This window comes from Tursiops truncatus, chromosome 1 (genome assembly GCF_011762595.2).
Source record: "Tursiops truncatus isolate mTurTru1 chromosome 1, mTurTru1.mat.Y, whole genome shotgun sequence".
Classification (NCBI taxonomy): domain Eukaryota; kingdom Metazoa; phylum Chordata; class Mammalia; order Artiodactyla; family Delphinidae; genus Tursiops; species Tursiops truncatus.
The window spans coordinates 145,057,570-145,118,517 of record NC_047034.1 but is presented as its reverse complement, the minus strand read 5'-3'; the positions used below and the strand labels follow the sequence as shown (position 1 = coordinate 145,118,517).

General features: G+C 52.4%; 2 protein-coding genes and 1 non-coding gene across 3 annotated transcripts; all 3 read left to right on the top strand.

Annotated features, from left to right (window-relative positions):
- Positions 1 to 1,540: 1,540 nt before the first annotated feature.
- Positions 1,541 to 18,271, top strand: LOC101329591 (uncharacterized). The gene is made up of 3 exons (XR_002176873.3): positions 1,541 to 9,717; positions 10,264 to 10,410; positions 10,622 to 18,271. It is a non-coding gene; the product is annotated as an uncharacterized protein (transcript).
- A 9,728-nt stretch (positions 18,272 to 27,999) lies between these two features.
- On the top strand, positions 28,000 to 29,817 carry FOXE3 (forkhead box E3). Its single transcript, XM_033853283.2, has one exon. The coding sequence runs from the start codon at positions 28,094 to 28,096 to the stop codon at positions 29,045 to 29,047; it is 954 nt and encodes a 317-aa protein (XP_033709174.1). The 5' UTR covers positions 28,000 to 28,093; the 3' UTR covers positions 29,048 to 29,817.
- A 15,025-nt stretch (positions 29,818 to 44,842) lies between these two features.
- On the top strand, positions 44,843 to 57,353 carry FOXD2 (forkhead box D2). The gene is made up of 2 exons (XM_019937719.3): positions 44,843 to 55,958; positions 57,164 to 57,353. Exon 1 carries the CDS (start codon positions 45,211 to 45,213, stop codon positions 46,660 to 46,662), a length of 1,452 nt encoding a protein of 483 aa, XP_019793278.1. The 5' UTR covers positions 44,843 to 45,210; the 3' UTR covers positions 46,663 to 55,958; positions 57,164 to 57,353.
- The last annotated feature ends 3,595 nt before the right edge of the window (positions 57,354 to 60,948 follow it).

Sequence of the window (60,948 nt, the reverse complement as noted above, 5' to 3'; positions counted from 1 at the left end):
CCAACCCTAATGGTAGATAACCCTAAGAAATATTAAGAGCTGTCTTCCACACAGTGAAATCAAGCAGTTAGGCAGCGTACTACAGAATAGCAGATGTATTCTTGTTTGGTTGAGTAACCACACTTAAAAAGAGAATGTAAAATTTTTAAAAAGCCACGTATGTGAACTTCGGGAACACACATATAGTTCCCTTTAGAAGGCTCCCTGGAAGAAATGTACTTTCGGTGGCAGTGTCTATGAAATTAAGGGGAAAAAATTGCTACAGTGGACTCAGGATGGACTTCCAAGAAAACTCCTGAATTGGATAAGTTTCCCTGCTAGTTGGTAAATACTTGCAGCCCTTTGAGGACTGCGGGTGGAACTGGCTGTCTCACAGCCACCTGGCTCCAAGGGCTTCCTGAGCCAGAGGGGAAAGATGTTGAATCGGTCCAGCAGTTAGTACTGAAAAGCACAAAGCTCTTGTACGTGGCTCACCCTAGATTGTTTATTAGTTTTATAAAGAAGCATTTTTATAAGTGGCTCCAAAGCAGCTGCCAGAACTTGGCCAGAGTACCTATGAGCACTGCGAGGCTGCATCAAAGTGGCTTTGTCAAAACGTAAACCTCTGTTTTGTTTTCTTTTTATTCTACTATTTAGTTTTGGCTGCGTCAGGTCTTAGTTGTGGCATGTGGGATCTTTTCTTGCGGCTCGTGGGCTCTTCGTTGCAGTGCGTGGGCTTCTCTCTAGATGTGGCATGCGGGTTTTCTCCTAGTTGTGGTGCGCAGGCTCCAGGGCGCGTGGGCTCTGTAGTCTGTGGCACGCAGGCTCTCTAGTTGAGGCGCGCGGGCTCAGTAGTTGTGGCACATGGGCTTAGTTGCCCTGTGGCATGTGGGATCTTAGTTCCCTGACCAGGGATCAAACCCATGTCCCCTGCATTGTAAGGCAGATTCTTTACCACTGGACCACCAGGGAAGTCCCAACCTCTTTTAAGTTATCAGGTAATGTGCGCAAAAGGCACAACTGTCATCCTATCCTCAACTGGGATGGTGGTCAAGATGAACACATTATTTACATTATTTAAGGGGAAAAAATGCTAAAGTTTCATGGCTAACTTTTCGATTGAGTCAATATTCCCACATCAAAATGACCAAGTTAAAACAGCAGCATCAAAACTCCTCTGGTGTTGGAACTTCCCCAGCGGTCCAGCGGTTAAGAATCCGCGCTTCCACTGCAGGGGGTACAAGTTCAATCCCAGGTCTTGGAACTTAAGATTCCACATGCTGCATGGTGGGCCAAAAAGTAAAAACAAAAAAACAAACACCTAGTGTCAAATTCTGTGTCACAATGTCTGTGTCATATCCAATATCAAACGTGACTGAGCAGAGACTGTATCTGTGTTCCTTCCTCTATTTAGGGCCTTTACTTAGGTCTGGATAAGTGCTATTTAGGGAAAGAAGGTAACTGCTGACTTGAGGCTGCTGCTGGTAGTGTGTACTAATGGAAGATTCAGAAATTTAGGGGATGGGATGGGATGAGGGTAGGGAGAATAAAATCATTTGTATAGAGAAGCAAGAGCTGGTTGAGCCCAGTTCTGCTTCATACATAATGGATTTCAGGTGTTAAGGTGATGTCCTTAACACCCTCTATCTTTATCCTGTGGTTTGAGTAATTTCATGGATATTTCTGAGTTTAGGTTGTGTATTTGACTTAGGAAAGGAGCTATTTAATTTACAGTCATCAGCTAAATCATTGTTTTATATGACAATACACAGATTATGGCCAGTTGCTGAAATAATAGATGCATATAGGAGGCATTAGTACAGTCTATAATCACATTCATGCAAGGATCTGCCATCTTAATTGAGCTAACTGGTCACGTTAGCAAGCCAAATTTCAGAGATGCTACCCCTTGTGACTGAGATCAGAGGGTTAGTTACAGGAGATGACAATAGCACTAAAATGATGACATTACAAAAAAATTGGCCGCTCCTTCAAAATATGTTTGATGCAGGTTTGTGAGGAATACAACAGTATACAACCTTTGGTTTCTTAACTGTATTGTGTTTCTGTAGAGTGCTTTTAATGCTGGCAAACTTTTTTACCTCTGATCTCATTTTGTTTTCCCAGCAAGGCAGGCTGCGATGATTCTCTTACCGACCTGTTTCATGGGTGATTAAACTGAGGTCCAAGGAGCCCAAGTCAGTTGCCCCACAATCTTTACAGCTAGTAGTTGTGCGTCTGGAAGCAGAGCCCAGACCTCTGGGCCTTACCACATCTGCCTCCTGTCTTTCTGGTAGTCCATGCCTACCTGTAATTAAGCCCAGTTTTGAAGTGTGACCTCTAATACCCCACCAGACTTCCTCCGTCTCTAGCCCATTACCCACATTTATTTCTCTATTGCACATATGCATAATTTGTGAAGTTTCTTTGTTTACTTCCTGTTGATCTCTGCTAGATTATAAGTGCCAGGAGAGCAAAAATGTTGTCTGTCTTGTTCATCTCTGTTTCCTATTACCTGCACATAGTAGTCACTCAATAAATATGCATTGTAGGGCTTCCCTGGTGGTGCAGTGGTTGAGAGTCCGCCTGCCGATGCAGGGGACACGGGTTCATGCCCCAGTCCGGGAAGATCCCACATGCCGTGGAGCGGCTGGGCCCGTGAGCCATGGCCGCTGAGCCTGCACATCCAGAGCCTGTGCTCCGCAATGGGAGAGGCCACAACAGTGAGAGGCCCGCGTACCGCAAAAAAAAAAAAACAACAACAACAACAAAAAGAAAACAAATATGCATTGTAGTTCTTGATTAATGGAGTCTTTGGGAAAGAAGTTTCTAAGAGGTCTTAGTTGTATTTTTTTATTCTCTTACTGACTTGGCACAGAGTATATTCTTAATAGGTTTTATTATTAATACATTTTATTGGCTATTGATGTAGCAGGGAAGAGAGACTGAGGAACGTGATGAGAGTCTGTGCCCTCACATAAGAACTAAAATACTGAGAAGTTTCCCTAAGCTTTCTTTCTGCTTCCTGGGTCCCCTCCCCAGTGCCTGGGATAGGTACTCAAAGAAGTTTGCTGATGGGAATGCTGTCGGTGGTCAAGAGGTGCCTGGTTGGCATTGGAGAAGAGGAGAAGTGTATTCCAGGAGAGGGAAACAGCACTAGCAAACCCACCCACATAGAAGCAGAACTAGGCCTAGAACCCAGCTCCCATTCCTTAGCACCACTATGCTTTTACCTCTGTCGTTACTAACGAGGATTTGGGAAGGCAAAGTAATATCTTGTGATGCTTCGGAACCAGTACTTTTCAATGGATTGCATTCAGTGTGCTGAACTTTTAGTCAGTGTCTTTTAAGCCATTTTTTAAAAGCCAATGCCTCAGGCTCCACCCCAGAAATTCTGATTTAATTTTAAAGGCTCCCCAGGTGAATCTAAACCAGTGGTTCTCAGACTTTCAAGTGTATGAGAATCATTTGCAGGGCTTCTTAGACCCAGATTGCTGGGCCCACACCCAGAGTTTCTGGTTCAGTAGATCTGGGGTATGGTCCAAGAATTTGCATTTCTTTTAAAGTTCCAGGTGATGCTGATATTGATACTTTGAGAACCACTGTACTAAACAGAGTGGCCAGAGGCAGTATTGGAAACTCCCAGCCTTGCATCTTTACGGGCAAGGGACTATGTGTTCTTGGTCTTTGTTTCCACGGTTCCTAGCATAGTGTAGGTACTCAGTGCATGATGAATTGACAAATTGATAACAACCTTAATGGAAGCTCACAGCTCAAGCAGTTGCCTAGCCTGCCATCCCTGAAGCTCATGGGTTGAGGCAGGAGAAGTACTTCGAGAAGATCACAAGTGTTCCCCCACTAAGGAAGTTGTCAAATGGCCACCAGCTTGACATAGGAGAGCTGCCTTTATTTCTCTTAGTAGCTGCCACTGTCTTGAAAGGTAAGGCGAGCCCAGGGGGCCACTGTCACTTTCTCTAGACTTCTGAAGAAAGATGGAGTAGCTGTGTTCAGTGTGGGCTTGAGGGCAGAGCAAGGGCAGCAGAAGCAACATAAGGAAGACCTTTGAAAGTCAGAGCTGACCAACAGTGAATTGATCTGCTTGATCAATTGATCAATTGATGAGCTCCCGATCACTGGAGGAAGCAGAGCCTAGGACTCTACTCAGCAGGATGCTTTAGTGTCTTCTAGCCCAGCGATTCTTTCTTTCACAGACCATCCTGTTCAAGTTGTAGTCTCAGTCTGAAGTCCACCTGGCAGCCCAGCCACATTCTCTGGTCCCTCCTGAAACCCAGGACACAGAACAGCTCTCTGTCCATAGTAGCAGGGAGGAGAGACTGAGGAACGTGATGAGGGTCTGTGCCTTCACGTAACTCAAATACTGAGAAGTTTCCCTAAGCTTTTCTTTCTGCTTCCCAGGTCCTCTCCCCAGTGCCTCGGATAGGTACTCAAAGAAGTTTGCTGATGGTAATGCTGTTGGTGGTCAAGAGGTGCCTGGTTGGCATTGGAGAAGAGGAGAAGTGTATTCCAGGAGAGGGAAACAGCACTAGCAAAAGGATGGCAGTGAGAATGCGTGAGGCATAGGGGAGACCATGTTCCAAACAATGGGAGATGGGAGTATGCAAAGATAAGGTGGAGAAATACAATGGACGGACCTTAAAGACAAGTAAAAGAATGTGGATTTGTCCTGTGTCTGTTTAGCTGGGTCTAGACCAGAACGCTGGGTAACTGCTAGGCTGGATGAGCCAGTGTGACAGAGTCTTTTCAGATTTTGGAAGCTGCACTTTGCCTCCTCTCACCCCTCCTCTTTATTCTTCTCTTTCTCCTCCTCACTGTAAGCTGTCCCTTGAGTTCTATTCTGAACTCTTAATGGTTTTTCCATCTCACTGGGGACAGTGTGCAAACCCTCCTTGGCTTGGCCTGGTTGGGGCTGGGCCCGGGGCCGGCTCAGGAGAGCCGGGGAGAGGAGGCGGCTCCCAGCAATAAGCAACCCACAGAATTGTGTCTGTTATTTATGAAAAAGTTTCTGGGTTTTCGGCTAATTGCAAAAATACATAATGGATGCTTTTCGCATCTGCTAGTTATTCTGGAACAGGCCTGCATCCAAGAGCAAACTTTAAACAAACAATAAGATTATGGAGCTTAACTATTTCAATGTGTGACAGAAAAGAAAGCCAAGGCCCCAAAAGTTGCATTAATACACATGCACTCAGACACAAGCAAAGGAGCGACAGATACACATACATACAAATACACAGATTCACATCCTGGTACCAGTGCACACAAATGCGTGCTTGGGTACGAGCACCTAGTACATACGTGGACATACAACTCAAACACATGTGCCCAGTCACAGGCACCAGTGCATATACACACGAAGACAAATGCACATGCATGCACTCATGTACATGTATACCCCTACGCAGTTGGGCAGCGCAAGTGCGCAGACACAAAGGCACACAGACACACAACCCCAGACACCAGTGCAACAAGCGGTCCTCCTAGGTGGGTGAGTGGGTCTTCCCAGTCCAGAGGTAAGTAAAGTACTCAGCTGGGCACTGGCTGTGCCTGGGTGGTATCGGGTGTAGTTATTCGGTGTGGCCACCAAGGGGCACCCAGGATCCATACTGCATCCTCTTTTTTGCTGGTTCTGTCAGCCCGTCAATTGTTTTTGTACCCACAAGCTTGCGTCTTCCTGTTCCGGATCCCTGAACAGAGCTGAGAGGCTCCTTGCTCCCAGCTCCAACCTTCTAGGACCCACCGTATTCATTCTCACCTTGTCCCTGTCTCAAACCACTGAAACAAGCACAGGTCTCCATCCCTCCTCCCTCCCAGCTGAACATACACTTCAGAGCCCCCTGCTCAGTCCTCAGACTGCTCTTTGGAGACGTGGATCTGTCAGGTCTTGATCATAATGTAGCCTCCACCAAAGCTTCTCTCCCAGGAGCAGCTGTGAAAATCCCACCTATTTTTCAAAGTCTGCTTCAGCATCTCCCTGTGCAGGACTGCCACAGTTAACAATGTGTGTTAAAATAATTGAATAGATGAGTTAATGTCCAGCTCAACACCTGACTCTGCCTCGTCCACTGACCCCAGCCGGAGAGGTCTCTCACCCTCTAGTACCTGCCTCCCGGCTTTTTATGTGCTTTTATGAAACAAATCCAAGCTTTAATACACAGCAAAGCAGAAGTCAACCCCTTTCAGCATCCCTGACAGGTAGCTACCCTAGTAACAGAGAAATCACCCCTTCCTGAACAGCCCTCCTCACTGGGTCTAGAAAGTTCCTCTGTGTTCCTTCTCCATAAACATTCTCAGAGCTCCTTCATGACAGGGGCTGTGGCAGGCTCCGAACAGACAAGATCTCTGCCCTTCAACAAATTAGTCTAGTGAGGGCGTTTAACCAGTACAGCATGAAGCATGCAATAGTACAGTAAGTACAAAGTGCAGGGGAGAGTGTGATGAACTTTCCAGAGGAGTGAGGTGGGGAGTCAGGGAGACATTTACAGAGGGAGTGAGAGCTGAACTGAGACTGGAAATGAATAAGAACAATCGTTATAGTTCTGCGTACTGAATGTTTACTGTGTGTGTGCTCATCCTCAGAGGTGAAATTCTAACTCTAACCCGTGTCTGCCTATCTGCAGCCTGAGAGCTTAGCCACTAGTCTAAAACACCTCATATGACATAAATCAAGTAAGAGTTTGGGGGCAGCAGGGAGGGGAAGGGCATGCCAGGTGTTTTAGTTTTCTATTGCTGCCTAACACATCATCACAAACTTGGTGACTTTGAACAACACCCACTTGTTACCTCAGTGTTGTAGGTCAGAAGTCTGGGTTCTCTGCTCACAGTATCACAAAGCTGAAATCAAGGTATCATCTGGAGGCTCAGGAAAGAATCCACTTCCAAGCTTCCATACTGTTGGCTGAAGTCAATTCCTTGCGGTTGTAGGACTGAGATTCCTGTTTCCTTGGTGACTGTTGGTCATGGGGTACTCTTGGCACTAGAGGCTGTGCTCGCATCCTTTCCATGTGCCCCCTCCATTTTCCAGTCAAGAAAGGCAGACAGAATCTTCCCCATGCTTCAAACCCCTGACTTCTTCTGTCACCAGCTGGTCAAGCGAATCTTTTATGCTTTGTTTATAGATGCATCTGAAAACTTAGAAACTAGTAAACTGTTTCTCATGTAATTGTGTTATCATTGTTCATTGCAGATCTGGGGATTCCTAGATTGCATATTCTTACTTGCACCACTTTTTCTTTTCCTCAAATTCCTAACTGCCTTTATCTCTCCCTCATATTTATCCAGTCTCGCTTTTATCCAGTCTTCCTCTCTCACCAGAGACTTCCTTCCAAGTCCCTCTATTCTCATGCTGTAATGTGATCAGCTAGTGTCCAAGCCTGCTGGAAATCCATCACTTTAACTTCCTTTCACAGCTTTCTGTGTGGGGTCCACCCTTTTTTGAAACATGTTTCCCACTTTCATGATTTATGTCCATGTTTGTCTAGAGCACACCCACACCCTCCAAGTAACCACCTGAGGAAGAATGCATAGGATGTAAATATTCTCACTCCTGGCGTGTCTTCCTATGTCTTTACTATATCTGTATAGTTGATGGTTCATACGACTGTGTTCCCTCAGCACTTTGAAGCATTTCTCTACTAACTTATAGCGTCCTGTGTTGCTGCTGAGAATTCTGAAGTCACTCTGATTACCATTCCTTTATGACCTTTTCTTCTTTATTTTTATCTTTCTCCCATCTGAAAGCTTTTAGATCTCCTCTTTATCTCCCTGTATTAAAAAAGTCAGGATATGGTACCCAAGGGCAGGTCATTTTTTCATTCATTTTTGGGTGCACATATGGAGCTCTTTTAATATGGAGACTTTGTGAACTTTGTTCAAGGGAAATTTTCTTAGGTAACTTTTAAATATAAATTTCTCCATTTTTATCTGTTTTTGCTAGAATTCCCATTTAGATTTTTAACTTCGTGTATTGATCCTTTATGTCTCATATTTTCTACCTTCTTATCTTTTTATTTCACTCTCTGAGAAATTTCCTGAACTTGAAAACATTGAAACCTACTAAAATTTGAAATATATATTTAAATTTTCAAGAGCTCTCTCTCGTTCTCTGGTTGTTTCTTTTTTCTTCATACCAGCTAGTTTTTATTTTATGGATACACTGTCTCCTTGAATCTCTATAAGGATTCTATTGAGTGTAAAACTTTTTTCATTTTTTTTTAAGTTCTTTTCTGGTCCTTGCATTATTTCCATTTCCTTTGGGGTCATTTTATTTGTTTGTCTTACTCTTTCAGTTTGGTGGCTTTCCTCAGATGTTTGGCAATCCTTGGATGTCCATTCATATTTACAAATGAAGAACCAAAGAGCTTGCTGATTAACTAGTGTGCATGCCTCAGGTTGACTGGGCAGTCAGTCAATCTGTAGTAGAGGACTTGCTTCCCCTACTCCCACCCCGATACCAGAACATGAAGGTCTTTCATCTGGGGACAATAGGTTGCTCCAGAAGCCCCCCTGATCTCCCCCTGGAGAGTAGACCCTGACCTCTTGGTGCTCTGTGCCTGGCGTTGGGGAGAGACTGTCCAATGTCGATTTTTAATTAATCCCCTGTTTTAAGCTCTGTGTCTTGCTGGTTCTGCCAAGACAGGCTGCCTTCTTCCTTGGCTGTATCTTCCTCTCCGCACACTCTGTCCTAAGACTTTCTCTGCCCTCCTGCATCAGTTACCACTCCTCCACCTGCTTTCTATTGTTCTGTTGTAATAGCTTGTCTACTGAGGTTACCTCACCCATTATCTTTATTGTTGTGGTTTGCATCCTTTGTATTCCCTAATAGTCATTTTATCAATAGAAGTCTCTCAAGCAAAAGGGGCATAAAACAAGAGTCAGTTTATCATCCTCAAGGACATGTCAGCCCAAGCTCTTCCTTATTATCCCTCTAATTACAGCACTGGCCCAGTTGTGAGGTCTTCCAACTGTGTCTCCTGTGCACACTCTCTCCTCTCCTGGCCCCAGGCACCTCTTCCTCACCTATCAAGTCTCTCTCCTCCTCAGGAAAGGACCGTAAACTCCTTTACTCTGAGGGTGCCTGTCAGAGGGTGAGAACTTCAGAGAACACAGTCCCCATTGGTTCAGACCTAACAAATGAAGAGTGAATGGTGGGATCTCAGTTCTAGGGCTTAGTTTAGGGAAGTTCTACCTCAAGTGTGAGTGCGGGTCTTCTATGCCTCGAGGCCCTAAAACGCTCCCATGTTACTCACTGGTGATAATAGTACAAATGTGACTCCACCAGAGGACTGAGACGGCCCAACTGTGGCTGGAGATCGGCTGCTGCTTCTCTGCACTACAACCCCTGCCTCCGGGCCTGGACTTTGACAGAAAATCCAACTCACTCTGGCTTAAGCCTTTAGAACATTATTTGCTTACTTAAGTCCAGAGACTGTGTGGTGGCTCATAGGTAACAAGGACCATGACCCTTTCCATCTTCCACATCATCGTCCTCAGGGTGTAGGTGTGGTAGATTACATTTTCCAAAGATGGAGGCAGCAATATCTCCCATGCCACTTGCTCTTCTGCAATGTGACCTTGCCATGCCTTCGTTAAGAGGTGGAGTCATGGATAAAGAAGATGTGGTATATATATATACAATGGAGTATTACTCAGCCAAAGAAGAGTGAAATAATGCCACTTGCAGCAACATGGATGGACCTAGAGATTATCGTACTAAGCGAAGTAAGTCAAGCAGAGAAAGACAAATGCCATATGATATCATTTATATGTGGAATCTAAACTATGACACAAATGAACATATCTACAAAACAGAAACAGACTTACAGAGAACAGACTTGTGGTTGCCAAAGGGAAGGGGGAGTGGGGGAGGGAAGGATTGGGAGTTTGGGATTAGCAGATGCAAACTAGCGTGTATAGGATGGATAAACAAGGTTCTACTGTATAGCACGGGGAACTATATTCATATCCTGTGACAAACCATAATGGAAAAGAATATGAAAGAGAATGTATATATATATATAACTGTGTCACTTTGCTGTACAGCAGAAATTAACACAACATTGCCAATCAACTATACTTCAATAAAATTAAAAAAAAAAAAGGTAGAATCTAATTCTCTTCCCCTTGAATCTGGGCTGGCCATAGTGACTAGCTTAACCAATATAATGTGGTAGAAATGACATTTTGAACTTTCAAGGTTAGGTCATAAGTCTTGCAGCATCTGTCTGGGCCTCTTAAAATGCTTACTGTTTGAAACACTTGCCCTAGGAAACCAGCAGCCATGCTGGGGTCACCCAAGCCACATGAAGGGGCCATGTGCAGGTGTCCTGGTCAAGAGCCCTGGCTGAGCTCTCACTGGACATCCAGCATCAACCGTCAGCTATGTGAGTGAGCCATCCAGGACATCCAGACCAGGTGAGCCTGCAGATGACTCCTGCCCGAGCCTCCACCAGATTGTAACCTCACAAGAGACCTCAAGTGAGAACCATCTAGTTGAGCCCAGGCAACCTACAGAATGGTGAAAGATGATACTTAATTGTTGTTTTAAGATACTGAATTTGGGGAGGTAATTTGTTACATAGTAAAAGATGACTGGAACAGTTGGCTTTCTTCCTCTCGCCTGTAGCCTCAAGTTACAAGATGGCCTCCTCAGCTCCGAGCATCATTACAAACAACCACATCTAGAAACAGAGGTAAGGAAGTAAGTACAGACCAAAGTCTTTCTGCTTGAGTGACTTTCAGGGGGAGGAATATCTTACCCAGAAGTCACCCAGCAGAATCCCCCGTATTCTCATTGGCCAGAACTGGGTCCCACAGCCTCTCCTAACCACTAGACAGGCTGGGTACAGCCTCTTCAGTGGGAGGTAGGCAAAGGAATAGGAGGCTGGGAATCGCTGTCGTTTGGTCAACCAACAGCGTCGGCTCTACTTTGTTGATGTGGTGGTGGTTCTAGGGGGAAGAACAGTCAGGTGGGAAAATGACCCCATGCTAAAGACGGAACCTTCACTGCTCCTTCCAGAAGCGAAGCTGCCTCAGTGGGAACAAGTTTATTGAAAACTCCTTTAGGTAGGAAGCATGGTGTACTGCCTGGAGTCCCCCGCTGGGAGGCAGAACCTGGCCCTAGAGCTTGCTAGTGGTGCGGTATTAGTGGGTTAGTTCCCCGTTCTGTGCCTCAGGTTCCTTATCTGCACACTGAAAGGATTCCTTCCAACTCCGTCACGTTAGGAGACGCTGGGGCAGAAGGGAAGTGCTGGACGCTTACAGTGTGTGGAGGCCATGCACTGCCCAAGTCAAGCTCGGCAGAGCCTGCCTCTGGCCACAGATGTTGGGATTTGCCAAACAAACTCTAATCACTTAATGAGAAATGAAAATGGTGCCTGGTTCCTCCACTTAATTGCCCCTTTGAAAACAACACACGGGAGATTTACAGTGATCACCATAATCGCCTCGTAAAAACCCAAGAATTTGAGGACTGACATGCCTCATTTCTGGGAGGAATTAGAGGCAAAAATTAAGGCAAGGAATTCCTGGCCTGCCTTGGCCTTGGCTCCCTGGAATCCAGGACTCTGCCCACAGAGAGCCTGCCACCCTGGACAGCCTCCTGGCCCCAGCAAATACGGCTCCAAATGCTCCGCAGCAGTGTTTCCTCACAGGTCTGCTCCCTGCATCTCCTTGTCATTGGTACTGCCTAAGGGAGGTGGACCAAATGCCAGAGGGCCTGACATCCCTGAGGGTCCGATGGAGGTCCTCAAGGAGGAGAGAGCAGAATCTTGCTGCACCCACTAGCGACATCTGAGCTAAAGGACGGGAGGGGAGGGGAGATGCGGAGGTGGGAGCACAGTGTCCCTAGTCACTGGAAAGCCGCAGCTCTCAGGTTCTCCTGAGGCCATCCACCTTGATTTGCACACCTCCCACGACAAGGTGTTCTGACCTCCCAGGACATCTACTAAGGTAGCCTGGCAGGGAGAAGCTTCACACTCAGCTCAGCAGAAGTCTCTTGCCTTTCACTGCCTCATAACTGGACTCAGAATCACTGAGTGTCAAGGTTAGAACTGTCCTCTGGGTTTGCGTCTCCAGCTTCTCCCCTCGACAGCAATATTCCTTTCTTTCACTCTACTCATTCATTCAAAAATATCTATTAAATCCCTGACGTGCATCAGAAACTACCGATTCTTACCACAGTAGCCAGAGCGGTGCTTTTAAAACCTGAATCAGATCACTCTCCAAATCAAAGGGAAGGCGGCTTCTGCATGGCTCTCATGCCCCGCCCTTCGCCCACTCTGCTCCAGCCACGCTGGCCCTCCTTGCTGTTCCTGGAAAACACCAGGGACCCTCCCACCTCAGCGCTTTTGCCCTCGCTGTTCCCACTGCCAGGAAGGCCCTTCCCCAGTATATCCAAATGCCTCCCTCCCTCACTTCCTTCCAGGCCTTTCCTGACCTCCCTACATAAAATTGCACCCCTACTCTCTCTATTATCCTCCCCAACTTTATTTCTGTCCATCGTGCTCGTTACCTTCTGAGACACAGTCCACGCTAAGATTTGCTGATTGTCTCTCTTTCTACACTAGAAGGTAAGCTCCAAAGGGCAGGGATTTTTGTCTTTATTATTTTTTTCACGATTATATTAAAACACTTAGCACAGCAGCTGTCACATGGTAGGTGCTCAACAAATATCTGTTGAGTGAATGAACCATGTGGAGAGAGCAGAGAAAAAGATAAACCCCCCACCCTTGTGGAGCTTAGAGTCTGGTGGCAGAGGCAGATGTTAGGCAGATAGTCACCTGTAGGACTAAGTGACTCAACTGTGGTAAACGCTGGTGGGAACGCCGCAGGTGGAATGAGGGCGATCTGACCACAGGCCAGACAGGCCAGTTGGCGGAAATTTGGCACAAAAATCCTCTGTTTGCGAGAGGATTGGACATGTAGGGGGATGAGGGTTTGGGCCGCGAAGCTTCAGGAGGAAAAGGTGCTGGAGAAGTTTGGGATGCCACCTCTAGACACTCTAAAGGCAACGGGACTCTGTGGCGAGAGGGTGGCCGTCCGCAAACTGGGTTCAAGTCCCCGCTCCTCTGCTTCTTCCCAGCCACTCACCCTGGGGCAAGCCACCTCAGGGCCAGAGCACTAGGTTCCTCGTCTGTGGGCTGGAGAAGGGATAACTAGGCCTGCCGGGAGGAAGGGATGAAATATCGGGTAGAGCCGGAGCCTGTAGGTGCTTGGTGAGTGCCAGCGCCTTTCTGGCCCCTTTCTTCTTTGTTGAACTTTTCAACACCCAATCTCTTTTCAAACGGCTGCTCCGCCTTCTCTCCTGGCCCCTCACAGCCTTTGGGAGCAGTATGAGGAAGGGAAGCATCTAATCAACCTGAATGTCAACTGCAGGTTAACAGAAATGAACAGGACCTTTGGGGGCAGCATGTGACAGAGGATTAGACTGATTTCTGCTGAGCCCCAGCCCCTCCTGGGCTCCGGGCCAAACAGGGTCGGCTTTGGAGCTATTGACTACATCTCCCGTCAGCCTCCGGGCCGATGCCTGCTGACCCATCGTGGGACCATGTGACTAGAATGAAGCTTGGGTTGGGGGATGGCTGACAAAGCTAGTGACACAACTAGTGTTGCCAACTGCCAGGCTCTGGGAGGAGCCCTCCTTGACTGACAACCTAGAGAGAGCTCCCAGCACCCATGCACGCATATACACGTGCTCGCGTGCGCACACACGCGCACACGCATATCCACACACAGCTCCTGGCTCCACAGCCCCCCCCAACCCCCATGGGAGGACGAACTCCCTGCTCCCTCACATCCTGCTCTCTCTCCTGATTGGTAAGTGGGGGAGGGAGGTTGGTAGGAGGCAGCAAACACATCACTTCTTCCCATGGTTAGCGTGGACAGTGGCTACACTCAGGCGTGTGGCAAACTCTCCCGTACTGTGGGCCGGCTCCAGTGTTAAGCAACGGAGAAGCAATGAATCAGATCTGAGTCTTGGCCTCAGGGATCACATTCTATTGCGGACAACAGACACTTGCACAGATAATTACTATATAAACTACACAGTAGAGGATCCAAGAGGGAACCTGCAGAAAGAAAACCTGGATTACACTTTGGGGGTTGAGGGTGGTGACAGGAAAGGCTTTGGGATAAGGTAGCCTTTAAGCTGGGCTGAGGTTGGATGGAAGGGCTCCTAGGTTGGTAGAACTGCGCAAAGTCACAGAGGCGGGAGAGTGAGGGGCCGGCAGGAAATGGCAAAATGCCTGATGTCAGCCTAGAGCACAGGTGGGATGTAATTGCTTTCACCACAGCGATTCGGTTTGTAACCAGCCCTGAGGAACCCTCCCAGGGGCTAATGCCTCCCAATCCTTCCCTGCATCCGCCGGACACCTCGGATGGCTTTGGATGGCTCCTAGGGGACCAGAAGACCACTGTCTTTCTTGTTTGCTACTTCACTGCCCTGCTTGGCCCTACATTCGACTCCTTCAAATTAGCCTCTCTTGCATCATCTCAAGTGTCCCCTGGAGGTGCTCCTGCCTCTTCTCTCCCTGCTTACACGCATCTCATCCTTCAAGGACAGAGGAGTCCTGCTTCCTCCAGGGAAGCCCTCCTAACCACTCCAGCTCACTCTGGCCTCCTCATCAGATCACCTGAAATGCCTGAAGTAACCATGTGGTTCACTCAATGACCCCTTTTCAGTAAAGGTGCTTTGTCACATGCTGTAGAATGATGCTACTTTCACAACAAGAAATTCACTAGAGTCTGTTTAATATATGCATATGTATAACTGATTCACTTTGCTGTACAGCAGAAACTAACACAACATTGTAAATCAACTACACTCCAATAAAAATTAATTAAAAAAAGAAATCCACTGTCTAAACAAAGAAAGGGAGATTGATTACAAGGGACTTAAGAGTCTCAAGTGACCTAACGCAGGAAAGGACTTGACCTAGCTCAAGACCCCAGGGGGTTAGTTCTCCCCACCTCTATCTCTGCCCCTTTGCTCTTTTCTTTTCCCAGACTGGCCTTCTCTGCCCTTCTGATCAGATGGGGGAAAACATGACAGTTCACAGCACCCATCATATCCAGCCATGTGGAAAGAATCTCCACATTTTCAAGAGAGGGTGATTGGACCAATTGGAGCAGGTGTCCCACTCTAGGCCAATCAGCTTTGGGAGGGGAATGGGGTCACATGGTGCTAACACGGCTGCCAGGCTACCCCTCTGGGAGTCATTCCTCACAGTCCTGGGGGTTGGTGAGTGGTCTGTTCTAAGAGAAAGGAATTGTCATGAGCAGAGCAGGTACCCCAAAGGTGCCTGTTACATATCTACTGATGTAATGTGACTATGTGCTCATGAATTTCAGTTCCAGACTATCCTACTGACCTACTCTGCGACTTCAGGCAAGTCCCTACCCTCCTCTTGGGGTTGCAGTTTCTTCATTTGTACACAGAGGATGGTGGGTCTAAGTGTTCTTTTGGGCTCCCTAACTCTCTTGGACTTTGGGCCAATTACCCTTTTTGAATCTCAGTTTTCTCATTTATGAAATGGGATAATGATATCTACCTCACAGCGTTATTGTAAGAGTGAGCATGAACATATCTAACAAGCGTTGGGTACAGAAATGCTCAAGAAATGCTAGTGACTCTCGTAGATTTAAATTGGGGTGGCTGCCTTGCTCACAGTGATTTCCCCCAAGGGTCATGGCTGTGATGCCCTCATGTGTTTGGGAGAATTGCTCCTCCTTTAGTTGGGGGCTGCCATCCTCTGATAGTGATTTGCAAGGAGTGAGCATGGGTCCCAAATTGGATCATTCAAAGTGCTTCTCGGGGGCTTTTTTCCAACTGCTGCCCTTTTGTCTCTGTTTGCAGAACTGTGAGAGCAGGAAGCTTGCCAACAGCCAGGTCCCCAACCTTGTGGAGAAAGTGGTCTGGAAAAGTGATGCTGACATGAAGAGGATGTTTGAGTACTTGGTTCCAGACCTCACTAAATCCAGTTACATCCTTGCCATGAACCAACGGCTCCTGATAATACCTTCTCCCTTCCCTTTCTAAGCCTCAGTATCCTTATCTATAAAATAATGGGGCTGCATCCTTCCCCCTTTATCTCTGATGCTCTATTACTAGGTTCATTAATTTATTCTTTCCATCAATTAGTCAGTCAGCATCCCTTGTGCATCTGTTCTGTCTCTGGCCCTATGGTGGACACTGAGACTCTTGGTAAAGGAATAATTCCCATCCCCGGTTCTCAAGACTCAGAGTTAGGCAGGGGAGGGAGTTAAGCAACCATTCAGGACTGAGTGTGGTAACGGCTGTGACAGAGGGAAGCACAAAAACTGTGGGGATGTCAGAGAAGGAGACATATCCTCATTTGTAAGTCTTCCTGGAGGAGGTGGCAGGAGCTGAGTTTTTCAGACAGGGGTGGGCGCGGAGAGAGGAGGAAGAGTATTCCAGGCAGAAGAACCTGCCTTTGTAAGGGCCCAAAAGAGAATGAGAGAAAGTAGCTGCCTGGGGCCGGAGGGGAGGGGACACAGGAGGTGACCTTCTTTGTATTTTCTACCCATGTAACTTCTGGGAAAACAAGAAAAAACTCCATTTTTTAAAGCTTGGAAAATCCCCAGGGTGGAGTCTTTAAACAGGGATGAAAAGAAGTGACTTCTGACCACAGTAAAGCCCTGGAATGAATGATGCTTCCCCTAGTAGGCTGCCCCATGGGTCCTTGGTCCCATCACGAAATCCACGCTCACAGTTGCATTCAGCGGCTGGTCCTAAGGCTGTTGGATCCATCTAAAAATAGGAAGGCCTGGAGCCTAAGGCCAAGCAGATGACAGAAGAGCAGCCCAGGAAGGCCCGGGAGGAGTGTAAACATCCCCACCTCATAGGAAACACACTCATTACATTCTGAGCAAAAGCGGTTAATGATGCACCCTGGAGAAAATATGCAGTTATTGCCCCCAAACATGCCAAAGCCCTGCTAATGACTGCACGCCTGCTCCGAAGCAGAAGCTGTTCCAGATGCTGCCGCTTGTCTCTGGAAGAGCCCTTCCTTCTTCCTGCCTGAGGTTCCGGAATTTTCCTTGGATTCTAGTCCTTAGGGAGACATATGGTGGGCTGGGGTGGGGAAAGTGATTGCCCTCCTGGGCCTCATAGGGGCAGCCTAGGGGATCTCTGCCTTACAGACTGCTGTGGAGGCTGTGCCTTCCTGCCTGCCTGGCGTGGTGGGGGAAGAAGGGTGCCAGGCGCGAAGCTGGGAGCCAGCGCTCTAGATGACGCTGGGCTGAGGGAGGTGAGCTCTAAACTTGAGCATTTTCAGCTTCTGCATCTATAATGAGTAATGAGTCTATAGGGAAGCAGTAATTTGCACACTTGAAGCCCCAGAAACACTCAGCGATGGCTGCCACTGGACGAGCCCTGGGCTTGGAACTATCTCCCGGCTGGGTGACTCTAGGCAGTTGCCCCACCTCTGTGAACCTCCATACCCTCATCTGTAAACTGGGGATGGTTTTGGAAATTAACATTTTTTTCTCTTGTTAAAGAACTCATGCATGCTTATTATCTATTTTTTAAATATGTAATCAACCCGTCTTTGTGATACACTCCTATGATTTCAATTCAAGAGATGCAAACGGAGGAATTCCGCGGCGGTCCCGTGGTTAGGACTCTGCGCTTTCACTGCTGAGGGCCCGGGTTCAATCCCTGGTAGTGTCTTCCTCTCACTCCTGTTTTATAACCGCACCATTTCTCTTCTACCTTGTCAACTGCTCTTGGTTTCTGGTGTATCAAATGTATAAATTTTAAAAACTTTTAAATGCGGTATTAGCACATATAAACACAGCAAAGTGCATATACCTCAAAGAGCAAAACTTGGTGAGTAATGTTTATAGTTTTAATTCCTAAAAAAAAAAAGAAAAATGACCCCAATCTATCACCTAGAGATAAAACTGTTGATATTGTGGTGTACTTTCTTCCCATTCTTTTTCTATGTATGTATACATACGTAAACATTGATACCATACTGTGTGACTGTTTTGGGGTTTTTTTTGCGGTACGCGGGCCTCTCACTGTTGCGGCCTCTCCCGTTGCGGAGCACAGGCTCCAGACGCGCAGGCTCAGCGGCCATGGCTCACGCGCCCAGCCGCTCCGCGGCATGTGGGATCTTCCTGGACTGGGGCACGAACCCGTGTCCCCTGCATCGGCAGGCGGACTCTCAACCACTGTGCCACCAGGGAAGCCCTACTGTGTGACTTTTGTATGCTGTTTTTTATATCTAACATTATATCAAAAATATTTCCTCATGTCCTTAAAAAGTCCTCAAAAATGTTCTACTTTCAACGTTTGCCCAATGTTTCAAGGAACAGAGCAAACCTACTGCAGGACATTAGGTTCAATTTTTCCCCTATTATAAATAACACAGTGATGACCACCCCTGAATGAACATGCATCGTTGAGCACGTCCCTCAAGGTGAATTCCTAGCAGGGGAATTACTGAATCAAATAATATGAACTAAGTATTAGAACTCAGAATAAAACGGAGGGGGGCGGGGAGCGGTCAGGTCTGGCTCGCAGAGCTGCTGTGTTAGGGATGTTCTGTAAGGCTCTGGCCTAGTGCTGGACACAGACACAGGGTTCCAGGAGTGTGAGCTAAGGGGTCCCAGAGCGAGGACAGGTCAATGCCTGCTCCTCCCCCTCCCCCGGGGCCCTGCCCTCTAGGGCCTCCCTCCCTGGAGCCCTCTGACAGCCACAAAGGAGAGTCTCGGTCTTGTCTGAGCTTTATTATTTTAATCACTGGTGCTTTGCCAAGTGGTGGGCTGGTGAATGTTTAACAGCTGGATTGGGGGGAAGGGGCACGGAGTAGAGAGGAGTAGCTTCTGATTTATAGCATTTGTCAATTTCTGGTATAAAACCGCCCACCGTGACTGATTTCAAACTACCGACATGTCACTGAAAGCAGGGCTGGGAGGAGATGCGCTACTCTCACCAGCGGGTCGGAGCCAGCTCCAGCACTCCAGTTCTAGTCTTTCTACCTGCCCGTCTCCCACTTCTCCCTCTTCTTAACCCCTCCCATTCATCCCCCACCCTGAGGCTCATCCAAGGTGACAGAGAAGGAAGACTCTGTGGGATGTGAATGTGGCTAGAGAGCGAGAACATCCTCTCCCAGGTCTCTAAAGGTAAAACTGAGGCTCAGGGAGGTCAAGATGATTGCCCCGGCTCACCCAGCCAGGGGATCCTTCACAGGGTGTTCTTCTCTGGCCCCTGCTCGGGGACACTTCTCAATGTTAGCCTGTGCCTGCTACTGTGGGAATACACTGGCTTTTCTAACCACTCCTCTTCCTCTCTGGTGACTCCAGTGCTTGGATCCACAAGAGGTTGGGTCCCAGGCCTTGCGTTCAAGGAGCTGAGAGCCACGTAGGGAGGCAGACACCCGAGGCAGAGAGGCGAGTGCTCTATAGAAGCTGCCCTGTTCAGTGGACTCCAGGCTGGGCTTCCAGACTCCTCGCTTCTCTCTTTATAGCAGACTTCGTCCCTTCCTCCTTCTTAAGGGAACCTGTTTTGTTTCAGTATCCACTCTTCTAACACACAGCAACCCACTTCATGTGAAAGTGACCCATTCCTGGGAGTATGTAGGTTCTGATTTGTCCTAGTCAAAACTGTAATTCATTCCTCCTTGCCAATGATTGGTTTAGGAGTGGGGAAGTGATCCAACTCTGGCCAATGAGAGCTGAGGAGACATTGGGGGAGGGGGAGGGGAGCTTTTTTCTCCTAAGAAATAGGCAGAGAAGGAGACAACCTCTCTTCTTCTGGATACTTGGAACTCAGTGTTGTAGTTCTGGGTGCTGTAATTATCTGTTGCCAGCCTGAAGATGAAGCCAACCCATGAGGGACCACAGAGCCAAGAGAATCACAGAAAAGGGGAGCCAGAGCCCTAACTGTATCCTGCCTCTGACCTTCTTGTTAGGGAGAAAGCATATTTCCCTACAGCCTAAATCACTTTGAGTTGAGATTTTCTGTACTTGAAGCCCAAAACATCCTAAATGATAAAACCCTTCTGGTCTATCATCCACATTGCAAATGCAGTGATTACTAGACAACAGCAATCTTATCATATCACTTCCTGATTCCAGTCCTCCCATGGCTTCTCTGAGGAGTTAGGATAAAGTCTTTGTTCAGTGTCTTCTCTCCCTGACAGATAATGTCAGCCCCTCAGGATAGGACTGTGGTTCTCCATCAATGGCTCCCTGGTGCCCAGCATAGAGTCAGCCACAGGCAGGTACTAGTAAATACCGTTGAATAAGTGCAGAGAAGGAGGAGTTGGGGGACAGAGTCCTAGTCTCCATTTCTGGCTTTGCACTGACTTGCTTTGAGACTTTAGGCAAGTCTCTCCCCTTCCTGGACCTCAATATCCAAAACTGTGAAGAAGGTATATTGGACTAAAGTGGTAGTTTAAGAATGGGGATTAAGGGACTCCCCTAGCGGCACAGTGGTTAAGAATCCGCCTGCCAATGCAGGGGACATGGGTTCAAGCCCTGGTCCCAGAAGATCCCAGATGCCAAGGAGCAACTAAGCCCGTGCACCACAAGTACTGAAGCTGGTGCGCCTAGAGCCCGTGCTCCGCAACAAGAGAAGCCACTGCAACAAGAAACCCGCGCACTGCAACGAAGAGCAGTCCCTGCTCGCCGCAGCTGGAGAAAAGTCCTCGTGCAGCAACAAAGAACCAGTGCAGCCAAAAAAAAAAAAGACTTTAAAAATAGTCCACATCAAAAAGAGCTTAAAAAAAAAATGAATGGGGATTAAAAAATACCTCTCAGCTACTCCATATGATAGCAGTTGTGCTTCTAATATCCACCAATGGATGAAAAATTAAAATGACCACAAAGCTTTTCACTGAGGGTATTTCTCAGTCACAGCAGCTTCGACAACCATTTGCAAAGCATTCATACCTGTGTGTGAGATACATTGTGCGTCCTCTTTACAGACAGCACAGGGTGCCACGTGGTTTCCAGATGACGTGCTTTAGCTAAAGGGCCTGTAGGTTGGGAATCAGTGGCCCAGGTCCTCTCAGAGTTCTCCAGGCCCTGGGTTCATGTGTCTAACATGGACCACAGGAGCTGTGCAACTTGCTCAGGATCACACAGCGAATGAGTGGTGGATTCTAACTCACTCTTCTCCAGCCCGACTCCCTTGGCTCAGCCGGCCTGGCTGACAGCACCGCTCTCTCTCTCAGCTACCCTGGAAATGAGAAGCAGGGAGGCCCGAGAGCCCTGAGATTGCCTAGGGTACAGGTGAGGTGGATGGCAGAACGCTGACAGTCCCAAATGACATGGAACATGCTTCAGATGCCAGGTGTGTGGTTTAGGAGCAGCTGGAATTACACGCTCAGGGCTGCACCAACATTGTCTGCGTCTGAGCATGAACCGAGTCTGGACCTTGCAGAGGCAATGACTGCGTTGGGGGTCTCAGCCCAGGGCCACGGAGCTGAGCAGAGAGGCAGCAAGGGCAGGAGGCAGATTCCTAGCTGGAAATCAGGCACAGGGATCTTTTCCCTTTCCAGACACTTGTTGGTCATTTGTTTGTTCGTTCGTTCGTTCGTTCATTCATTCATTCAGCAAGGTAGTCAGTCAGTCACTCAACAATGCTTACTGAGCTGTACAGCTCTGCAGCCTGGCACAGGGTCCAGGGGTGAACTGGGCACAGAGGACAGCAAACGCAGAGCACGTGCTTAAGGCTCAGTCAGGCCAGAGGCGCGGGTGGGCCTTTTGCCTGCCAAAGGAGAAATGGGGAAATGTTTTCCAGAAGATAAAATGATTATCTTCTGTGAGTGGTTCTCAAAGGACAAGGCGGAGTCCATCAGGCAGGTTAGGTGGAATCCTTCAGAGGGAAAGGTGGGCCTTCCCGTTAATTAAAGTCTTAGGAGATCGAGGGGCTGGCTGGAAAAGTAAATGAGACTGCCTTTGTACCCAAAGCTGGCAAAGCGGGTTTGCTCACTTCAATTAGCAAAGGCTCCGAGTGGGACAGGACCTCGCACTTTGCTGAAAATGGCTCTGTAGAGAACGTGTGTGTGCTGAGGGGGAAACAGGGTGCAGGGGGACCGGGGAGAAAGGAGGCGGTGGGGCCTCGGGTGGGTCAGGTCGTGCGGCCCCTGCCAGCCGTGTTAAGGATTCAGCTGACTTCTGAGCTGATGGGGAGCCACTGCACGTGTTTAACCGATGAGGCATTGCTCCAGCTGCTGAGGAGAGAAGGAACCGGAGTGGGAGGTAGGGGTCCCAGCCAGGAGGCTACCGCAGTCGGCAGTGTGAGAACTGACACTGGCCTGAACAAGAACTGAGACAGAGGGACGAGAGAAGAGACAACAACTGAGAGAAACTTCTGAGAACCAACAGGTCTTGGTGAGTGGAGGTGGTCAGAGAGGGAGAGAAAGGAGTAGAGGGTGATGGCCCGTTCCTGGATGTGTGACAGAGTTGAGGTTTAAGGTACCATCTGAGATGGATGCTGGAGGCCCTCCCTCTGCCCTGGTCTGAAGTGAATGGGTGTGAAGGGTCTGGTGCTTTCGCAGAAGCAGAGCCTCGGTTCACATGGCATCGTGTGCTCAGCCTCCCATCTGGTCTCTTAGCCTCCAGCCTCTTTGCTCTCCTGTCTCTCTGCTGTCACACTGATCTAAACAAGGAATCTGATCTTGTCACTCCCCTGCTGAAAACTTTTCAAAGGCTTCCTGTTGTCTCTAGAAAGAAGTAATCTTCTTAGCCTGGCAAATAAGTCATCTACAATCTGATTCCATCTACCTTCTTGGTCTCAGTCCCCTGACACTCTACGCTAGCCACAGTGAACTATAATAGTAACAAGAAAAACAACAACAGCTACAATAGCTCCACACAGTATTGATATGTTCCAGGCAGTGTCCTAAGAACTTTACACATATTAGCTCATCGAATTTTTAGTAGAAAAATACTGAAAGTCTTGCGCTTCCCAGAATGGACTATATCCCCTTGCCTTTAGACCTTTGCACCTGAGGTTTTCTTGTCCTGGTAGCCAGCCGTCCTGCCAGCCATCTGATTCACATTTATCCGCCATCAGCTTGTGCCAGGCACTATACTAAGTGCTAGGGATCCAAATATGAGTGAGACATGGTACCTTCCCTCGAAGTATACAGAGTCTAGTGTGGGAGACAGACACATGGAGAGTCAGTAAGGTAAGTGCAGTGATGAGATGAGATGGGGCACAGAGAATGAGCCTTCATCCAGCTTGGGCCTGCTCGCCCCCCAACCCCTGCAACTGGAGTTCTACCCCCTCCAGGAAGCCTTCTGGCTTTGCCAGGCTGGGTGGGCTCCCTTTTCTGTGTCCCTGCAGTCCCTGCTCTGCCCGCATCACACACTGACCACACAGTGAAGGGAGAGGACAGTCTGATTCATCACTGACTCAGGACCCAGGGCAGCCTGGACACAGATCCTCGGGACTTGCTGAATGGAAGTGCCTGAGGTATGAAGAGGCACCAGGAGGAGCATCCTCCTCCTGGCTTCTTCTCTGATGCTGTCTCCAGAGTCAGGCCTGCCCTTGTTCTCGTTCCCGAGGCTGGCGCAGGCCCCTCAGCCCAGAGAGCACTGCAGGGGTCAGGCTCTGTGGGTAAGGCTGGGGCTGCTGCTTTCATCCCTAGTTCAGGAGAAGCCTGGTTAGAAAAGACCACACCAAAATGGGCACCCAATATGCCCCCTCGCCAGGCTGCAACTGTCTGCCCCAGGCTTCCTCTTTTTTTTTTAATTTAATATTTATTTATTTATTTAGCTGCGTCAGGTCTTAGCTGCTGCTCGCAGGATCTTTCGTTGTGGTGCAAGGGCTCTTCGTTGGGGCACGCGGGCTTCTCTCTAGTTGTGGTGCGCGGACTCAGTAGTTACAGCACGCGGGCTCTAGAGCGCACGGGCTTAGCTGCCCCACGGCATGTGGGATCTTAGTTCCCCGACGAGGGGTCGAACCTGCGTCCCGTGCATTGAAAGGCAGGTTCTTAACCACTGGACCACCAGGGAAGTCCCTGCCCCAGGCTTCTGAGGAAGGAGCACCATCTTGGACAGCTCTGGACTTGGAAGAGAGAGGAGGTCCTGCAGCAGCCCTTGGGATCCCTGGGCGGCGGGGGTTGAGGTGAGGGTGTCTCTGAGAGTTCCCGAGCCCCTCCTGAAGCCTCTGGGCTGTGGGTTCTGTGGCTGCTACTAGGGGCTGCTTTAGAAATAAATGGCTCTTGAGTGGTCTCAAACTGGGGGAAACTTTCTAGGAAGCCTTACGGGGTCTGGTGACAGCTCAGGCCGGTCCCTTGAACCCTCATTGGGTTAACATAGTTCTTTCTCTCCAGAGCTCTGGAGGGGCAGTCGGGGGCCCTCCTACAGTGGCTGTGAATCTTGGGGCAAGGACCTGAAATGCCTTTCAGCCTCAGCCCTCTCTCCCAGGCGGAGTGGCTGGAAGCTCGGTCCCCCACCCTCTGCTCCTTGCCTCGAAGCCCATCTTGGCTCACGGTGCCTCTGTAGAGGTGGGGCTGGGGGCAGGGAGCCTTGGGGGCTGATGCTAACAGCTTTGGACAGGGTGGGAATTTCCACTCCTATCTAGGGAGCCATCAACACTGTGTGCCCTGACCTGGGCCTTTGGCCTCCAAAGGGCAGTGGGAAGGCCGGCCCCAGGGCCAATCCCTGGCCATTAATCCCTCCTGCCAGCCTGAATATCCACCCAACGTGGTCAGACAAAGGCCTGCCCAGCCCAGCCACTGTGTTCCTCCCGCCCCAGGGGCTCCACTCAGACGCTGGGCCGCCTGGAATCCAGGCCCATGAGAAAGGGGCCGCCTTCACTGGCCATCTTATGCCCGGATGCTCAGCCGCATCCCGTCCGGCCCAGGGCCTGTGAAAAGAGGGCCCAGCCACGCTGAAAACAAGGATTAGCCCTTGGGCCACTCCCTGACACCGGCCTGCTTGGCTCCGGGAAGCAGGCCCAATGGAGGGGGCCAGGCAGACACAGAGAACTGGAAAAGTCTGGGTTCTCACCCCTTTGGCCCAGCTCCCTGCCCCCACCCTTCCCAAGAGTAGCACAGCCAACCACACATTCAGTATCATTTATTGAACATATACTATGTCCCAGTCTCTACACATGGACAGGGAAATCTAAAGTGTAAGAAAATTGCAGTCTGCCAGGGGAGGTAATAAGAGCCATTCTCCACAACCCGCCCCCTACCCCAGGAGGCTGTGGGAGAGGCATCTGGAGGGGAGCTTCAGCCCTAAGGGAAGCTGAGAAAGATGGTGGCTCTGGTTCTGTGCGAGTCTAGCTGCAGGGTTCTGCTGCACCTGGTTGAAAATATGCAGGCTCTGAAAGCACTTCTCTGGCTCTGCCTCTCTCCTTCCCTTCCTGGTTTAATACCAGACGTGCCAGATGAGTAGTAGAAAGGAAATCTCCTATTACCAGTTGCCAATGTGGGCCAGGCCCTTTCATACACGATCTCATTTGAACCTCATAACAATGCTGAGAGTGTCCATTATTGTTCCTCTTTGGCAGGTGAGGAAACTGAGGCTCAAATGAGCAATCGGCAGCCCAGGTCACTCGGCTCTTGGAGCCAGGTTCCCTGCTGCTGCCGCTGCTTGTCTTGCCTTCCTCCTTGGTGAGCTGTTCATTGCGACTGTACCATCTTATGCTCCTAAGGCCTGTGTCAGGCAGTAGCATGCAAGGTGGAGAGGGTACTGAGGTCAGGTCTGTTTGTGTATAAGCCAGGCTGACTCTTCACTGTTTTGAGTGTGGCGGGGCGGGGGGAGGGGTTGTCTCTAGATCTCGGAGTGTCATCTTCTCCTTCCTCTCTGCTTCTACAGCCCCCTCTGCCTACCTCTCTCCGAGTTGTAATTGTTTGTGTGTCCATCTCTCCACCAGATTGTGAGTCTCTTCACCTCTGTCTCCCCTGAGCACTGGCAAAGGGCCTGGCACAGAAGTGCTCAATGAATGATGTGGGCTAATGAGGCCAAGAGAACTGAAGGAAGGACGGATTTGGATTCATGTGGAACTGACAGCACTTGCAGATCGCTTGGACGTGGGGAGTGATGGGGGAGGTAGGAGCCCGAGATGGTGTCCATATTTCTGATCTGGGTGGTGAGGGGCAAGGGGTCCACTGGCTGAGATTTGAAACGCAGGACGGGGAGGAGGATGGGGTCGGGGGTGCACGAGGTTGAGCGTCATGCCCAATGCACACTTGGACATGCTGACCTGGAGGTCAGCAGAGTGGCTAGGCATCAACTTTGCAGCTGAAGTCGTGAGAGCTGGAAGGCCTCCAGAGTAAATTATTTCTACAGTCTCGGCTTTAAGCTACGGTGTTCCTAGTCTTGGTGCCAGGGCACTGAACTCTGGGTTTAATCCCATTTGCCACCTACTAGCTGCGTGAGGTTAGACAAGTCTCTTAACCTCTCAAAGCCTTCGTTTCCTTATCTGCAAACCAGGGGTATTAATAGTACCTACTTCTCAAGGTGTTCACGTTTAAGTGAGCTAATGTGCGTAAGTGTTTACCACATACACAGTGCTCTGTGATGGTGGCTGGTGTATTATCAGCTGAGATTGGAGCTGGGAGAGCGGAGTCCTGGAGCTTCAAGTTTGGAATTTGAAGTCCTAGGCCCTCTGGCTGCTATAGCTAGTTTTGACCATCTGTACCCAGGGGCACTCCACATCAGGGCCAGAACTGGGGTGAGGCACCTAGGGCCCCAAATTTAAGGAGGCACTGGCTCTCAAATGCCGACCCTGCACTTGCACCACCCCAAGAGTGAGAGGCCCCTTAAATCTGGGCCACTTCAGTTGCCTTACCTACTCCCAGGCCTGTTCCCTTGAACTTGCCTACCTCTAAGACAGACAAGTCTCTTTAAGACAAGACTCTTTCATCCTTTAGTTCCCTCCAAGCCAGGTCTGGCTTTCCTGTCACTTTGGAAAAGTTTCCTGAAATAGGCTCAGGGTTGCGTCTCTTCTGAACCGTGTGGTGTGTGCTGGTATTTCCTAGAGCCGGGTTTTAATAAAGACTAAGACCACCCCGCCTTCCCCAATGAGATGCGAGTCTGGCATTTCTGGGCCAGTAAGCAGCTCTCTCAGACCTCCAGTCTGTGGAAGCACTTGGGGGTCACTCTCTGACCCAGTAACTGCTCCTTGGAACTCTGGGCTGTGCAGGCTGTGTTTTGTGCATCTTCCCAGTGTGCATGACATGAGTGTGTGAGAAAGGGAGCCCTCTTTCTAGAAGAGAAAGTGCATGGAGAAGAGGCAGCCAGAAGGCAACTCCAAGTTATAGATTTTCCAGGGGGCTCTTGATTTAAAGCCGTCAGTCCTCCAGTTCCCAAATCTGCTAGCTGGACCACTTTTCACGATTTTGTTTTTTCAAAGGATGCTGGCCTGGATGGGACAAGATTGTGGGGGAGATAGCAGAGATCGGAGATGCTGACCCTGGAGCCAGGAAACATCCTCCCCTGAGACAAGCCGGCCTCCTCCTCTCCCCTTCCCTCACCCTACCTTTCTCCATTGCCTAATGTCCCAGGGTGGGCCTGGCATCTCCCCGACCAGCACAGTAGCAGGATGCTGAGGGCTAGCAAGGCGGCAGGCCCTGGGTGGCTCTCATCTCTGCCCCAGCTGGGGTTGGAGGGACCGAGAGGGGACTAGGAGAGAAGAAGGATGGAGGGGACAGGAGTTGGCTGGGAGAAGCATAATGGGGAGGGGGCCCAGAGAGTGCTCTGAATGGGTGGATTTGTGATTGGCATTGAGCCAAAGGGGTGGAGGTTGAGGGAGGAGCAGAAAGGAAAGGGGCCTGACGGAATCTGGTGGGATGGGGCCGGGGCCAGGGCCAGGGACTGACCCCACGGAGATGAGGAAGGGATGAGGCTGGGTCTGGGGCTGACTGACCCAAAGGGACGAGACCAAGGGAGGGGTGAAATGTTGGGGGGTGGGGATGGGAATGGGGGAGAATTGTCAGCATCGTAAGAGGATTGGGAAGGCAAATTAGAGGGGAGGCGCTGGCCAGAGGAGAAGGTCCGAGCCCTCGCCCCTGGTTTGGGGCACAGGGGGAGGGGGCCGTGTCCATATAAGGAGGGTCAGCGGCCCCAGCTCTCTCCGAGAGCTCGGGCAGGCCGCCGCATTCTCATGCCTGGGCGCAGCGACATGGAGCCGCCCGCTGCTTTCTCGGGCTTCCCGGCCCCGCCCTCGGTCGCGCCGTCGGGGCCGCCGCCGTCGCCGCTTGCCGGAGCCGAGCCCGGGCCGGAGCCCGAGGAGGCGGCCGCGGGCCGCGGGGAGCCGGAACCTGCGCCAGCGCCGGGCCCGGGCCGCCGCCGCCGCCGGCCCTTGCAGCGAGGGAAGCCGCCCTACTCGTACATCGCGCTTATCGCCATGGCGCTGGCTCACGCCCCGGGCCGCCGCCTCACGCTGGCCGCCATCTACCGTTTCATCACCGAGCGCTTCGCCTTCTACCGCGACAGCCCGCGCAAGTGGCAGAACAGCATCCGCCACAACCTCACGCTCAACGACTGCTTCGTCAAGGTGCCCCGGGAGCCGGGCAACCCGGGCAAGGGCAACTACTGGACGCTCGACCCGGCGGCTGCCGACATGTTCGACAACGGCAGCTTCCTGCGGCGCCGCAAGCGGTTCAAGCGCGCCGAGATGCCCGCGCTCCCTGCCGCGCCGCCCGCCCCCGCCGCCGGCCCGCCGCCCTTCCCCTACGCGCCCTACGCGCCCGGCCCCGCGCTGCTCGCGCCGCCTCCTCCCGCCGCTCCGGGCTCCACGCCGCCCGCGCGCCTCTTCAGCGTCGACAGCCTGGTGAGCCTGCCGCCCGAGCTGGCGGGGCTGGGCGCCCCCGAGCCGCCCTGCTGCGCTGCGCCCGACGCCGCCTTCCCGCCCTGCGCGGCAGCCGCCTCCCCGCCTCTCTACTCGCCGCCGCCCGACCGCCTGGGGCTGCCCCCGACGCGTCCTGGCCCCGGACCGTTGCCCGCAGAGCCGCTGCTGGCCCTGGCAGGGCCGGCGGCCGCGCTCGGCCCGCTCGGCCCGGGGGAGGCCTACCTGCGGCCGCCGGGCTACGCGCCGGGGCTGGAGCGCTACCTGTGAGCCCTTCCAGCCCGGCGGAGTGGCTCGGGCCCCTCTCCCCCAGGACGGGGCGCTGCCTGGGAGCCCCCATCTGTGCCCCCTTGGCTTGGAGCGCACGTCGGAGCCCCAGTTCTGCTTGATGGACTGAGCACACCTGTTGCATCTGTCTCTAACCCCCATCTCTGGGGAGCCTCCCGCTGTCTCTCCACCGGACTGAATCCCCCTCCCCACCGCGAACTGTAAGGCCCCCGTTTCTTCGCCCTCCACTGTTTACGCCCCCCACCCGCCAGCGCCCTTTTGGGTCCCACGTCTGGAGACCCTGGATCACCACCTGTGAGCCCTCACCTCGGGTTTCTGGTGAAGTCCAAGCCTTCTGAAGCCAGACCTTCGATCTCAAGCCACTTCCCGACTGGCTCCTCACTTCTTTAACCTTCCCTGGTGTTTTTATAAGACAAGGAGTCAAACCCAGGTCAGACTCCCAGGTTTATGACTCCCTTGCTGTTGTCCTTTCATCCCCCCGCAAGTTTGTCCCCGCACCCCCCCCCCCCAGTTACCTGTACGTTCTCGGTTTCTTACTGGGAGAGCGCTCCCCTTCCATACAGACGCACCTAGCTGAGCTCTTGCAGACCCTGAGGACAGTTCTTCATCTCTGAGACAAGCAGCACCAGGGGTTCCTTGACTGCAAGGGGAGTTAGTGGGCTGCCCCACCATATGGAAAACTTGGGACTTGTTAGGTTATTATTTTTTTTAATTAAAACTAGTTTAATTAAAAAGAAAGAAGAAACCTTCCTCTGGGCCCGGTGTGTCGGCTGGTGACTTGGGGGAGTGGTCTGGGGAGGCAGTGGGGGAGCTTTGCTCAGGATCTTGGGTCACCACATGGGGTGAGCCCCTTGTGAGTTATTAGGCAGAGGTTCATGAAGTAGGATTAGGATGCGATTAAGCCATAGCTGTGCACATAGTAGGCCTGGTAAAATGCCATCACCTGCCGCGGAGGTTGGTAGAGGTGAGATGGGGCTTGCAAATGAGTGTATTTGGCCAGTGGGTTTGTCTGCTGTGTGGGATTATTCCCAGCTCCCATGGATAAGGGAGCGCTGGCTACTCCTCCAACAAGGACTTACTGAATGTGCCGAGCACTGGGAATATATCACTAAACAAATGGGCAAGATCCCTGCCTTAAGGAGCTTACGGATCCGTGGGGAAGAGACATTACCAATCAGTTCTCAGAGAAATGAGACAAGAGGTCTAGAGCCTTCCACTCAAACTGTGGTCCAGGTCCCAGAGACCTGGGAGCTTGTTAGAAATGCATAATCTCAAGCTCTAACTCAGATCTACTGAATCATCAGATTCCACATTTTAACAAAATTCCCGGGTGATTAGTATATGCACAGCATTCTGGAGGAAAGGCACCGTGCCAAGGCTGGGGCTCAGTTTAAAAGTCTACTCCCTACTTTAAGGAGTGGGAGCAGGCTGCAGAACCATACATGCCCCGCTGGATGAAGCCTGAGTCTGCACCATCAGCTATGTCCCCTGTTTTACCTCCCCTGCTGGATTGGGAGCTGGGGCAGCAGGGACCTGAGCTGACTCATGACTGTCCCCAGCACCAAGGACAGGGCAGCACTGAGCAGACACTAGGAGGTTGCAGCATGAGGGAGGGAGTTGGCCTTTGACCCTATCCTGCTCTCTGGTGCTGACCCAAATGCTAAGCGTCAGGCTTTTCCAAGCTCCTTTGCCCCAGGGTTTTCAGTCTAGTAGGGCCTGGATGAGGTGTGGGGAAGGGCGGGGGAGGGGACCAGTGTGTCTGAGCCCCGGGTGAACGTGATTTGCATGTTGGACGTGCCTGGTGCTCCTCTCTTAGATGCAAGAGTTTAAGGCTCCAGGGCAGTGATTGAGGGTGAACATGGAGCATAGGCAGCTCATAGAGAAGACCGGTTCAGGAAATCTGAGAAGGCAGGGAAGGCCCTCTTTGGAGGTAGGGCAGTAGGTATGCACAGTCTTGGTATGAAATACCCTGGATAGACCCTACTCCCTCAGCTATTAACCCCTGTGGGCAAGAGTCAGATCTAATTTGCCTGATGCATAGTGGCCCTTCACTTAATATTTGATGACGGACTGACTGGGTGAATGAATCCCTAGTGTCTAATATTGTGCCTGACGTACTGAATAATGATTGGGTTGACAGTACTTTGGCACCTTCTTACCCATTCTCACTTTTAGTCCTTGTGGTGATCTGCAAAAGAGCTGAAAGAGGTGAAAGAGGTGGAGGTGGAGACTAGGTCCCCACTGGTCCAATAAGAAAATTGTCCCTTCCCGGGGCCCAACAGGTTATCGAAGATCCTGCCCTCAGTTCTCTAAGGAGTAGAGCTCCACAGAGATGAAAATGCAAACTTTCTTCTGCTCCAAATGGTGTTATTACAGCCCTTCCTCCTGCCTCACAGCACTTCTTGAAAAATTCCTTCTAAATCCCAAAAATGTCCACGGAAGGGAAGGTGAGGACCCTTCTTACTCTACTGAAGCCAGGAAGTGCTTCTTGAGTTCTGAATTCAATTCCTGCCTCTGCCACATAGGTCTCTGTCCCTGGGATCTTGAAATAGTGAGGACAAGATGGAAAATGTCTGCACAGAAATACTAGAAAGGTCACTACTGAACTGGAAAATCAGAAAGATTTTATTTCAAAAATGCCTCTTTAATTTTCCTTTATTCAACAGCATTGAGGGCTTACTGTGTGCCAGGCCCTGTGCTGGGCTCTGAGGCCAATACAGATACAAATACGAGAGTGTTTATGCCCTTACAGAGTTCATTGTCTGGAAAGCTACATGTCATAGAGTGCCTTAAGAATTCTGACACCTTGGGAGGTGTTGAAAAAACAAAACAAAACCCTAATTCAATTCTGTCTTTAAAAAATCACCAAGTGGGACTTGCCTGGTGGCGCAGGGGTTAAGAATCCGCCTGCCAATGCAGGGGACATGGGTTCGAGCCCTGGTCCGGGAAGATCCCACATGCCGCGGAGCAACTATGCCCATGCGTCACAACTACTGAGCCTGCGCTCTAGAGCCTGTGAACCACAACTACTGAGCCCGCATGCCACAACTACTGAAGCCTGTGCGCCTAGAGCCTGTGCTCCGCAACAAGAGAAGCCACCGCAATGAGAAGCCCATGCACGGCAACGAAGAGTAGCCCCTGCTCACCGCAACTAGAGAAAGCCCGCGTGCAGCAGCGAAGACCCAGTGCAGCCAAAAATAAATAAGTAAATAAGTAAATATATTTACATTTAAAAAAACAACTGATAAAGAAGGGGTGAACACGCAAAATAGTCATTCTCACATATGAAAGAAGATGCAGAGCTCCTCAATGAAATATCAGCAAATTGAAGCCAGTAGTGTATTACAAAAATGCACAATCAAGCAAGTACAGTTTATTCCTGGAATGCAGGATGGCATTATTAGAATTCTTAGCTCCACTTAATAGATGATGAAATTGGGGCTCATAAAGGTTAAGTGACTTACCCAGGTCAAGCTGCAAAGTAACTGACTCAGAACTGGACTCCAGTTTCACCTGGCTCCAAAGTCATTCTCTTCCTCTGAGAAAGAGGCCAGTGGAGGTGGAAACTTAGATGGAAAGCCCCAGACACCAATAAAATTCCTCAGCTCACCCCAATATCCATGTCCCCCCAACTCACACCCACAGTCCTGATCTTGAAAGCTACTTTTCCAAGCCAAATGACAAGTTCTGGTTTCCTTTTTCTTCCAGTTTTCCACTTCCTCCCTCTTGGACACTTCCCCTCTCTCTCCCCTTTCCCTGAACTCCTCTCTCTCTCCCCCCTTCTCCCCTCATTAATTTTGTGGAGACAAAAGCGCCACCTATTGGCCACCTTGTATGCACCTGATTTGAGCCGGAAATCAGTGGAAGGAAGCCAGGATCCATTTGGATGCTATTTGGGGCTGGGGGTGGCTTCTGGTGGCTGAAAGGCACTTGCTCATGGGGAGCCCAGTGATTTGTTTTAGAAGAGGAAAACTGGCTGTAGTTCCCACCTCCCCTGGGTAGCCCTCCCAGATCTCCTTTCCTCCCCCATTCTTCTTGGCAGCCCTTGATGCTGACCCATTGTAGAAGGGCTTGGAAAGTGGGTGGGGTGGGCAGTCCTAGGTGCAGAGGATTGAGCCACTCTGTAAGAGGGAAAGAGAAGAAAGCGTGCTGGGCTGGGGTCAGAAATCTGGGGTCTAGTCCCAGGTCACACACTTAGACAAGGCATTTCCTTTCTCTGTCCTTCACAGCAATTCACAACTCTCTCCAAGGTCCCTGATTGTGTGCCCCTCCCCAGCTGAGGACTCAGAGCTGAATCAGACACTGCCCTGTTCAGAAGAGTCCAGTATCAGCGGGTGACAATAGAGTGTGCAGAGTGCTGACAAGATGAGGGAGCTATTAGGTCACTTTGGTCACTCACCAGTTTGGGTCTCTGCCCTGAGCCCAGCCTCAGGCTCCTTTGAAACAGGGGGGATGTGCCCTGGCCTCTCTGCCTGGGTGGGATGGCCTTTGTAACCAATCAAGCCACTGCGACCGTGGGTAAGGATATTCTGACCCGCCTGGCTGGGGGCTTACCAGGACAGGGTCTGTGTCTTTTCTGTCCACTATCTCCCTCACTGGGCAGCCTGGCCAGGGCTGGGCACACCTGGCTGTGGCCTGAGATATCCCTTGTCTAGAGGCTGGACTTGGGGTTTAGAGGATGAAGAGAATTAGAGACAAGAGGCCTGAACCCTGCTTCAGGGAGACACAGGCCCCATCTTGGGCATCAGACCACCTCCCTGAGTTGAGGAGGGGCTGGGGCTTGGTGAGTTTCACAAGGAATTCTTCCTGGAGGAGGTGAGCTTAGTTTGGGTTTTGAAGGAAGGGAGGGGAGAGTCTGCTGCTCCAGTTCCTATGAAATCCCCTTTCCTCAATCCTAATCTTTGTCCAGATTGGCAAACTGAAAAAGTCTGACTACTTCCAAAGCCATTTAGGTGGGACCAAGAGGTCCCAAGGACAGAGGGCTGGGAACAGAAGAGAAGGAAGGCAAGGAAGGAAAGAAGTCTGGGGTCCTAGCTTCCAGACTCCCTACTGCTCTGCCTGAGGGTGGCAGGCCAACGCTCACAGGTACCCACTAGGTGGGGCTCTGACGTCCCTGCTTTCCACACTGCAGCCACCACCCATTTCCTCAGGATGGAGCCCAGAGAAACTGTTCAGTGCACAGTAATGGTTTTTATTACTCTTATGTGCTGCACACTCAGCCTTAATTATTGGAATGATTCCACTGTTTCTTTTAAAGTATTTATTTAATTGTTAAATAGGCAATACATTTACTTGGCTTTGAAAGTATAAAAGAGTATTCAATGAAAAGTCTTTCTTCCATTTGTGTTCCGTATTTGCCCCAACGGGTAATCAGTTATTAGTTTTTAATTCATCCTTCTAGATATTTTTGTTGCATATACAAAACAAAACAAACACACATTATTTTCTTCTTAAAAAAACAATTGGAAGCATAATATTTACACTGTCATGTATCTTGACTTTTTTCACTCAACAATGTATCTTAGGGGACTTCTCTGGTGGTCCAGTGCTTAAGACTCTGCACTTCCACTGCAGGGGACACGGTTCCATCCCTGGCTGGGGATCTAAGGTTACCTACCGCATGCTGCATGGCGCGGCCAAAAAAACAAACAACAGCAAACCCCCCCCCCCAAATATATCTTAGAACTCTTTCCAAATCAATACATAAAGAAATTCCTTATTCTATTTTACACAGCATACTATTCCCTTATGTAGATGTGCCATTATTTGCTAATAAACCCACTATTGATGGGTATTTGCATTGTTTCCAACCTTTTGACATTCCCAAACCAGCCACAATGAGATCTCGTACATATATCATGTGTGCAGGTGTATTTGCAGGAAAACTTCCTAGAAGTGCATTTCCACACAGCCCTTATCAAGACACCAACCTCCCTGTGTGGTCACAATGGTTCTTTTGGCAATTGTCCTCTTTTATTTATCAAAGGGACCCTTAGTGACGGGGTCAGAATTTCACCTCTCAACCCTCACTGCCCTCCTCCCCAGTGGCCTTCCCGCAGATGCTTTGGCCTCTGGATTTGGGAAGGCCGGGCACTTGCCACCTCCACCTGGGTGGGGTCTGTGCTCTGGCCGTCAACCTGTGCAGGGTGATGGCCCCTTCTCCCTTCTAGCCCCCAAGCCCTGGGCATTATTGACAGGTGCAGGGAGCTAGCTCTTTGGACCTCTACTGTTCCAGCCTCCAGGCCTCCTGTCAGATGCTGCCGTCTCCCCTCCTGGCCCTCCCCGTCCGGGCTCCAGTCATGACTCCCTTTTCCTGATCATAGAATCACATTCTAAGATCTGCTCCTCTCTGGCCTCGGATTTCCCATTTCATTGCTTCTAATGCCCCAAATCTGAGTAGCCCCTGCTTTGTGAGACAGAGTGGACAAGGGAAGATCAAACAGAGCCCCTTGAGAGGCAAGCATGTGACTAAGGGGAGACAAACTCCTGGCTGAAAGCAAATCCCTCCATAGCCTGGGAACCTTGGGGGTCAACCCAGACCTGTGACCTCAGCTCATGTGGCTGAGAGCGTGCCATTCGGGGCTGACCTGGGCCAGAATGAGAAAGAACCTGGGTAAAGCCAGGCTGTGCAGAAACATGATAATTAGTATTGCTGTGAATGGTAATTGCTCACACTTGGAATTATAGGTAGGGCACAGTAGTTAAGAGCCCTGATTGTGGGGCTTCCCTGGTGGTGCAGTGGTCAAGAATCCACCTGGCAATGCAGGGGACACGGGTTCGAGCCCTGGCCTGTGAAGATCCCACATGCCGCGGAGCAACTAAGCCCATGTGCCACAACTACTGAGCCCGTGTGCCACAACCACTGAAGCCCATACGCCTAGAGCCCGTGCTCTGCAACAAGAGAAGCTACTGCAATGAGAAGCCCGCACACTGCAACAAAGAGTAGCCCCCGCTCACCGCAACCAGAGAAAGCCTGCACACAGCAACGAAGACCCAACGCAGTCAAAGAAAAAAAAAGAGCCCTGATTCTGGATCCAGACTGTCCAGAACAGAAGATGCACTTCTCACATGTCAGATGAGGATACTGAGGACCTGGGAGGGACAGAGGTTACACAGGAAGAAAGGGGCAGGACTGGGAGAAGATCCCAGGCCTCGGGACTCAGGTGCAACTGCTCTTCTCCAGTCTCACGGACAAACCAGGGGGAGGTGCATTCTCTCGGCAGCTTGGAGCAGGCATGCTCAAAAATGTCAAGGTTGAAGAGAGTGAGGAACCTCACGAAGGCCTCCTGACTCATAGTTCGTTCCAACTAGAGTACTGACTGGGTCTCAGGAATCCCTGCGAGGTAGCGCTAGGAAATTCCCTTGGTCTCTGTCTCCAACCCAGCTATCTGGATACTTTACAAATGAGAAAACTGAGGCTGAGATTATTTGAGACTAAGAAGTGGTGAGAGCACAATTAAGACCCAGCTCTAAGACCTGTACTCCTTCTGCTACACCTGGATGCCTCTAAGATTCCTGCCCAGTGATTATCCAGCCTCTACTCATGCATTTCCAGCGATGCAGAGCTCACTACCATCAAAGCAGCAGATCGAATCTCTGAGGGACAGCCCTGTTGGAATTCTTTCCTTCCATGGAGTCACAGAAATTGAGTCTCTTTACAACCTTCAGGCTCCCTTTTGCCCTGGCCTTTGTGTTCCAGGTCAACCCTGCAGAGGTTTGGAGATGGCAGCTGTGTCAGCCCCGAGCCCTTTATTCTCCAGGCTAACACCCCAGACCAGGCCTTTATGTCTATGGGACGTTTCCCCACCCCTCCCTGTGTTAATTAGGGTTAAGTTCAGCTGTGAGTAACAGACACCCCTCCCCCGGAACCTCGCCAACCAAAGAAAATTCCACAACAGTGGCTTAACCAAGATTGAAGTTTGTTTCCTTTTCACATAAAAGTCTGTGCAGGCAGTTCAGGATGGCGTGGCACCTCAATGGTCTCAGGAACCCAGGATCCTTCTTTCCCGTGGCTCCGCTGTTTGTGAAGTTAAACTCAACCAAGCAGAAATTTGATGCAACCGACCTTAAGCAAAAAAGGGGAATATCTTTAGAATATGTGGGAAGTCTAAGGGTTCTAGTTTCAGGCAGAGCCAGAGGACTGAACATTGTTACTAAGCTGTGTCCCTTTAGGGTGTTTTCTTCTGTGGATGGGCTGTCAAACAGCTCTCTCCACAGGACAGGAAGGATGGTTGCTGGCAGCTAGGCCTACGTGCTAATCTTCTGATCCAAAAGGAGAAGCGCCCCTCCCAGAGCCCCAGAGTCCTTATATCCTGGCGTCTCAGAGTCTATATATCGAATCTTGTAGAAGGAGTGATTGGGTCAGCTTAGGTCACTTACTCCTGCCTAGACCTATCACCAGGCCTTGGATGGGCAATGCTATGTTTGATCCAGACAGGTTGCCTGTCTGCTCCTGGAGGTAAGTGTGAGGGGTACAGAGATTGGACAGTCCCATCAGGACCACATGGAATACAGGAGGGGAGGTGTTACCCAACAGAGAGGTGGGACATCTCAAAACTGAACATGTTCGGCTCACTATGCTAAGGAGATTGAGTTTTGTCTCATAAGCAATGGAGAGCTCCTGGGAGACTTTGGCAGGGTTCGGCTGGTTTGATTGGTCAGAACCATTTTAAAAGAAGGAAACTGAGGTAGAGAGCATGAGAGAGAAATCCAGTGACTGCTGGGGTCAGGGACCAGGGAATAACTCTCTCTGATGGGGGGCACACATTCTCCTCCCTTCAGGGATGGGGACTGATGGGGGAGAAACAATGTCTGACCTTAGAGAACACATATCTCTGTTGATGACATAAGCTAGATACAACCTTATCTAGAGTCGCAGAGTGAGAAAATGTTGTATGATTCACTCATTCATTCAGTTTCCACATATCTAACATTAATTGAGTACCTATTATGTGTTGGATCTTGTGCCTGGCAGGAGGCAGAATGTTTAATGATGATGAAGATAGTGATAAGAAACATTTATTGAGCTTCTTTCAAAGTTTCAGGCACTGGGCTAAGTGCCTTCTATGCATTATCTCATTTAATCTTCACAACAACAAATGAGGTAGGTACATTATTGTCCCCATTTTATATAGAAGGAAAGATGAGGATGAAGACAATATAATGCCTGTTCTCAAGGAGCTCACAGTCTACAGAGGGTGACGGACTAGAAAACAAATCATGACAAGAGAGGGGAATTAGCATCATGTGAGAACAGAGGCAGGAGCCCCTCACAGCCTGGCCAGTGTGGGGTGTTATCGGGGGAAGCAGCTTATAAAACTTGACATTTGAAATGGACAGAGGATTAGGAGGAATGAGCCAGAAAGAAATGAGCTGCATGCAAAGCTGAAGAGGTGAGAAAAAGCAAATCAGAGGTAGTGTAGTGCAGGGGTTGGCAATGAGGCTGGACAAGCAGGCAGGGGCCAGGCTGCCTGGTAGCCTGTGCAGAGAAGCACATGATACCCAGTAGGAAAGCGTCTCTGAGGAGGCCTCAGGCTGCCAGGCAGGTATCATTGGAGCCTCATACAAATTACATGCAAATCACCACCCTCCTCCCACAGCTTCTCCTTTAACTTTCTAACTGCAAGCACCAGAAGGCCTCCTCCTGCTGACCTGGGATCTCAGAAACATCCTCTGGGTATTTATTCCCTGGCAGAGGGGAGGGTGGTATTTGCCTGAATTGAAGCTGTCTGCAGCCTCCAGCAGACGTGACTGCTGATGTAAGACACTCAGCCAACCCCTGAAATATGCAGCCCTTCAAAGTGGTTTGGGAGCTGGGGGAAGGAAGAGTCTGACCTTCCAGGGCAACTTTGCCCTCCCTTCCTTCCTTACTACCCGGTCCTGGAACAGGAACCCGCCCCCTGCCTCACCACACACACACACACACACACACACACACACACACACACACACGTGTTCCTTCTTGCATTTTCCCTCCCCATTCCGGTGAAATGGAGAGGGCTCTGGGCTGAGGAATGGGAGACTAGGGATCTGGTTCCACCTCTGCAATCGATTTGCTGTGTGACCTTGGGCAAGTAAGCCGCTCTCTGGGTCTCTATTTCCCCATCTGGGAAAGGAACTTTGAAAATCTACAGTCCAATTTTGGGATAAATGACTTCATTCTTTATTTACTGGTGGGGTGGGGTGGGGAAGAAAAACAGCACATCCAGCGAGGAATGCAAAGGGTGGGTGGAGTGGATGGACTAATGGTTTCTTTGAAGAAGGGGAGGCAGGAAGCAGGTGGGTCGTGTAGTGCAGTGTACTGCTGGAGTAGAGGTTTCAGGCTTTAGGTTCTGAGGAGCTCAGAGCAGGAAGAGGGGAAGATGAGTTGGGTTCTCAAAAAGGCTTCTTTCTGGAGAAGGCGGGATTTGAGCCAGGATTTGAAGCCTGGGTACAGGCTGGGAAAGGAAGCAAGCATGCGCAAAGAGGAGTCTGGAGGTTGAGTCTCTGGGTGACTTTGCCAAAGGAGTGGGGTGGGGAAGGGGCGCTTTGGTCCCAGACACGGTCGTTCAGTTCCTGCCTCTCTGCGTGAATGCGCGGTTCCTCCAGAGGTCGCTGTTTCCCAGGAATCCGTCACCAGCGTCCGCGCCGCAGGGCCAGAACTCCCGCTGGTCCCCTCGCTCGGCTTCTGCGGGGCTTATGTGACTCCGCAGCAGCTTCGGAAGGCTCAGGCCCGGCAATGTTTCCCCGCCCGCGCGGGGGCTTACCGCTTCACCAGTTACTCTGCCGGGGGCTCCGAAAGGCTAAACGTGACTGCGTGTGTGTGCGTTCGTGTGTATAGGGTAGGGCACCGAATTCGGACGGCTCTGCACGCCCACCCCCCTCGCCGCCCCAATTCCGGTCTGCGAAAGGCCGTCCGGTTCCCGAGGCACTGCTGCCCTCGCAGGCGGCGAGGAATGGGTAGGAAGGAGGCGGCCGCTGCAGTTTTCCTGGCTCTCCGCTCGAAGCCCCTGTACCCTCTCCTCCCTCTCCTCGCCACTGTCGCAGCCCCCTGGCCAGGCTCGCATTCTCACATCCTCCTTCCCTGCCGGGGTCACGCTGTGGCCCGAAGTGGGTCTGCAGCCCCCGACCAGGTCGCACCCCTTCAGGACCCGAGGCGGAGCTGTGGGCCTGGCTGGCGAGCCTTCCAGGGCTGTCCCCGTCACAGATGTGCGGTCGTGAAGGGAGAACTCGGCACCGGCGCCAGTCGCTCACGGACGTACTTGGGCACACAAAGCCACCGTCGCCCGGAGGGGCAGTCACACGCGCGCGGACCCGGCAACACAGGACGCACTTACACAGCAGGGCACTTTGACCTGAGGCCCACGCTCTGCCACACCTGGAAGCGTTCCCTACTCCCCTGGCCCGGCGGCACATCTCCCACGCGTGTGGGGCCTGCCCTGGTCACTGCGAAGCCGGCGCCCCAAGTCGGGCGGTTTGGGAGCCGCGCTGTTTTCACCCTCTCCTAAGCCCGCAACCCTCTTCCCGCGAACGAACGGGAGTGCACAGGCTCCGAGGCGCCCTGGTACAGCAGCGACCGCGCAGTGCTGCGGCCGGAGGGTGCTCGCGGGGGCCCCGACCACGTAGCCAGGGGGCGGTGGCCGTGCACACTTGGAAGAAGAGAAAGACTTTTCCTCCAGGAGGTGGAGGGTACCCGAGCTGTGAGGGGCCGCAGAGGCGCCGACCCCTGAGCCCGCGCCTGGGGGTGAAAGAGCGCACGCGGAGGCCCTGCCGTTTCTGTGCTCGAAGAGGGGCCGGCGTCTCCCTGAACTCCCGTGTGTGGGGAGCCCCGCCGCCTGCAGTTCGCCCCTGCAGGTCACACAATCTGGAGTCTCCCGCCTCCCACTCAGGGCCAAGAGAGCCGATCGCCTTTGAGCAGGCGAAGATGTGGAGGAGAAAGGGGTCGGGAGATGAACCCGCTGCGGCCACAGGGAGGGACGGGAAAAGGGGGTGGCTGCGCGGGTCTCGTCGCTTTCCCTGAGCCTGGCCACGTTTGTGAATAAAATTAGAGAAGTGTGCAGGCGTGGGGTCCCCTGCCCGGTTCAGGCGGAGCTTCGCAGCCCGGCTGCACCGAGGGCGGACCTCCGCGCTCGCTGCACTTGAGCCCTCGAATCCTGGGAAGGCAGAGGGAAATCTCCGCGCTGCGCCCCCGCCTCCAGCAAGCTCAGCGCCGCTGTCGGCCGGTTTTGCGATTGACTTAATTACATTCTCATAACCATCCGAGAGTTCTCCTTTCCCGCGAGGCGAGGAGAACAGCACGTCTACAGGGAGCAAAAGAAGGGAAGGGAGGAGCTTGAGGGGAGGGACGCCATTGACAGCAACACATCGCAATAAACACGCAACAACCTCTCCCCGGTGCTCCGAACATTTTGGAGTGGAAAACCCCTGAACAGGCGCCCCCCAAACGCATCCTCCCAATCGTTTCTGAGCTGCTCAGGGGAGGTGGCTAAACAGTGAGATAGAGGAAGGAGGGGGACTGGGAACTACCAGTGACATTGTAACCAAGACCTGCTAAATCTGTCGCCTCCTGCTTCTTGGAGGCTGCAGGCATGGGTGCTGGTGCCCGGGCTTCTGGGAGAGCACCCAGTTTTTCGCGGAGCGCAGTGACAGACTCACCCGGGGACGCACACACGACCCGAAGACGTCAGAGAGGCTGAGCCTGCAGATGGGAAAGCCTGGAGCCACGGGAGACGGGCAGGAAACTAAACGAATCCCGAATACCGGGTCGCCCTTCTCCCATCCCCAGTGCATGTACTTCTGGCATTGTTCAAAACAAATTTGCCCAGAGCCTTGGGAAGAATGAGAGGCTCCCAGAAACACCCCTCCCCAGGCAAGAGTCGAGCTCGTCCAGGGGTTAAGCAGAGTTACTTGGATAAATAGAGGAGCTCTAGACTGGGAGCCTGGACATCTGGGCCCAACTCAACTCGGGGGCCCTTCGAAAGCCTTGCAAGTCACTGGATCTCCTGGCCCTCAGTTTCCACTCCTATAAAACTGTGTGTTTTTAAGAATCTGGAGAATTTCTTAAGAATCACCTTGCAGAATGGGTTGGGGGGCCATGTCCCCTTTCCTTAACTTGGGTCTCAGCAGCATGGAGTGTGCAGCAGGGCCAGGCAGAGGTGGGGGCTGGTGGCTGCAGCCGCTCTATAGAGAAGTAGAGTCCTGACTGGAGCAAGAACCAGGATATTTGGGCAACAAATGCCTCCGCTAGTCTTACCCTGAACTTGGGCAGGGCGCTGGAGCGTGGGGAGCCAGGAGAGAGTGCTGGCAAAGAAAGAAGCTACTGGTTCACGTTTGCCGTTTTAGAAATGAAGACATTTAGAAAGTGAGACGGAGAAGCGTGATGTCAATGCTGATTTCCCTCCACTTACTTAGACATTAGCAGAGCTGAGCTGGGTTGGAGCTGGTGTGTATGTGGTGGATGGTGAGTGTCAGAGAGAGCTCCACGTAGTAATGAGCAAGCTTGGGGTGTGTGTAAGTTTGCCAGATAAAATAAATCTGCTAAATCTAGCAATGCTGGGTATCTGAGTTTATCTGGACTCATGCAAAATATCAATACTTCTCTCCAAGGCCTTCCCCCCGCCCCCGGAGGGACCTATCACCTAGGAAATTCTGATTCCAGGGCCACTGTCCAATTTCCTGACAATGGTTTGAGGACCGGATCTCTTCTTTTTCCCAAGGACAGTCTTTTTATGCAGACCCAGCATACTGGGTGGATCCCCTTGGTCTGAGGTCCCAGAAAGGGGTGCCCAGTGGACGTGCTCTCACGGGATATGAGCAGCCAGACCTGCCTTCCACTCTCTTCTGCTCCTAGCCGGATGGCTGGAGAGGATGGAGAACCCTATCATGAGGATTCCACGACAAGGGTGCACCTGGCCATGCTCTATCATGTTGTAAGAGACTGAGTCCTCACCCGCCCACCCGCCCACCGCGGGCTTCTGTTGCCCCACCTGTGGAATACACTACATTGGAGACTACTGTTGGGTGAAAGGGAGATTTCATCCACCCTCACATGACCCTACTGAGATACAGCCTGCAGGGGCTGCAAATCCCCTCCCACCCCACTCCCAGCACTTATCTACAGAGGACCTAATTCAGCACCGGAGAGGATTAGATAGCAGCAGTAACCCAGTCCAGGGCTAGACCCTGGTTTGAGACCCAGGTGGGAGGTGATACCACCCCTAACCCATTTCTCTCTCCCCAAGAGTCTGCAAAGTGCCTTCAATACCCTCCTTTGTAAGTAGCCTAGAATGATATGGCTACATTTACACATTAGTCAGAGGGTAGCTGTTTTCAACCTCATTTTTACAGAGGAAGAAACAAAGACACAAAGACTTATAGCAACATATTACAGAACAGGTAAGTAGTGAAACCAGGACTGGGATCCCAGCAGCCTGGCGCCAGGGGCTCTTAACTTCTATTCAGAGCAGGAAACTGAGGCTGGAAGGGGGAAGTAAGTTGCTGACTGTCCTACAGCCTGTGACAGCTGAGCGCAGCCGGGTCTCGCGCCTCGCATGCCCGAGCTTTGACCACGGCGGGGCGCTGTCGGGGCAGCAGCCCGTCCATCGGCTCAGTACTTGACCACGTCCAGCGCCCATCTCCCCTGTCACCCCCAGAGGTTGAGATGGGCCCAGTCTGAGCTGGAGCTACTGGTTGCTGGGTTCCTGGGGGGAGGCCAGGGGAGCAGGAGGACTATGGGCAGGACCCCAGCTGGCGAGAAAAAGGGCACAGGACCAACACTGTGTGCACAGGATCCTGAGAGATGAAGGCAACATTGGCTTGCGGTTGAGGTCAGGGTTCATTGACGGACGTCTCGGTGGGGGTCCTGCTGCCTGTCTGTAGAGCCTGCAAGACCGGCCAGAAAAGAGGGGAGTGGGGAGGAGGGCTAGTGGCCCTGCAGTGCGACTGGGGGTGGGAGAAACGACGAAATCGAGCGAGGGATTCTCGGACCCACGAACAGACATCCAGATAAATGCAGAGTTTCCACAGGAAACAGAGGCAGAGATTCACCGAGGGCGAGAGAAACACAGAGTTACAGGGCTTGAGTGAGACAAACGGATACCAAGACAGAAAAAGGTCGGATACAGGCAAACTCGGCGATGGACCGGTCCGCGCTCCCAAAATACAACCGAAGCGCCCCGGAAAAGTTCTAGGAAGCGGGCGGCGGGCAGGCGGAGCGCTACCCGGGTCTCCCCGCACACACTGCCGCGTCTGGAGCCACGCGGCGCGGCGACGGGATGGGTGACGGGGTCCCGGCCTTGGAGGGGAGGAGAGGGGCGCAGCCGGAATCTCTCACCTCTCCGAGGCCCGAGGCTGAGAACGCCAAGTGTGCTCCTCGCGATCACTCAAGTGCGACTGCCCTTGGGCCGGAAGCCGCTCGGGCTCCTTCGGGCCCCCCTCCGGCGGCGTTGGTCCGGGCGTCTCAGGCTCCGCTGGCGCGCCAACTGCGCTTCGGCCTTGGTGGCCCGGGCGCTGCCTTGGGGAGATGATGGGTGGGGACTGTCGCTACTACTCCCACCTCCGGCTGGAGCCCGCGTGAACCTTAACATCCAGGGCTAAGCGCACTGAAGGCAGCGGCCCCAGGGAGCGGAGAGTTTGCGGGATCTGCGGTGAAAGGAGGACCCGCCTCGAGCCACCCGATCCGCGCTCCCGCCGCGGCGGCTGTTTGTTCCCGCCGGGCCCCTCCGCGGAGGCACTCCGCCCGCCCCCGCCCCACCCAGCTCAGGGAGCTCCGCCCCGGGCTCGCGTTCTTCCGCCTTAGGCTGCCGCCAGGCGGGAAGAACTAATTTACCGACCTCCCCTCCCGGGGTAGGGGGGCGGCTGGGGGCCGAGACCGGCTGTGTAAGGGAAGGCCTCAACTCCTTCCGCCCGCGCCCGGGGCGCAGGCCCCCGCTCGGTTTCCCAGGGCAGCGGAGAGAGCCGCCCCCAGTCGGGTGCTCATCGAGAGGTGAGAGCGGCCGAGTGGGCCACGAGGGGGCGCTGCGGAGCTGGGGGACACCCCTCCCTGCCAGCCTCAGTCCCCCGCCCCCTCCCCGCCCGCGCGCAAAACACACTCGCCCCAGAGGCAGCGCGGCGGAGCCCGAGCCGCGGCCGGAGCGGAGCCGGAGAGCGGCGGTGGCGGCGGCGGCACCATGACCCTGGGCAGCTGCTGCTGCGAGATCATGTCCTCCGAGAGCTCCCCGGCCGCGCTGTCCGAGGCCGACGCAGATATAGACGTGGTGGGCGGCGGCGGCGGCAGCGGTGGGGGGGAGCCCCCTGCCCGTTCCGGACCCCGCGCCCCCCGGGACCTACTCCCCCACGGCCCCGAGCCTCCTCCAGAGGAAGCCGAGGGGGACGCCGCTGACGACGAGGAGGAATCCGGCGGCTGCTCGGACGGCGAGCCCCGCGCTCTAGCGCCCCGAGGGGCGGCGGCCGCAGCGGGAAGCCCAGGGCCAGGCACTGCGGCCGCCCGGGGCGCGGCGGGGCCCGGGCCCGGACCGCCGTCGGGGGGCGCGGCGACTCGGAGCCCGCTGGTGAAGCCGCCCTACTCGTACATCGCGCTCATCACCATGGCCATCCTGCAGAGCCCCAAGAAGCGCTTGACGCTGAGCGAGATCTGCGAGTTCATCAGCGGCCGCTTCCCCTACTACCGGGAGAAATTCCCCGCCTGGCAGAACAGCATCCGCCACAACCTATCGCTCAACGACTGCTTCGTCAAGATTCCCCGCGAGCCGGGCAACCCGGGCAAGGGCAACTACTGGACGCTCGACCCGGAGTCGGCCGACATGTTCGACAACGGCAGCTTCCTGCGGCGCCGCAAGCGCTTTAAGCGGCAGCCGCTACCGCCGCCGCATCCACACACGCACCCTCACCCTGAGCTGCTGTTGCGCGGCGGGGCTGCGGCGGCGGGGGACGCCGGCGCCTTCCTGCCGGGCTTCGCGGCTTATGGCGCCTACGGCTACGGCTACGGGCTAGCGCTCCCGGCCTACGGCGCACCCCCGCCGGGCCCGGCTCCGCACCCGCATCCACACCCGCACGCCTTCGCTTTCGCCGCCGCCGCTGCACCTTGCCAGCTGTCGGTACCCCCAGGCCGTGCCGCGGCGCCTCCACCCGGACCGCCGACGGCTTCGGTGTTCGCGGGCGCAGCCTCGGCTCCGGCCCCTGCGCCGGGCACAGGATCGGGCCCGGGCCCATCAGGCCTGCCAGCCTTCCTAGGCGCGGAGCTTGGCTGCGCCAAAGCCTTCTATCCCGCGTCCCTGAGCCCTCCCGCAGCAGGCACCGCGCTCCTGCGCCAGGGCCTCAAGACGGACGCGGGCGGCGGGGGCGCCGGGGCCGGGCAGAGGCCTTCCTTCTCTATAGACCACATCATGGGCCACGGTGGCGGCGGGGCAGTACCCCCGGGCGGGGGCGAGGGCTCCCCGGGATCGCCGTTCTCGGCGGCGGCAGGTCCTGGGGGTCAGGCCCAGGTCTTGGCCATGCTGACTACCCCAGCCCTAGCTCCAGTGGCCGGCCACATCCGCCTCTCGCACCACGGGGACGCGCTCCTGTCCTCAGGGCCCTCGTTTGCTGGCAAAGTAGCAGGCCTCAGTGGCTGCCACTTCTGACCGTGCCGGGATCTGGGCCACTGAAGCCCGCACTCCTCAGCCTCTCCCGGGAGCTCCTGCGGTCGCAGCGGAACTCAGGGAGTCTATTTATGAAGAGTCTCCAGACCTGGGGCCGGCGCGCGTGACTTAGCACTTCAGGCTCCACGCTCAGAATCTCTCCGATAGTTGGGACGAAGCGGGCTCCGTCGCTCAGGGGGAGGCCCGGGTCTATGCGACGAGGTCGCTGGCCATGATCCCGTTCCAGTTTGAGCAGTAAAAGGGTGAGGGGGAAGTCTTCGCTTTTCCCCAGTCTCTGCGCCTCTCGGCAGCCCCGGAAGAATGCTCTCCCAGAGAGGTGCCCGCCCAGGCCCGGCAGATCCCGCCAGAAACACCAACTTCGCAGAGAGGTCTCCCTTTCTGCCTCTCCCACACTCCTTCCCCAACTTTGAGGCCCTGATTGTCCAATATTATAATTTAAAGACACCTATTCTCTGCTTTGTGCTTAAAAGAAAAATTCAACTTTTTTTTTCCTTGCTGTTCTCCAAGGAACTTCGTTCTCTTGGAAGCCTACAGCAATGTCTACACAGGCGAAGTTGAACGGACAGGTGAAGCGAGGGGTCTCCACAATCCGTGCGCAATCCCGGAATCCCACTCCATTGAGGAAAATCCTCCCTCTTTTGTGTTGGGGCGCTTTTGAAGAAACTTTACCCCTTTCCCGTGGCCGGCTGGGTCCAGCCATCCAGGGCCAGCAGCCCTCTCAGCGGTCTGCTACGTCCCAGGCCCTGGGATATTTATTGTAGCTAAAGGCAATGAGGTTGGGGTGGGAGAGGAGGGTCTGGGTCAGGGACTGGAGAGGCGGGGGGCGGCCAGGGCACATCCTGTGGCAGGGGTCCTGTAATTATGTGTAAATATCTGTACAGCGGGCTGCTATCTGCATTCTCTGTCCACTGGGTGTGCATTGATTTAGACTTCTCCACTTGGGGAGACTTTGTGAAACTGTTTGAAGGTTTGTGTGGAAGAAAAGAAAAACCTGTCTCCCCCCACCCCACTCCCCATTGGTGTCAATTGAATAAATGTACGTGAACTCTAGCAGTCACCAGCTCTGTCTGCTTGTCTGCACTCCCCTTTCCCAGTCCGGGGCCTCCCGGACTCCTAGGCAGAGTGGAGTGAGGAAGGGCCCTGGGCAGCCCAGGCAGGCAGAGGAGGGCTTGGGCTTATCAGATACAGGGGACAGTGTGGCCTTGGCCTTTGGCTGTTAATGGGGCCAGGATTCTGGGAAGACTGTGACCCCTCCAGCGCTTTCATTTTCGCTCTGGTCACAGGAAGGTTTCTGCCTGGGGTTCCGCAGAGAGGCTTTGTTTCAAATGCACCTGGGGATTCTCATCTTCCAGTTTCGACTTTAGCGTGGCCTGGGCTGATCTGGGTACCTCGTGCTCATGGACACTATCTATACCCATTAAGTACAATTTGAGTGAAAGTGTTTACTGATGCATATTCTGTAAGTCTTTCTGTGCTACTATAGTTGGGGGGTTTTATGGAGCTTGTGTTTGTGTTTGTCTGGGTTGTCACGTAGCCTTGCTTTTTGTCCTTTTTTTGCAGGGGCGGGGCGTTGGTTGTATTTCAGGATATCTGTGTTTTTATTTCTGTGTGTGTCTGTGAACGTGTCTCTGTGTTTTCTGTTCTCTGTCACCATCTCTTTCTGTGTCCCTAAGAGGAGAGAGGTCTCTCTCTGGCCATTGTAGGGCCTTCTTTGCATTCCCCCCTGCCACCCCCTCCCACTCCTGGCACATGGAACAGTTAGAGTGAAAGGCCTGAATTGGAGACTGTGAAACCCCTCTCTCCTCCAGCCCGAGAAGCTTAGAGGGGCACTATGAACTAGGAGAGAGTCTGTGAGGCCCTGCTCTGTTAAGGTAAACCTCCCCAACCCTTGAGCCACGCTCAGAACTGGAACCTGTTGCCAGAGTTGAGTGCAAAGCCATTGGGCTGGCTGGAGCCTTCCATAAGCCCTGTGCCTGGAACTCCCAGTGGCCAGACTTGCAAGTGTGTTGGGTGAGAGGTGATGCTTGGGGTGAAACAAAGATGGTTACTTAGCTCTTTTCTCTGAACATTCAACTGCGGTCATAGGAGAAAAAGAGGAATATGGAGGTGCAGTGAGAGGCAGTTCAGCCTTCACAGAAAATAGACACATGCTGGGGGTGAGTGTTGGGAAACAAGTGACAGAGAGGAGGAAGAAGAAAGGGTCAGAGAACCAGATGTAGAGAACTTGAGAGGGGCAGACAGGGAGAAGCCATACAGGCTGCTTTAGCCAGATTCTCAGGCAGTAGGAGCAGTAGGAAAGAAAGAAGAGGTAGAGGACAGAGTACCCTGTACGAAGAGGGTCAGAATCAGGATCAGGGTGAGAAGAACACACCAGGGCTGAGGAAGAGGGGTTGGGACTTCTAAGTCTCTTAACCGCTTGCCCAATGGAGACAAGGTTCGAGGCGCATATGTTAAATGCAGCCTCTCTGCCGGAGGTGAGGTGCCCTTTCCTCCATCTTGATGAGAGACTGCAGGAGTGGAGGGAGATTGAATGCAGGGAGCCACCTTCCCATGATTTTATCGAATAGTCCAGGAGAAGTAAGGTTACATTCAATGGGAAAAAGGGAATGTCTGCTGATACTGGGATAATGGCCTCTGGCTGCCTGCTTCATTGACTTCTGTTGCTGAATTTGATTTCATTTCTTTTCACTTGAGGAAGGTTGAACATTTGAACATGACCATGTGTTTGCCCTTAGTAAAACACTTTATAGCTTACATGGTCTCATTTTCCATGAATATGTCAGTTCCAGATAGTAGGTTGGAGCTTCAAGTAAAAGACACCAATTTGTTTCTCCTGTAGAAGAGAGAAAATTAAGTCAGCCAGAATTCATATCTGATGATGTAGATAGATATTTCCACACCTGCTACTTCCAGGAGAAGCAGTGGATCCTTCTGGATTCTTCAGTGTGTCTTTGTGAAGGGTGTGTGTGTGTGTGTGTGAATTTATCTATGCTTACTGCTTGGTGTAGATGTATGTGGCAGAGGGTCTGCATCAGGAAGAGCGAGAAATAAGAGGATTGGGGAAGAGTGAGATGCATCCTTACAGGCAGGTGCTTCTAGGGAGCTTTGGGGTCCCAGACCAATGATTCAGACCCTGGTTTCCCCATGGGTCAAGAAGGCCAGATCTGGGCCAGATATAATTACTGGCCTTGAAAAATACTAGAAAAGAATTGTTGAGATATGTGCACTGTTGAAGGCAGGGGAGAAGGCAGGGTGTTTTGAATTCAGAACTTTTTCAGGTTGTGTGGGCTGGGAACCTGTTAATTAAGAGCTGGCAAGGACCCACCTGGGGCCTGGAGTGTAGGGAGGGGCAAGGAGAAGACTGAGGGAATTGTACGTTTGTATGGTAGAGTCCTGGGACTTTTTTTTTCTCCCCCAGACCAGAGAGGTTCTGTAAGAGGTTCTGTGGGCTCCCTCCCACCCTCTGGGTGCATAAGGATGGGTGTTCAGTGTAAGTCGGCTTACCTAGGAGGGAGCCCAGCCTCCTGGGAGGAGAAATAGGCCGTTCCATCTGGAGCGGCCCTTGTGGGTTCCCTGGCTGTTTGGGTGGATACAGCTGAGCCTCTGCCCCCGCAAGCTACAACGATCAGTGACAATAATAAGAAAATATCCAGGGCACACCTTCATGTCTCCAGGTGAGAAAAAAAATGCTAAGAAATCGGCTTGGGGTTCAGAGAGTGCTGCTGAGAGCGGGCAGTTTAAAGGGGAAGAAAATTGGCGAATTTCACTGGTCAATTTCACTTCATTTCGTTCAATTTCGTTCAATTTCATTCCTTTTCATCCGGCGCCGGGAGGCCTGAGGCCACAGAAGAGGGAGGGGGTTTTTCCGGGCAGAATTTCCCCATCTTGCAGATTTGCTTTCTATGGCTGAGAACAGCCTTGATTCTCAAACTTTGACATACATCTTTTAGCCAAGGCTAAAGGCAGACATTTTATTTCATTTTTATTTTATTTTATTTTACTGAAGGGTATTTTGTTTGGGTGATCGGGGCACATCGGTGAGCCTCTCCCCATTTCTCTCTTGCAGCCCAATTAAAGTGGTTAATTCTTTTCACCGCCGATTCCTCCCCATCTTTCTTTCTCCTGGGGCTCCCCGGACCACCCAGGAGCGGGAGCTGAGGTGGGGGCGGACACTTCCCCTCCATATCCAATTTGTTCTCGCCACAGCGGGCGCGTCTTCGTGGTTACAAAGCGCTTTTCCCCTGATGACTTTTTTCCCCTTTTCAAAAACTCTTCTCTCCCTCTCCGGTTCAACTAGCAACCCACCCCTCCTCCCTCTCCGCTCCGGTTTATTTAAACTTCGCCTCCTCCAGCGCCGCCGTAGCGCGCACTTAATGAAGTTGAAGGCTCGGTGAGCCCGGGTGAAGAGGGTTTGGAATCTGTTGAAAGGGGCGTTTTGTGACACTGATTGGGGCGGGGGTGGGGCCGGTCGCGGACCAGACAATGATGATCAGGCGGGTTTTCCTCTGCTTAGGGTCAGGCGAATAAAGGCGCTGACGCTATTTAAACGAGGGACCCGGCAAGAAAAAGGGAGAAAAGATTTGCGTGTGGAGCGTGCCTCGTAGGATTTCAAGCTTAGGGGGGCGGTGTGAGGAGGCAGATCGGCTAGGGTCTTTATGGACCGGAGTCGGAGTTTAACTCAAACGCTGCGCATGCCGCCAAGAGAAGCGAGGCGAGTTTGGGTTTGCGCCTAAATTATTCCGATACGTGGTTCAAAAGGTTGTCTGGGTTGGGGCCTGGTGATGCATCCAGGAGGACCAACTGGGATGCTGAGACTCAGCTCACATTTGACCTTGGGGCTGGAGCTCTGAGATTTCCGGAGAAACGGTGAAAGAGAACTAAAGGTGGGCAGAGGTCGTACAGGATAATTCAGCGTCCTAAGCTCTTCGTCTATCAGGGCATCTGAGAGCAAAACAAATGCTAATTGGAGTTTTGGAGCGGAATTATTCTGTTCTTTAAGGTCGGCATAGACGTACCAATATAGAAAGATGCAGGGAGGATTGAGATTCCCAGCTCTGGTTTAGGGAACGAATTTTTCCGCGAGCTAGTGGGTGCGGCGCAGGGCGGAGCTGGCACCGCCTCCTTTCGTAGCGGAGAAGCAGGGCGGCCCGAGGCTGGGGCCGCTCCGGAGCCCCCGAGGCTTCGGACCGTGGCGGAAGGAAGGCGCTTTCCTCTGGTGCCTGCGTCCCCGGGATGGACTGGGCGCCGACACCCCTGGGGTTGTTTCTGACCCTCGCTCGGCTCTCAGCTCCGAGTCCTGGGTGTCTGCGGAGCTCTCTCTTTTCGATCCACACGGACTCAGAGCGGAAGTCGCTCGTTGTCTGCGCCTTTGCTTTTCTCCACGCGTCAGGGGTCTGAGCTGGTGCCCTCCTCCCGGCCACGCCAGCCTCCTCGCCGCAATTTCGTCCTCTTGAAGGAGCTTGACAGGGCCCCGGTCTTCAGCCCGTACCCGCCTCCTTCCCGTCCAGCTATTCGGAGATATGCTCGGCTCCCGAGGGTTACGCGTCAGATCCCGCACGCCCGGGCGGCTGGGGAGATGCTCACAGCAGCTGCTACAGGGGTCCTGAGCGTTTCGCCCTGGGAAGCCGGGGCCTTGGAGGTCTGTGTTCGTTTCCCCCGATGTTGGAAAAACGCCTTAGGATGGTCTTACCTCCGGGGCATTTCTGCCTACGCAGGCAGAAGTATCTTGGGAATTGCGGTTACATGGATCTTAGGACTGGAAAAGGCGAATTATTGGGGGAACAAGATATTTAAATCAGTCCCTTCGATTCCTAAAAATCACGGCAGCCCTGAAAAGCGTATTTCAAACGATGTGTGGGTACCGCCAAACAGTGTGTGTGTGTGTGCGGCGCGGTGGGGGCCTCTGAGGGTGCCGGAGCGGGGCTTATTGTCCAAATTAATTCGTCGCCCCTTACAGAGGGCCCTTGCTTTGTGTCCCCTTCCCCAGCAGGTGTCGGTGCTGTTAGGACTCCTTGACAAGTTCCCCCATCCCATTCAGATGCAGATGTGCGGGTCCCGGCTGGGTGGGGGGAAATCACCTCTCCCACCCCCCACATACCCTAGTCCACGCCTTCCCTCGGGGTTGCGTCTTCATGGCCCTGTGGGCTCACGTCTCAACTGAATTCCTTGTAAATATCCAATCATTTTGAGCTAGTTCTCCCTTTCCCACGTGTCACTCCAGTCAGAGAGGGCAGCTAGTGAGGTTATCACTTAAACTAGCCTCGGACCCAGATGGCAAGAGCCTAGAGGGTCCTGAGCACCGCGTGGCTCCACTTACTGCTTTGGAGCGGGAGGGACCAGACCAAGATTACATAGCGGAACAGCTGCGGAGCCGGCGAGTAGATCCAAGAACCGGGGCTCCCAGTACAAGGAGTAGGATTCCAGGGCTGGAGATGCTGGTAGGACGGCCTTGCGGGCTGGACAACCCAACGCCCCAGACAGCCATGCTTTGTGGAGCCCCAGGCAGGCTGGAGGATCAGAGGACTGTTCGTAGGGTCCTTTTGCAAACCCATGAGTCTTCGATATAGCAACAAAAGGGCAGACGGACTGTGAGGCGCGGCTTCTGGGTTCTGATGCCCCAGGCAGCAGCTCTGGCCTCTGATCTACTTACCCTGTCCCTCCTCCCTCTGTTGACCAGCTGAAGAGTGTAAGGCCAGCGTCAGGGCTCAGTTTGTGTGAAGAACAGTTTTCCTGTCTGAGGAGGTACCTGGTAAGGATCAAACACCAGCGAGTTAATTTGCCTCCAGCCCTGGACATCTCTTAACTCTCTGGCTCCTTCGTTCCACAAATATTTATTGAGCACCTACTGTGTGCTGGGGATTGTACTGGAGGTATAAGCAGCAAACATGTGCCTAGTGTCATTAGATGCAGTTTAATTCCGATAGTTGAGAACTGAAGAAAAGGCAAAAGAAGTGATTATCACCATATTTGAGGTTAAAAAAAAAAGCTTAGTATTTTAGGGGTTAAGGATGGTAGCTTTCCACTTTGTGATGATGGTATCCAGGTATCACAGTCCATGTGTATGTGATTTTTGGGTATTTGGGGTCTGTGTTTGTGTATATGTTTGTGTGTGAGAGGAAACGTGTCTGTGTGGGTGACTGCTTGGGGCTGAATACTTGTGTGCTAGCATGTATATTTGTGACTGTATCACTGTGAGTGTGAGAGTGTGGTCCCTCCTCCTTGGGCAGGGGCAGAGGCTGGGGGGATGTGGGTGCAGAGAACTGGAGTGGAAGGGTTAGGAAGGGGTCTCTGTGATGGTGGGGAGGAGGCCTCAGTTTTGAGCTTCTTCCCTTATTCTTCTAGCTAAGACTGAGACCTGCCCACCTTCTCCCTACTTCCTTCTCCACTGCAGACACAGCCGGGATTGCGGAGCAGCCAGTGAAGGTGCTGAGGGACACAGTGACCGGACCAGCAGTGGATCAGGCTAGCCTCCACCCAAAGCTCCCGCTTCATCCCTAACCTGCTGGTGTCCAGTCCCTTTAGCCTGCCTTAGATGGGTAGATCCAGGTTGTTCCAGAGTAGCTAAGAGGCTCTGTCTGGCCTCTGACCTGCTCTCCTGCCTGGTGCCGTGAGATGCCCCCGCCCGACTCCAGCCTGCACAGAGGGACCTGGTCAGCAGTCCCCAGGTGCTTTGGAGTTTTTCCTTCCATTCCTAGGAAACTGATCTCCTGCAGCAAGGGGGCAAGTGCAGTGTGTAGAGCCGGTAACACCGGAGCTTGCAAGGTTTCCAAGGCTAACATTGAACGGATGGGGAAGCAGGTCTAGAGGAGGGGTGAGGATGGGGTTTGCCCAGAGTTGCTCAGCAGGATGCCAGGTGTAAAGTTGGAGCCTGCAGCCTCTATGCACCAGCATCAATAATTAAAGTATTCACCTAGATCTTTTGAGGGAACTAAAAACCCAGCATCTCCCCTGGTACTCGAGGGAAATCTTAAGTGTTGTCTGCACTATGGATGTCTCTGAATTCTCCTTTCTTCCCAGAGGCAGGACTGGAGGAACGTTGAGATCAAGGTGTGGGAGAGCAAACAATTATCCGGATAAATCAGGGCATGAGCTAGGTTGCCCTTAGGTGAACGAGGGGGCAGCCGGGAGGAGTGTGGGTGAGCAGGAGCATCTTGTGCTTAGCTTTACGCTGGGTCCCTGGTCTGGGCAGGCAGCCGAGTCCTTCCCCCGGCCCTAGCCTGAGCCTAATTTCGGGCAGCAGCTTGGCTGTGAGGAAGGGGGGTGGGAATGGTCAGAGTTTGCCAGTAAATTGCCTCTTTCCCTTCAGTTTTCCTAGGCAGTAGCATCCCTCCCTCCTTGCTTCTGTGAGTCTGTTGGCAAATCTGTCAGTTAGTCCATCCATCTGGCTACTCCAAGCCTTGCTTCCCATGCCCCGTCAGAATCTAGACCTTTCACACACTGGAGAATAACTGAAGAGAATCTGGATCATCTAGGCCTGAGGCTGCCTTGGCTGGAGCCATTCCTTCCTGGATCGGGATGGATGTGCTGGCCCAGCTTCAGGGCTTTGAAGGGTGTTGGTTGGCTGTAGGCCAGTGTGTGTGTGTGTGTGTGTGTGTGTGCGCGCGCGCGCGCGCGTGCGTGTGTGGCTGGGGCACGTGCACGCGCCCACGGGCACATAGGAGTTCTGAGTTACACTGACCCCTAAAAGATACCAGGCTTTGATGGCTCTTTCGCCTCCTCTGCAGTCTTCACTTTAGCACCTACCCTGAAGATGATTAATACTGAGGGCGGAGAGGGGGCGGAGGGGAGAGGATTCCTGATTCTGGCCACGGTGCTCTCTGTGACCTTGGGCCAGTCCTTCCTGCCCTCACTGAGCCTCAGTTTCTTTGTGTGAGAAATGAGCTGGATTATGTCAGCCTGGATTCGCCTTCCCCGTCTGGGGTCAGTGGCTTTGCCCAGCTCCTCCCTCTAGTCTGCCGAGGAGTGCTTGCTCCTCCCTCAGCTATCACTCTGCAGCGAGGGTGCAGGAGGGTACAGAGCTGGCCTGCCACAGGTTGTGCTGGGACTCCAGAGACACAGTCCAGGTGGCCACCTCAGGGCTTCCATTGCACAGACAGAGGGGCAGGAGAGTGAGGGGCTTGGCTCCCTCCTTTCTGGACCCAAGAAACTTCCAACCTAGACCCTGTGATTTCTCCTCCCCTGCCAGGGCCATAGCGGGTGGCCGAGTCTCCAGGTGTGTCTTTGTCCCTGGATTCTGCATAATCCTATCTCCTTTGTGGACCATGTGGAGGAGTGTGAAGGTGAGTCACCATCTGGCAGCCTACCTGGCAGCCTGCTGAGCTCCCAGCCCCACCCATTATGGCATCGGGATAGGGTGGCAGGGGGTAGGAGGCTGGCCCAAAAAGTGACCGGGAGCCTCTCCCCCAGCTCCCTTTACTCCAGTCTCTGTTCACCCAGAGACCCCGCCCCCCTTTCTGGGAAGCGCTGGGTGAGTTCGTGTGTTTAGCAGGAGGTGGGAGAGGGGCTGGATGGACTGGAACCAGTGTAGGTGGCCCGCGATGTGGGAAGAACAGTTCCAAAGCCGGGCTGGGAACCAGGCTGTGCTCTGCCTCTTCCCCAGTGTCCCGTCCCAGGCCAAACTTGAGAACTTCAGAGTGTGTGGGGTCGTAGCGGGAAGTACCCAAAGCCTGGGGGTGGGGGGTGGACCGCTGTCTCAGAGACAAGTCCGCAGAATGTGTGCCTGCAGACTGAGACCCAAGGCAGTGGGGAGAGGCGGGAGGGGAAGGGCCGGGCTCCGTGGTCGCTTCCTCAGGAGCTGGGGTTGGAGTTTCCCGGTGACTTGTCTGCTCGCCGCCAGCATCTAGGATTCTTGCTCTCAGATACGCTCGGGCACGCAGTTGCATGCTGTGAGCAGAAAGAGCCCCAAAGATGCGTGTAAGGAACATTGGGAAGCAAAGCACTTCCTGCAGGGCGAGGCCGGGGGCCTGGGTCGACAAGGCTCCCCACCTGAGTGTGAAGGACGAGAGGTTCCTGAAACCCTCCCCGAGCCGGATCCGAGCGCCGGCGGGGCCCTGCCACTTGGGGGCGCCGCTGGCCCCAAAGTACCCGGAGCTTTTCCACCGCTTACCGAGGTGACCCCGCCCCACCCGCTCTGACCCTTCGTTAGAGGCTGACTCTGCAAACCTGGAAGCTCTTGCTTTAAAGCGGGCCGACCCAGCGCTAAAAGGGATGACCCTGCGCTGACGGGGACGACCCAGCTCTGAGCGAGCCTGACCCTGCGCTAACAGGCGTGACCCTGCACTGACCCGGGCCGATCCGTGCTAAAATGCTAACGGGATGATCTTGGGCTAACCGGGGTGGCTCTCTGCTCTCGCTCGCAAGGCTTTCCCGCACAGATTAGGTGCTGAAGCTGTCCCCTAGCTCTAGCACCAAAACTGGGCTCCTCATACCCACCCCCGCCTCCACACCGCTCGCTGCTCCATCCTTTCCCCCTCTGGCTCTATAGGCCGATTCTGGGACATCCGTTTGAAGAGAAGGCTGGGCTTGCCCTGACGGTGGCTGAGTGTGCGGAGGGGGCTTCCTAAAGGGAACTGATTCCGTGGAGGCTGGGGCATCTCGGGGGCCAGGGCTATGAGCGCCTTTCTGTGTCTGTGCTCCCACCTCTGCAACAGTCCTCCCTGCCCTCCCACCCCTCCATATACATTGGCAGCTCTATCTTGGGGCAACTCCATCCTCTTCTGGACCCAGTGCTGCTCTCTGTGAAATGAAATGAGCTTATCACCAGGCTGCCCCTCATCTGCTGGAATGTCCTTCCATATCCACTCATCAGTCTCAATTCATTTCAACAAGTCTCTTATTACCTGCTTGGTGCTTGAGGATACAGTGGTGAACAAAACAGATGTTGTTCCTGGCCTTAAGGTGGTGATGATCTAGCGGAGGAGAGGAAGAAACAGACAAGTGCATATCTAATTAAAACTGTAATACGGACTCTGAAGGAAGACACCTGGGACTTTGCGAGAGACTAGCTGGAGGATGTAATTTAGGAGGTGAATCACTTCCCCACTCTGCCAGGCTGGAACCTCTTGGCAAGAGTGGCCATCACCCAAAACTCCATCCTGTTTGACTTTGCCTCCAGTCAACAGAGCTCTGACCATTGGGCTACCAGTCACTGCATCTGCAGGGAGTCAGGGTCCCTTCCTGGTGTGCCATTGTCCATCCCCGAGAGATCCTTTAATACCATCAGGGGGGATTCACCCTTCATTCGACACCTAGGGCATCTTCAGACCCCTTTTCCTCTCCTCAGGTCTTTGGAGTTGGAAGAGACAGTCTGCCCCTCAAGAGCATGGTATGGAAGCCAGGCTGGCTTTGGGATATGAGATCCCTTTGATTCTGAGATCTCTTTACCCAGCATGGCATCCAGCACAATAAATGGTTGTTCATTAGAAAAATGATTCTAGGAGTCTGAGTCTACCCTTTGATGAGCCCGAGAGCCAGTGATTCTATGGTTCATGCATCTGATTGTCCCTTCTCCCCCTTTCTACCTGGTTCACTCCCAGCTCAGGTGTCTCTTCCTCCAGGAAGCCTTCCGTCCTCTCTGACCCCTATCTCCCAAGCCTGGTGTGAGATCCTGTCCCCGGTGCTTCTACAACGCCTGGTGCTTTTGAAGAACTTATTGTGGAGTGTTTTCTGCTCACTGCTCCACCTCCTTCACCAGACTGGGAGCTCCTTGAGGGCAGGAGTTGAATCCCGTGCATCACTGTTCTTAGCACGTGACACAAGCCCTGGCACACGAGTGAATGGATCGACCACGTGTGCGTGGAAGTGCTCCAAAAACGCGTCACATTGCTCAAAGCCAAGTGGAGTTAATGTTATTCAGAAGTTTGACCCTTAGTAGAGCAGTAATGGTCTCTGGTGCCCTGTGTGGTGGGGGAGAAGTGGGCACAGCAGTATCTAGGGCAGGGCCTGGGGGCCCCTGAGCGCCAGTGTAGCAAGAGAACCTGAAGGGAGAAAGGTGGCCTGGACTCTAGCTCAGTTCTTCTCCATGCTGAAAGGAGCTTGGGCTGGTAGGCACCCTCTGAAAGAGGGGACCAGAGAGTCACTCCCCACCATCCCCACTCTCCCATGGTGCAGCAGCTGTCCAGGGAGCAGGTCTGGGCTCCCAGAATTGCACGGAGAAGATGAGTGTTCCCTGTCCAATGCCAGGGGCTTCAAGTGCCTGTTGAGGGTGAGGGTGGGGTGGAAGAGAAGGGAGTGGGCAAGAGGAAGTGGATTTCAAGGGTGTGGAACAAAGAGGATGACTCAGCTGGGACCCACAGGAGGTATCTTTCATCCAACTCATCTTGTTTTTAACTCCTTCATGACTTCTAGTCTCATCTTGCTACCCAAACTACAGAGACCTAGAGGACAAAATGTATTGGTTGGAAATCCAGACTGAGCAGAAATAATCTCAAGAGAAGGGAACTTGGGGCCCCAGTGTGGGAAAGCACTAGTGCCTTCCTCCCCCTTCCCCCCATTTTCCTTAAGCAAGCACACAGTGTGGACCTGGACCGGGTTATAAGGGAGTAGAACTGAATCAAACAGACAGTTCCTTGACCACTCATCTGCCTCCCACGCAGCAAACATTTACCAGCCCTACCATGGCTGGCATCCCTGGCCTGGACCCACTGTAGGGGTGGGTGTAGGTTAGGGGACAGGAAGGGAATTTATCCAACGTCCTACCCCTGGGCAAGCTCACAGTCTGATGTTGCTAGCCCTTGGTGCTTCAGCTCAGGGGCAAGGGACTTTTGGGAGGGGGAGAAGGCCCGGGAGACTTCCTGCAGGAGGTGGCGTTTGAGCTGGGCTTTGAAAGTCTGGGAGCATTTGGACAGTAGAAGTTTGGGTATGAGGGGAAGGCATCCAGGGCATTCCATCCTTTATGAGCAAGGGCATTTAGGAGAGCTAAGAGTGAGTCCAGAGTTAAGTGGAGAGGTCCACCCTGGACTCCTATTGGAGTCACAAGGAATCCCCTCTGTATTATAAAAGGTCCTCAAAGTCTTAGTAGTTTAACAAATAAAGATTATTTTTCAGTCATCTCACAATCCAAATGTCAGATCAGTGGTGGTGGTAGTGGGCGGGGAGTCATTCAGAGACCCAGGGACTTCCCTCTAAGGGCTCCATCATTATCTAGGGGAGGAGCTCTTATCTTTTTTGTGTCCTAGATCCCCTTGGGCAGGCTGTTGAAGCCAATGGACCCTTAAGAATAAAGATTTTTGGGGACTTCCCTGGTGGTCCAGTGGTTCAGACTCGGCGCTTCCACTGCAGGGGGCACGGGTTTGATCCCTGGAACTATGATCCCACATGCTGCACGGCGCAGACAAAAAAAAAAGAATAAAGATTTTTCAACGCATAAAATCCAATTCACAGGAGTCCAAAAGCAACCGATTATACTGAAATTCAAGTATCAAAATATTAAAATTTTTTTTGACATAATAGGATGTGATAATACAATAACATTTTGATATAGTAATAATATAACAAGTTAAATAGAAAACAGCAAAGGGATTAATAGTACAATTTCAGCATAAATGACCTTTTGATATTTCTGCAGCCACTTAACATGATATAGAAAAATATCTGTGATTTCTATGGATGGCACAGTTACAGGTATGGGGAATACCACTGTGGTTTGTTGCCTCTCTTTGTAATCGAATAAAATACTGAATCTCAGTTTGGAGGTTTGTAAAAATAAAGGTAAAAATGTTCTCATCCAAATTTATGGAGCTCCCACATAACGGATTCTATAATTGACCCCCTGGGATTGTGGACCCCAGTTCTAGGTGCCTGGCGTCCTCCACTGGACCTTCTAAACTCAGCAGAGGAGGAGAGAGAGTAGAGAATTCTGGGGGGAATTTTTAAAAGGGCCAGTTCTGCAGGTGGCAAATATCACTCTGACCACTTTCCTTGGCCAGAACGTAGTCACACGGCTCCAGCTAACTGCAGGCAGGTTGGGAAATAGTGTCTGGTCTTGTACGCAGGAGAATGAATAGGGAGAGGAGTAGACTGACCTTGTCACACTTCTATCTGGGGAAGGTCATCTGAAACCAAACATAGAAGATGCTTGGGAAGGAAAGGTTGAATGTCTGAAGGAATGACCTTTTCCCCCTGGAAGTCTCTTGCCCTCTTGTTGCCTCTGTCTTTATTCCTCTGTCCACCCATCTGTCCTTCAGTCAGTCTGTCAGTGATTTTTTTTCCCTCTCAGACAACTCAGATCCTTTGTGGGAGGAGGCAGGACACAGCAGCACACATAAGTAT

Bases quoted from the DNA above. Each gene is read 5' to 3' on its own strand.
- FOXE3 (XM_033853283.2), top strand. From the start codon at position 28,094: ATGCCTGGGCGCAGCGACATGGAGCCGCCCGCTGCTTTCTCGGGCTTC.
- FOXD2 (XM_019937719.3), top strand. From the start codon at position 45,211: ATGACCCTGGGCAGCTGCTGCTGCGAGATCATGTCCTCCGAGAGCTCC.